The sequence below is a fragment of the Dunckerocampus dactyliophorus genome, chromosome 15 (genome assembly GCF_027744805.1).
Source record: "Dunckerocampus dactyliophorus isolate RoL2022-P2 chromosome 15, RoL_Ddac_1.1, whole genome shotgun sequence".
Classification (NCBI taxonomy): Eukaryota; Metazoa; Chordata; class Actinopteri; order Syngnathiformes; family Syngnathidae; genus Dunckerocampus; species Dunckerocampus dactyliophorus.
Window position 1 is genome coordinate 20,958,170 of NC_072833.1, and position 63,374 is coordinate 21,021,543.

Consider the following 63,374-nt stretch of genomic DNA (forward strand, 5'->3'; position numbering starts at 1 on the left):
GTATTTCCGCGCTGTTTTCAGTGGGCGTCGATCAGCCGTACGCTTTTTTTTTCATTAAGTCAGACGAAACACAACGAGAAGTTGACGTGTTTGGGGATAATAAAATAAAAGCATTGAGTTCCGGTTATTTGCATTGCCATGCTTCCTGCTTTAAATGCTAAATTGCTAGAGCAATTTAGGGAATTATGATCAATTAAATTATGAATGTGCAGTACATGAAGAACAAGACATTCCATATTGAATGTTTACTCACAAAGTATGTTCGCTTATTGCGCCAACTTCATCAATTGCATCGGTTGTCTTAACGGAAATTGCGTCTGTTGTAGTGACGTAGCTTGACACAATGTCCCAGTGCATTACATGAACATAACCGAGGTGGGTGGAGAGAAAAGAGGCGGCCACACCAGCAAACAGCTTAGTCAATAAGTTTTTTGTTTTTTTTTTAAAGTAAGACTACGCACGATTTGTTGTTTGAAACATCTTTTGACAAATTGTGAAGAGGGAGAGAGTCCAGAGGGTCTTGCGTAGCCATGACAGGTAAGTGGATCGTTCCGTGTTTGCACACTTTTGTGTGAAAGTGGACAGGGTGTTGTTTGTGCGCCCAGGGGAAACTCCCCGATGCCCACCACACTCGATGTCAACGTTTCTTATGCCTTTGTGACTTTTCCTAAACCGTGATGGCATGAACTCTTCTGGAGGTGATCAACCTTCTTGGTATGAATGTGAGCTGGTGAGAGGCCTGTTGGAGCATGCATTTCCTACTACTACGACCGTCGAGGCCCCAAACGTCCTTTGAAAATTATGCAATTTGACGTTTCGCTGCCTGTTAGAGGTGTCGTACTATTGATTTTGTCCGGATCCAAAGGCGTCTTTGCCAAGGTGAGCAATGCACCTGTAGTCCGGCTTAAGAGTGGAGCAGTCAGATAATAGTGGAGAAAAGCCGTCACGTGTTACGGCTGGTTAATGCAGCACGGCTTGGTTGGAATGGACCCGTAGCATAAACTTGCTTTCTGGAGTATATTTTGTGGATGGCCACCCCTGTTTACTCTCTCGCCGTAGGAACTAAAAGTAATTTTGTTGGCTTGGGAAAAAAAGTTCATTATTTTTCTCAAGCTGCTGTGCCTATCCAGAAGTCTTTGGCCCTCCTCGCACTTTGAAATGTGTCAACCAACAAGATTTAAGCTATATCCTACAGATGTTACACAAATTAGGTGACATAAAAGACACAGTGTAATAATGATGTGACAATAATATATTTAGATACAATATGAGTCGTCATGAAATGGCACAAAGTGCATCAGTGACATGTTGAAACTTGCCCTTTCTCAGGTCAGGTATGCGTCCTACACATTACAGCTTAAGTTTTGTTAACAGCAGTCACTTTTGCTGGGTGTCACACACAATACAAATACTAACTTTCAATTTTACACATCAAGTCTTGCATTGACAGGATGTCGTCCAAAAGATGTAAACAGAAAGACATTTCGTCACACCTGAAACTGGAGCACATCACAGTCCACCACAATGGAGGCAGCATGTCATTTAACACCATTTCTTCTTTACTGCAGTCTTTGTAGTCTCTGTCTCTCTCTGTCTCTCTCACACACTCAAAAACACACACAAGTAAATATGTTCATTCTGGAAGCCCCCCACCCCTTATCTTGCCGACCTTTGACTCCTTTGGACGCTTCCACAGTGACCACACCGAAGAGAAACTTGCCACAAAAATGTGATGAAGTGTGTTGTTGTCGTCATTCTGCATGTTACAAGTTACCCTTCTGTGTATTCCAGGTGTGTATGGATGGGGTCTGAACCCACTCAATCCAGGTAAGAGGAATATATTTCTCCTAAAATATTACACTCAATATGTTTACATGCACTATATTTAGTTTTGCAGCATTAGAAGTCTCGTAGCTGCTACAATATGCCTTTGAGCAGCACCGTCACAAGAGCCAAAGCAGATATAATTATAAACCTATTAAAACGTTACGGACTGCATGTAAGAAAGCTGTATGCAGGGCTGTTTCTAGCCTTGTGGGGGCCCTAGGGAAGATGTTGTTTGGGGTCGCAGAGTTTGTCAATCTACGATGGATAGATTCATAACCCTGACTTTGCTGGTCCACTAAGATGAGCAAAAAAAGGCTGCAGTTCCAATGAAACATCTTAAGTTGAGCCCCTCAGTCAAGTTAAACCATAAAAAATATATATAATACAAGGAAAACAACAATCTGTAAATCAATACAAAAAACAAATTTTGAACATTTATATAAATGTTTACTTTAAATAGGAAAAGACATTCAAGTAATAACAAAATAACTGTGGAAATAGCGGATAAATTTATCAATTCAATTTTAAGAAGAAACCCACAATGTCGCTGGGGAGGAAATGGCCCCCAGAACCAATACAAATTTACCGTAAGTCCGCATCAGATTGCAGTTAGCTCCACAGTAAGCTAGCTGTTCAACAGCTGGTCTCTAAACATTTTTTTAATCGTGGTTAAAAGATTTGGAGAACATTTATTTTACTGTATGATACACTCTTTAATGCGTGCACATGTAAACCTGGTAAAATCAAGGTCAAATTGAAAAACTCTGGTGTAAACACCACAGACAATGAGATTGCAAGTACAAATATACTGTACAGTGGTGTGAAAAAGTGTTTGCCCTTTTCCTGATTTCTTATTTTTTTGCATGTCTGTCACACTTACATGTTTCAGATCATCAAACAAATTAAAATATTAGTCAATGACAACACAACTGAGCACAAAATGCAGTTTTTAAATGAAACTTTTTATTATAAAGGGAGAAAAAAATCCAAACCAACTTGGCCCTGTGTGGAAAAAGTGATTGTCCCCCCTGTTAAAACATAACATAACTGAGATTAATTCAGATCTATCAGTCTGGAAAAGGTTAGAAAGCAATTTCTAAAGTTTTGGTACTCCAGCGAACCACAGTGAGAGACATTATCCACAAATGCCGAAAACTTGAAACAGTGGTGAACTTTCCCAGGAGTGGCCGGCCAACCAAAATTACCCTAAGAGTGCAACGATGACTCCTCCAAGAGGTCACAAAAGAATTCACAACAACATCCAAAGACGTGCAGGCCTCACTTGCCCCAGTTAAGTTCAGTGTTAATGACTTCCATCATAGAAAGACACTGGGCAAAAACAGCCTGCATGGCACGAGTGGCCTAGCCAAAGTCCTGACCTGAATCCTATTGAGATGCTGTGGCATGACCTTAAAAAGGCGGTTCATGCTGGAAAACCCTCCAGCGTGGCTGAATTACAACAATTCTGCAAAGAAGAGTGGGCCAAAATTCCTCTACAGCGCTGTCAGAGACTTATAGCAAGTTATCGCTTGCAGTTGTTGCTGCTAAGGGTGGCCCACCCAGTTAGTAGGTTTAGGGGCAATCACTTTTTCACACATTGCCATTTAGGTTTGAATTTTTTTTCTCCCTTTTAATAATAAAAACTTTCATTTAAAAACTGCATTTTGTATTCAGTTGTGTTGTCATTGACTAATATTTACATTTGTTTGAGCTGAAACAGGAGGCAGACACTTTTTCACACCACTGTAATACCTGTATTATCCAGAAAATGAGAAGGAGAGAACAAAGTAAAACAAACTTGGTGAGAGTGGCAGTTTGAATGGATACCGCAAACTTTCACCTTCCAGGGGCACTGGACTTATTGCAGGCTCAGAAGCACGCAGGTACAAAAGTGCTCAAGTGGAGGGGAGAATACGCCCAAGTCCAGATGTGACAGGGAATGCCCATATTTTAGGGTTGCTCCACCCAACATGAGTATCTTGAATGAAAGTGCACAGTGACAGAGTGGAGGGGGAGCAGCCAGAAGCTTTGCGCCTTTTTCCAGTTACGCACATGGGAGAGTAGGGCCCTTCGTCATCATTATACCTAGGCATGGGCCGGTTACTGTTTTCAAGGTATACCACGGTATGAAAAAGTCACTTTTTCAAAACCATTGATATTGTCCATAGTACCGTTCTCAAGGGATATTTAAATGGTACATGTTTTTATTTAGTGCACAGACATTACAAAGAAAGATTTTTAAAACTTTTACAAAAGAAATGTTTCCCCCCAAACAGCGCTTGCAAAACACGACTAAGTACAAGTACACGGCTAATTAAACATTGCGGCATTTCAAAACAGTACACGGCTACGGTAGTTAAACAGTGCCTAGTGCATGTAACATACCGTCCTCTTCTATGTCAGAATTGAACAGCATCATAATCCCTTTGTCACACAAGTAGCTCTCTCTCTCTCTCTCTCTCTCTGTGTAATTTTTTACAGTGTAGCATGCTTTATAATTTTTTTGCTTAACAGTGTATGAACGCATTGTGTTCTGCTTCCTGATTCGTTAAGGGAGAACCCGCATTGTCTTCTGCGTCCCGATTGGCTAAGGGACTGTAGACCATCACTCAATCTCCTCCATGCCATGTGTCCCGTACAGCAGTGGTCCCCAACCCCCGGGCCACGGCCCGGTACCGGGCTGTGGGTCATTTGGTACCGGGCCGCACAGAAAAAAAAAATAATTTCCATTATTTCATTTTTTTATATATTTTTTTGAAAAGTGGCCGGATTCTCTCTGTTACATCCGTCTCACTTGACGCATGTCAATTGTGCGTGTGCTAACTTTATCTCATGCCACACAGATAGACTACTACTGTATTTTTACCATTTTTCTTTCACCTCATATTTGATCTCAAATGCTGATACTATGTGGGAATGCATAAAGGTAAATTTTGATGACTTATTGAGTGCTAATGTGCACATTTGTCTCAAGTTAATTCATGCTAGCGATGTAATAATCTTCCTGGAAAAACTTGGCTGGAACTTGAACTGGTGGATGGTGGGTCAGCATTCATTTTGTGCTTTTAATTTGATGTTATTCATGTCTTAGTTTTACAGAATACATAATAAATAAGATAAATTAGATCGATATAATGTACGAAACAACGAACAATTGTTGTATATACTGGAGTCAGATATCTCCAAAACATATTTTTAAAATGATTTTTCATAGAAATTATCCCTTTTTAGAGCTTAAATTTTATGTTGACAAAAGCGGTCGACCATGTATGTTGACGTCTACTTCAGTGAGCACTTTTTAATAATAATAGTAATAATAATAATACACGGTGGACCGGGACTTGATGAGTTGTTTGACACAAACGACATAAGCGAGATTGACTTAAGTGGGTTCCATTGTATTATTAGCATGTAGCACTTGCTTCCTCTACCCACGTAGCTAAACAAGCTGAAATGACCGAAACTGCCACCCAGTGTTTCAACGGCGATGGAATTAGAGATTTACAGAGTTGTGAAAAATGGACATTCCAAACTACATGGATTTAGGGAATCCTAGAGACTGTTTTAGTGCATGTAAACATTGTCTCGTAGTGGTACCACTATGGGACAGTCACACGGTTTCCTTCTTATCTGTCAAGTCCAAACAGCGAGCCCCTTCATCGAGATCATCGAGCAGCCCAAGCAGCGCGGCATGAGGTTTCGGTACAAGTGCGAAGGTCGCTCAGCGGGCAGCATACCTGGAGAGAAGAGCAATGACACCACCAAAACACACCCAGCCATTAAGGTCAGTCCAGTAAATATTATGTTGCATGGAATACCAGCAGCAATAGGGAAAAACTGCTTATGATTGCATTGAAAAGATAAGATTTGCACTGAGACTCTGGACCAGTAGTCTTTATCTGGAAATCCTATGCTTTCGACTAATATTGGCTTTTGATAAATACTACCGTCAATGCTCTAACTATAGCTGGGATGTTTATTAGCAGGCGATAAATGGAGAGAGTTTCCTAATTTTCGTTTTTTATTTGATTTGATTAGATTTTTTTTATTTATTTATTTATTTTACTTTACCATATTTTCACGACCATAAGGCGCACCGTATTATTGAGCGCAGGTATGCACGCTAAAACATTCAAGATTCAAGAGTTATATTGTCATATGCACAGTAAAACAGGTAGTTATGCTATGCAATGAAATTCTTGTTCTGTTCATTCTCCCCCAAAAAAAGAAAGAAAAACACAAGAAAATGAAGAACAAAAGAAACATTAATACCAATAAATAAATAAAATGGAGTGTGTGCATGTGTTGCGTGTGTGAGTGCTTGGTTGAGAAGCCTGATGGCCTGTGGGTAAAAGCTGTTTGCCAGCCTTGTGGTCCTGGACTTCAAACTCCTGTAGTGTCTGCCTGACGGTAGGAGTGTGAATAATGAGTGTTGTGGATGTGTGCTGTCCTTGATGAGGTTGTGTGTTCTGCATAGGACTCTAGTTTTATAAATGTCTTGCAGTGAGGGGAGGGCTGCCCCAACAATGTTCTGTGAGGTCTTGATCACCCACTGGAGTGCCTTCCTATCTCGTGTTGTACAGTTACCGTACCAAACGGTGATGGAGGCGGTAAGGACACTTTTGATAGTGCCCCGATAGAAGCAACTGAGGGATGTGGTGGACATGCCAAATTTCCTCAGTCTCCTCAGGAAGTACAGTCTCTTTTGGGACTTTTTGATAACTTGTTGAGTGTTGTGAGACCAGGTGAGGTCCTCGCTGATGTATGTGCCAAGGAACTTGAAGGTTTTCACCCTCTCCACCTCAGTCTCATCAATAAATGGGCTTATGCGGCTCGTTTTCCCTTGTTCTTGGGTCGATGATCATCTCTTTAGTCTTCTCTCTATTGAGATGGAGATTGTTATCACGACACCAAGCTATGAGGTCTGCCACCTCTCTTCTGTATGATGTTTCAACACCACCAGTGATCAGGCCAATGACTGTAGTGTCATCCGCAAATTTAATGATGCTGGTGTTGTTCTGGGAAGTCACGCAATCATAGGTGAAGAGCGTGTAGAGGAGTGGACTCAGCACACACACCTGTGGGGTCCCAGTGCTCACAATTCTTGAGTTGGATGTGCGATTGTGGACTCTCACTGACTGGGGCCTGTCTGTTAGAAAGTTAAAGAGGGAGGGTGACAGGCCAAGTGTGCTTATCTGAGAGTTTGTGGGGGATGACTGTATTAAATGCAGAGCTATAGTCTATAAATAGCATTCTGACATACAGTATGTGTCCTGGTCCTGTAGGTGAGAAAGGGCTGTGTGGATGGAAGTGTCCCTACAGTGTGGTTCACCGGGATGTCGAAAGTGAGCGGCATGTCGTCCATGTTGGTGATGTAGTTGGGCTGGATGGTGTTTGTCTGCAATGTTTTTACTGCAGTGGGAGCAAAAGATAGCCAGCTTTCCTTGTAATCCGCTGGATGTTGCTGCGCCACGGTAGTCCTTGCCCGGATGGATAGATGGCGCCGTTTCATAAAATATACCTATATAAAAACGGGGGGCGTGCCTTTAGCGTCCTCAGTCACATCCACCTTTCCTCTATATAAGCAGCGTGTCAGCAGGAGTTTTTTGTCTCACTCCCCCTTTGCATATTGTAGCTCTACTTAAAACCTCATTAAGATCCAAATGTGCAAAATGCAAATTCGAGCAGTTTTTCAACTGGTCTTAAGATTTTGATTTGGAGTGTATTAGTGGTAATAGCAGTAATGAAATTATTAATCATGATAGTGAAAAGAATGACAATAACGGTAATACACACAATTATAGTAACTATAATCATAACAAAACCAACAGCGTAATAACACCCTGGATAAATCCGTGAGTTATGTTGGGAAGTACGCATGCACTGTGAGTGTGTATATGTACGCGTGTACTGGTATCTCTGTGTATGTGTGCATGTCTTCATGCATATAAATGTGAGCATATGTGTGAATGTGTAATTGTCACTGAGAATGTATGACAGGAGAAGGAACTGCCTCCCACCACCCAGCAAGCCCCACCCCACACAGCCAGGCTGAGCCTGGCCCACGGGAGCGTGCAGAAGGTGCATGCACCCCACCCCCCTTATGGCAGATCTCGCAATAAGACCTAAGTTATTTATATCTCCTGTCGCTGGGTGTTGATTTGTCACTGAAGTATGTCAACTGCGAGAGAGAAGTGAGAAGGCGCGGTACTGCCGGTATTTTTTTTAAATTGTCATTTATGCAATGGTACCCTGGAGTGTCCCAAATGACAAGTGTTTTTTAGATGCAAGCTGTCTCTCGGCTGTTTTTTTGCTTTAAACTGCAAGCTAAAGTTTGGGTTACGAACTGCTATTTATAGACAGGCATAGTCGAGGACAGCTATTTGGGGGCTTGTGTCAATGTGACTGAAGACAAGGATGTAAATAACATTAGCAGTGCTAGCATTAGCAGTGCGCTAGTTAGTGACCTAGAAAGATTTTCAACACATCAGCAAAACATACTGTATGTACGTTATAGCGATCTAATTTATCTCATTTATTATTGATTGTGTAAAACTATGGGCCTGGAGTTTGTTTTTTTCAGAGAGGTGCACCGCACAAATGCGCACATTAGCGCCGAGTAACGTCATAAAATCTTTATGTATTCCCACATAGAATCAGCATTTGGGACCAACTAGGTTTCTTTTGAGTGTTTTGTTGCTGTGTGATGAGTTTAATGTTTGTAAAATGACACCATGAGTCAGACTGTTGTATTGAGTAATGATGACCTCCTGCAATTTCCAATGGGTTGGCAAGCTTGTGAGTTTTTTCATAGCTCATTAATTGGTTCTTGTCAAATAAAGAGCTCCCTGGTCCTCAGTGAGAGGTGTGCGCCACAATATGTCATTTTATGACGTGGACACGTGCGGCTTATACGCCGATGCAGCTTATATAAGAACAAATCTGTTGTTTTTTTCTCTAAATTTAGTTGGTGTGGCTTATACACCGGAATTTATGGTAATGGTTTCACTTCATTGTGAAGTGCTTTGGGTATCTTGAATAGCGCTATATAAAAAATCGAATTTATTATTATTATTATTATTATTATTATTATTATTATTATTATTATTATTATTATTCACCTTAACATTTCCCACGGCCAGGTGGTTGGGGACCCCTGCCTTACAGCATGTTTGGGGATATGATGTGCTCCTTTACACGTTTGAAAATACTGTAAGAGTGCCACTTTCTTTATTTTAGAATGTAAGACACGGGTGGCCATTACGTTGATCGTGAGCTACCGTTACCGTTACGTTACTTTTCAGTTGTCATATGACATCAGTCAGCTGACATTAAGCTCCCCTCCTGATTCGTGCTTGCTCACCTGCAGCGTTTCAAGCTACCCACAAAGATCCAACTTTCATCTTTATTATTGTGATTATGGATGAACTAACTCAGCGGTAAGATGTCTATATCTATAACAAAAGTTATCTGTTCACTTGTAGCGGCCAGCTACGTAGAAAAAAAAAACAATTACAACATTCCATTAAGTGGGTATTCCCTTTTATTTATTTATTTTGAAAGGTTTTACAGTTATACAAACTGTACATGGACTACTTATACATTGCATCAAAGTGTCATTTCTGTATTGTTGTTCCCATGAAAGGACACAACAAAATATTTGCAGAAATGTGAGGGGTGTTCGCACTTTTGTGAGGTAATGTACAGCACAAGCCAAAAGTTGGTGTTTTCTCAATGAACTTCATGACGTAGTCACCTGAAATAGTTTTCACTTCACTGGTGTGCCTTGTCAGGGTTACTTAATGGAATTTCTCGCCTTATTAATGGGGACCATCAGTAGTGTTGTGTGTGTGTGTGTGTGTGTTGTGTGTCCCGTGCCTGTACTGTATAGTGCACAACGTAGCAGCAACAGAAGCAATGTTGTCATAGTGGTAAGGAGCAAACTGCTCTGCCAGGATTAATAATGCTAATAAACAACAGTATGACAAATGTAACACACATGATTTTCACACCACAGGTAAGTAGCAACCTTTTAAAGAGCATGCAGAGATAGATAAAGCTGCTGGATGCTGACTCATCAAGTGAAGATAATTTTACAGATAATTTGCTTTTTCAGCTCTGCCGTGAATTGAGCTGTTAATTACAGCATTTATGGTATGCAAGGATGTACATGTGTTGCTTATTTGATGTATTTTCCATTTAAATCCTTCGTTTTTATTTAATAAGTAAGTAAATGACCACATTTGGAATGGTTCCACACTATTCCACACCACAACATCATGATTTTTAATACAGCTGGAGCTCACTGGATGGTGTAAGTGTAAGTTTGGTAAAGTATACTAAAGTGCAGTTTCATCATACAGGTGCACAACTACAGCGGCCCCCTGCGCATTCGCATCTCGCTGGTGACAAAGAACACACCGTACAAGCCGCATCCGCACGAGCTGGTGGGAAAAGACTGCAAGCATGGCTACTACGAGGCCGATTTGCAGGAGAGGCGAATACACAGGTGCGTTTGTTTTTTTTTTCTTTCCCTGACCTTCCGTGGTCACAGGAAGTGACGAGTGGCCAATGCCGACGTACCAGGGTTTACAATGACGCTCAGCCACCTGCTAGGGTCACAATAATATAGGATGTATAGTTTGTTGGTTTTTTTTGTTTTTTTTTTAACCAGTATTGCCCTGGAGCCAGGTGGATCATTAACAACACACATTGGCTGATGGCCTGTTTGCTGCCTTTCAAAGTGGCGTGACAATGGTAGGGATATAAATCTGTATCTGATAGATGATTAGATTCTAATGTAGATACACAGGTTACAATACGATTCAAAAACTATATTTTAAAAACAGAACAAACTGATATGATTCGATGCAGTGTTCAAACGATTCAATTCAATACTACAGTTATTGTTTGTTGGTATAGATATTAATCTTACATTATAAAATAAAGATGCCAATGATATAAAAGTGGCGTTCTTACAGTAGTTTGTAGCACATCATATCCCCAAGCATGCTGAAAGACACTGGCAAAAATATAGTCAACAAAATAGCATGTTTATATTTTTTAGACCAAAAAAAAGACTTGCTGAATGAATTTTATATCAATACTTTTATAGCTGTTAAATTTGGATTTGGAACATTTAAGTTTTAACATGTCTTTATGTTGCTAGAAATGGAAGTGCAGTCACCAAAGTAAGTTTGGTTGTATACTGTGTGCAATGACAAACATCAATCTATCTATATAAAATCTAACAATGAAAAGCACAAGTCTTAACCTTCAGTCCAATTAATAATACAAAATAATTACATAGTGTAAAGCCCCTTAAATAATGACACATCTCTTCCAAGCACAAATAAGTAAATAGAAGTATTTATCACATGAGTGCAATGAAAATGGTGTTTTAGCTTGGAAAAGTAAACAATCCCATACTCAAAATGTTATAGCAATGGTAAGCGTACAAGATTTCCGACTTAGCACAGTGAGCACGCTCGAGGCGCAACATTTCAAAGTAATCAAGTTACAAAGCATAAAAGTTACCATACCTGCCTCTGTTGGTCTGGCGGTCAAGCAATGGTGAAGAAATTTGTGGCTGATTCAGATGGCAGCCGATAAAGGCATAATGACAAAGGTTTCTGCCAGACAAATGTATCTAATCAAGAGAGCACCTGCTAAAAAGCCATTACAAAGCAGCAAACAGGTATTTGAAGATGCTGGTGCCTCTGAAGTCCCATGAGCCTCAAGGTGTAGGATCCTCCAGAGGATTTTATAAACCTACTATTTGGCCACCCTTAACCAATATTCACAAGCAGAATGATTGCAGTGGGCCAACAAATACATGAAGATTAATTTTCAATCAATCCTGTTTATTGATGAGGGCTGTGTAACCTTGGGTGATCCGGATGGATGAAGTAGAGTATGGACAGCATATCTCCACAAGGCTGTGATGTCAGCAAGGGGGTGGCTGAGTCATGTTTTGGATGCAGAGAATACCTACCTCTCTGTCATTTGCTGTTATGCTCATAAAAGGAGAGTAACTCATGGTTTGGCCCTTCTTTTTTTCCCCTGACCTCAACCCAATTGAGAACCTACGGAGAGCATCATTGAGCAAAAAATCTGTTTAGGGTAGGAGGCAGATCACAACAAAACAGCAGCTGTGGGAGGCAATGCTAACATCTTGCAAAGAAATTCAAGCAGAAACGCTCCAAAAACTCAACAAGTTCTCGCATTGATCAGTACTTCCTACGAAGCAACCAGTCAAATCAGCCGACTGAAGCACATCGATGGGACAAAAACCAAAGATAGCAGAGCATCAGCACTCCCGCCACTGTGGAGGCGGGAGTAGTACAAGCACAGGAATGCCGGTGGAGGAACCCACTCAGCCACAGAAACCTCCCAAGGAGGATAAGATCAAAGGGCGCAGACCAAGTGGGAAGTGGCCAAAAGCTGTTGAAAAGAGCAAGTGGGAAACAGTCAACAATGATCTGACAAAAATCGTGGAAACACAAGGAGGCACAGCAGAGAAAAAGCTGGGCAAAATGGGAGGGATAATCTACTAGTATGGAGAAGAACGCTTTGGAGTGAACATAGGGGAAAAACAATAAAGCAACACCAACAACAGCCAAATTCAGGAGACAGCAAGACATTGAAAGACTGATCAGAGAGAGAAAACTGCTGAGAAAGCAGTGGAAGAAGGCTTCTGATACAGCCAGGGGTGGTCTCACACTACTCCATCAAATCTCGACCTTACGAAGAGCAGAGAACTTGATGAAACTGTGAAAGAGGAAGGAACACACAAAAACAAAGTTCTATAAAAAAAAAACCTTTCAAGTTTGTCAAGGATCTCTTGCTAACAAAAATCCCCCAGGACACCATCCGTAGTCTCATTAGCAGCATGCCCCGACGTTGTCAGGCATGCGTACAAGTACGTGGGGGCCACGCAAACTACTGACAATCATTTTGAGTTGCTACAATGACATTTTGGCAAAATGGACCAGTGTGCTGCATCATTTTTTCACTTTCATTTTTGGGGTGTCTTTGATATCCCCCCTCTATAGGGTGATCATTTTCATTTCTATCAAATTATGTGGCCTCATTTTGTTACTAATACATCACCCACTTATTATCAGGAAAGATATTCAAGACCATTTCCCACCCACTTTAGATCTGATGTGTTTTCGAAGTGTTCCTCTAATTTTTTTGAGCAGTGTATTTGTCAGTGGCAACACAGCTGAACACAAAATGCACCTTTTATTATTAAGGGAGGAAAAAGTGTGTGAAAAAGAAACCTATGAGCAATATTTGTGTTTTTAATTGTTAATTGTGGCGGGGTACACCCTGGACTGGTCGCCAGTCAATCACAGGGCACATACAGTATAGACAATCATTCACACTCACATTCATACCAATGGACAATTTAGAGTCGGCAATTATCCTATCATGCATGTTTTTGGAATGTGGGAGGAAACCGGAGTACCTGGAGAAAATCCATGCACACATGGGAAGAACACGCGAACTCCACACAGAGATGCCCAACAAAGATTCTTCCCGATCTCCTGACTGTGTGGCCAACATGCTAACCACTAGGCCACCATGCGCCGGCCTGGAAGACTTGTTGTGATAAATGGAACCATGAATTCTGCTGTCTACCAAAATGTCCTGAAGGAGAATGTCCGGCCATCTGTTCTTGGGCTCTGCAGCAGGGCTCTGCATCCAAAACACACCAGCAAGTCCACTTCTGAATGGCTGAAGAAAAACAAAATGAAGACTTTGGAGTGGCCTAGTCAAAGTACTGACCTGAATCCTATTGAGATGCTGTGGCATGACCTTAAAAAGGCACCTCATGCTGGAAAACCCTCCCATGTGGCTGAATTACAACAATTCTGCAAAGATGAGTGGGCAAAAATTTCTCCACAGCGCTGTAAGAGACTCATTGCAAGTTATCACAAATGCTTTATTGCAGTTGTCGCTGCTAAGTGTTCACTTTTTCACACAGGGCCATGTAGGTAGGATTTTTTTCTGCCTTAATAATAAAAAGTTTCATTTAAAAACTGCATTTTGCGTTAAGGTTGTGTTGTCATCGACTAATATTTAAATTTGTTTGATCTGAAACATTTAAGTGTAACAACTGTCCATCCATCCATTTTCCTCCGCTTATCCGGGTCCGGTTCACGGGGGCAATAGTCTCAGTAGAGAAGCCCAAACACATTTAAGTGTGACAGACATGCAAAAAATAAGAAATCAGGAAGGGGAAAAACACTTTTTCACATAAATTTAGTTTTACTTGACCGATTTTGACCACTTAAAAACTCGTAGGTTTTTTGAAGTCGCACTTTCACCCAGAGTTGAAAGGGAGCATCTGTGTGGGAGCATAATGCTACACCACCCATTATGCTGCTCCTGCACTTTCCGTGGCTGCAAGGTCAAAAAATCTTGAGAGTTTATGCAATATGGTAAAAAAGCAATGTGATTGTAGTTTTCAGAACTTGGGCATCCAGTGTGTGAAAAAGAAGGATGTGATTGAAGCCATTACCTGTCGGCTACAGACCAACAACAACCCCTTCAACAGTAAGTAGGGTAGGGGAAGCGTAACTGTTGTAGTGTTGGCGGGGTATGACAGAGCAGTGGTGCCAGACTGTGTACCACACCCTCTTGTGTCTTGGTTACAGTTCCCGAGGCCAAGGTGTGGGAGGAGGAATTTGACCTGAATTCGGTGCGGCTCTGCTTTCAGGCGTCCGTCACGCTGCCCACGGGAGAGCTCCTCTCCCTTGAGCCTGTAGTGTCGCAGCCAATCTTCGACAACAGTGAGTGGACACAATTTACACACTCGCAACTTATGAGCATATTGTGCTTCTTTTCAATCTTGCAGTGGTCTGGCTTAATGTCTTATTTGTTCACCAGGGGCCCCAAACACTGCCGAGCTGAAGATCTGTAGAGTCAACCGCAACTCTGGGAGCTGCAAAGGCGGTGATGAGATCTTCTTGCTGTGCGACAAAGTGCAAAAAGGTGCAATGCACTGTATATTATACTGTATTGTTCTATAGATTACATTTTTTTTAACTTTCTAGCAGTTTCTTATTTACTTAGCATGCTTCTGGAAATTAGCTTAGCATGTGTAGGCCAAAGACAAAAAACATGCTATTGTTGCAGTATATTTATGGATTAGTTTATTTCAAACAAGAATACAAGGTTACGTTGAAGTACATCGCATCCTTACAGTTTCACAGTTCAACATGTAAGAAAAAGAGTAAGAAGAAGCAGAGCTTATTTCATCTTACCCTTTTGTGCGTGTCACAGCAATTAGTGATTTGTTCACTTCATGTGTTCAATATGGTACTTTTTGAAAATGTTTTGAAATAGTAAAAGTAACGTTTAAAGATGTGTAATAGCAGAGTTTAAACAGTTTGTAGATAACTTTTACAGTAATATAAATTAATAACTGAGTAAGAGTTAACAGAAACATTGCTCGGTAAAGTACAGAATGTGTAATAATATTTTATTTACCCATTATCATAGTACTATAGTACTCAATGTATTTACTGACAGGACTTCAGGTAGCACGTAGCGGGGCTCCAAGTGATAGAGCTGTTGGTTGAACTTGTTGTCTTCCACTGCTGTGAAAGGCTGGTCATCTAGTCCGATTAATTCAATTTTTTTGGTTTATTTGCTTAGCCTTCTGACAGTCACGCACATACAGTAGAGTGTTGACTATGTTAGCTGCTGTTTGACTGACTGACTTTCTGCACAGTGAGCTTTGAAAATTCACCATACTTCGTCAAGTGTTTGTGCTTTAAATGCTGTATTAAATTAAAGCAATTTAACATGCTACACTGGCGAGATATTTTTAATGGCTTGTGTTGCAGGATGCAGACTTTACATCACTCTCACAAATGGCAGATAAGTTCCATATGGAAGACATACTTGTTTGGGTTTGCGACGCACGCCTGCACAGTGTGATGGAAAGGGGAAGGGGGACACTACACTGCACACAGGGTTCTCTGCAGGCTGCAAGAGTACGAACCACAGGTCAAAGGATCATTTTTTGTGATAGGCATTGAAAGGCATTGATTGGCATATGCCAATCACGTGTTTTTCCACGGAAATCAGACGATGCTGATTGGTAACCGATCTATTAGAACATCACTAGTATTAACGCACTTCTGTTTGGATGGTGGACAAAAGTATTTTTTAACTTTATTCCTAACATAACACATCAACAGTGCTCAATTCCACCACCCAAATATGTATGTCCAACTCACAAACACGTCTCTCTGTCTGTCCTCGGAACAACACTTCCTCATTCTCCACCACATTGGCGGGAGGCGCATTCACAGACACTTTGAACTCCGAACCGCTACACCACTGGATGCCTATGCATACCAACTACAAAAGTTAATTCAAGCAAGCTCCTATTTTCCACGCACACAAAAGGAGCTGTGGCTAACAGCCCAATTTAATTGTGTATTAAAAAAAAGTGATAAAAGTGTGGTGTCGCTTAGTTAATTTTTTTTTTTTTTTTTTAATTACAGTTTGAAAATTACAATACTGTTGTTAATAGTGTTCCCTCATTTATCGCGGGGTATAGTTTCCCAAAATAGCCCGCAATAAATGAAATCTGTGAAATAGCCAACTTAATTTTTTTACAATTATTATGTATGTTTTAAGGCCGTAAAACCCCTCACCGTACACTTTACACACTTTTCTCAGACAGGCATGAACATTTTCTCACATTTCCCTTTTGTTTAAACACTCTTAAAGTTTAAATTTCATTTGAATTTTAATGATCAACCTACTAGGCTGGACACAAGAAATTATTAAGTGACTTGCACGTATTTCACTCCCCTGACCGTGCCTCTTTGTCCTGGCACCGTTTGGTTGTAGCGTTTCTGTATCATTGTTAAAAAAATATTGCTCCTGTTGTCGTATTTTACTCCTCCTCGTCGTCCTCCATGAACCGAAGACTCAACAGTATTCCATAATGTCACCCTACAGCCACGTAACTTTTGCCTTCCTTCAGTATGTCCAGACGTCCAACTTTTTGTGTGATGGCTGGCTTCCTCTGCCTTTCGGATGCAGAATGTTTCATCAACATTTGTGGGTTTTGTTGGGGAGAAAACTTGCAACCATACAGCCTTGAGTTACACACAGCTTCTTCTGTTTCTTCTATTGTTTACAGTATTGGCAATTAGCAGGTAGCTCACACGGTTAGCTAGTTTGCTAGCCATGACCACAACAAGACGGCATGAAGGACACTGATTAGTTGGCAATGATTTACAGCCAATCAGGATGCAGAAGACAATGGGCAGTGCAGACAGAAGAAAGAGAATAGAGAGACACTTCCGCCTCATGCTGAAGCACAGAATTACAACACTCAACTTCCCACAATGTAATTCCAACTGAAAGGGCCAGGCTAGGCCTTTAACAGCGTCCATAGGCTGTAAAAAAACAAACAGCCCTAAAAACGCACAGGAAAAAAATCCACGAAACGAGTCTGCAAAAGGTCAACCGCGATGGAGCGAGGGAACACTGTACTTGCAAATCTAGCCTATAGCCTATCCATTCATCCATCCATTTTCTATACCGCTTCATCCTCATTAGGGTTGCAGGGGCATGTTGGAGCCTATCCCAGCTGACTTCGGGCGACAGGCGGGGTACACCCTGGACTATAGCCTAGTTCAGAGGAATTGCAGAGACATGCAAAAGGTTTTAGCTTAATTGAAATTTTCATTTCATTTGGAGCTGTTATACAGTATGTTGAATATACAGGTATATGATCGTGTCCTGTCATTTATCTTTGTTTGTAAAATCCTTTATTCTGACATAGTTAGAAATGGTGGTTAATTAGGATTAATTTGTGATTGATTCGTAAACGGATTAATCTCGTGAATATTTTAAATATTTGACAGCCCGACGTCTATGTTGATGGTACCGTAAAGCACCGTGTATAAACTGCACTTTTTTCCATTGGTAAGAAGCAAAAAATCGGGGTGCGGTTTATACACGATGACAGGTCTGTGACCAGATGCAGAAATTGACGAGAAGCCCATTCTAGAATAGCCGTCTGTGGGTCAGAGAGTTGCTTTGACTTTAGCGCCCTCTGCTGTACAGTTGCTGAAAATGCTAGCATATGCAACTAACTTATCTGACGGCTGTCTGTATTTTCACACAGTGAAACCTTCTCTATATACACTGAAGCTAACCTTAGCTTCCAATGTAAAATACAATACAACGTTGGAGTTTATTCAAATTCACACTGAAGCAATGCAATAAAATAATAATAGAGAAAAAGAGAAGCAGTGAAAGATATCAAAACATCTCTGAAAATTGCAAATTTCTTTATTTTGATTTATTATTATTATTATTATTATTATTATTATTAATCTGTGCTTAGCCATAATATTAAAGATCTAGATGCAGAAGTTCAGTTTTCTCCTTTATTCTTCTTTTTGAAATTGCTTAGTACCTTTTATGCATGTTGATTTGAGATGAAAGAGTTGGCAAGCATTTATGAACAAAAAAAAAAAATTTCCCCGCCGTGAGCCGGTTTATACACACTGCATTACGGTAATTGTAATGGTAATGACAATGTCTTCCTGCTGTCACAGAGGACATCGAGGTGCGCTTCTTTCAGGACAGCTGGGAGGGAAAGGGTACTTTCTCCCAGGCGGACGTCCACAGGCAGGTGGCCATCGTGTTCCGCACGCCACCGTACCGCCACACCAACCTCACTGAGCCCGTGCGGGTTAAAGTGCAGCTCCGTCGGCCTTCGGACCGTGAGGTCAGCGAGCCTATGGATTTCCAGTACCTGCCTGCTGACCGGGGTGCGAGTCCTATGCCTTTCGTCCTGCAAATTTGTTGTCTGGAGAATCACGATGTGCTAATTAAGCATCTTATGTTTCTCCTACAGATGAATACAGTCTGAGTGAAAAAAGGAAACGCACTGCTGATATGTTCCAGAATATTAAACTGGGACCTGTGCTGTCCACAGGTACACTTTTCACACAGCACTTGAATATTGTCATTGTAGTAGAATAATAATACAAGTAAGTATAATGATAATAAAAGTATGTACGACTGCTGGGGTTTCAGTGTCCATTCCAACAGATAGACGACACATTAGTCCAGCCAGGAGGACGATGCCAACAAAACCTTCATCCATGGTGCAAGCTTGTGAGTGTTGCACGTTATACTTTGCACGTTATTGTCACTGAGCAAATAGGATTCATATGCAATTTCACAGTAGTTTTGAACATTTCCTGCATCTTGTGGCAAAAATTGCATACACTAGATCCCTGCTATTTTCGGGAAGCCATATCCTGGGATGTTTTTCTATATACTGTACATCACTTGTGGAGTGACATTAAAGCTGTATAGGGCCCAGTTTTGGAAGTTTAAAGTGTTGGTGACATGCGTTAGAATGGTTTAAAGCAAGTTATACCATAAAAATGACAAAAAATAGTAAAAGTGATTGTTTCTGTTCTAGAGATGAATTTTAATGTTTTGCTGATTGTTGCTTTCTGCCCGCCACAGTGCCCCCTTGTGCCAGTGTAGCCAAACAGCAGCCCTCCCTTTCGTACATGCAGCAAAGCCAGATGTTCTCAGGCCAGCCCAAAGTCGAGGCCTCCTCTTCTTCCATCTCAGCCACCAGCCAAACGTGGAAGATCATGGAGAGCTTGAATCTTGGCCCACAGCCCAAAGTCACTCCAGTGGTGACTGTCAGCATGAGCCAAGCAACTGCTTCGTCGTCCTCCTCCTGCCAGGACTACTCCACCGTCAACCTGTCAGACCTTCAGGAGTTCTTCCCCAACATCTCCTCAGCCATCACCCAGGAGCCGGCGGCATTTCAGGGTACCGCAGCCTCTTCACAGTCGGCCAGCTCCTTCTCCTTCCAGGGCTCCCAGTTCCCGGCGGACGCGTCTCTCACTGAGGACGCGTTCCCTGACTTTTCAGAAGACCAGGCTCCAGGAACGCTAGACAGCCTAGACATGGATGACTTTGTGGACCTTCTGAAACCGGCGCACGAAAGCGGCAATGGCACCGCCTGTCACCAAACGGCGGTGGTATCCCAGAACACTCCAGACCTGGCTGGCAATCCGGGAAGCACCTGGATGAATTATCCCAACAGCATCGTCACCCTGCTGCAAAACGAGAGCATGATGGATGTCTTATCCAACAACAACAACAGCAGCAGCAGAAGCCAGCAAAGGCCTGCTGTGCTGGACGACTATGACGAGCTGATTTCGGTGGACGAGGATCATCTAATTTCCATTTTAGCCAGTGGAAGCCAAGCTGGGTTTGTGTCAGGACACCCCACCTAAAATAACCAACCACACCACTTGTGTGTTTGTAGCCTTTTAGAAAGCAAGGAAGACATGAAGGGAACACCAGCAGAAATAATGTACTGTTGATTATCAGGGAGCAAAAACACAAACAAGGCCTTGTTATTTAAGCATTTTAAATGACAGGTCACTATTAATACACAAAGACAGATGGAATATTTCCATCAGTACACTTCAATAAGTGTACTGTGTAGACTGTGTGCTTAGTTCCTGATTACTGCAATTTTGACAATTTAGTGTTGTCCCAAATTGATTTCTGTCATCATGCACTTATCAGAAATGACAATCGCAATATTTACCTGCTACTACTTCTCTCCTTTTTCAATGCTGAATTGCAACCACTTAAATTAGTCCCACCCCGTCCACTACATTGCCAAGACAGCCACTATTGAGGATGGTAAGTGACCAGCATTGCACACCCGCTATTTTGGCTGTGTTAAGTGCAGCATCTGGGTACTGACAGTGCTATATTTTCTGTCAGGTTTATGCTTCAGTGCCTGCGTACAGTACGCAAACTCGCTCCTCTCCCTGCAAATCTTCTTGCATGGTCTGACGCCGTCTTTGATCGGTCATTTTTTAGTACATTTTTTTGTGCAGAGGCGTACAACCCACCTTCTCCCCTGGTTTTGGTATCAACATTTGCAATAAAAGTGAGTCTTTAACATTCATTAGCAACAAAGGAAGCTAACAAGCCAGCTAATCGAGTACTGGAAGCTGAGTTGACTCACCAGAAGACAACACCCTTAGCATGTCAGCGAAACTGCACAGCATATGTTCAACCCCGACAAAGAATGTCGACAGATGAAGACAGCGGCATGGTGATGCAGAAGCATAAACCAGTAAACCTAACTATACAGCCGTTTTATCAAATACTCCGCGCATTGCTTTTTTTTTTTTTTTACAAAAATGAAGGTCTACTTTGTAAATAATGTCACAAAGAAAGACATTTACTGATTTTTATCACTTATTTTACACCAAAAATGGCAGCAATGCCACAAATCCAGACCTGTAGGTCAGGGGTGCCCAAGTGCAACCCAATGGCTTATGGTACATTGTTAAAACACAAATGAGGAAAAACAGCAAAAACGTACATTCAAGTAACTAATATTAAATATTATTAAATAATATTGTCACCTATAACACAAACTGAGATGCAGGCTGTTTTTTCTATAAATATAACACTGGATTGGTTTAGCCTGTTTTCAAAAAATGTTTATTATCAAAATGGCATTTCAGTATTCCCAGGGCAGTTAATCAATTACAACTGGACTGTTCATTTTAAAAGTTGTTTTGGCTTCATCCCAGAAGGCTTCATCAGTTCATGCTTAAAGGACAGCAAAAGAGTAAGTACTTTAGATCCCGCACAAACACCTCAAGACTACAGTTATCCTATCTAATCTTTGAGCATGAACTGATGCAGGGTTTTCACAAGTCAAATTTAAGACGTGTCCTGGCAGATCTTGTCCAGGGTGTGGCGGGCCCAAGATCCATGTCACACGGCATCACGGTTCGGGTGCTAGAAAACTTGCATTTACTCATTTTATACAAGTAATTCGGCTGGGCTGTGGGATTTTGCAGCACACGTACAGCACACTAGCAGGTTGTGCTGACTCAGTTCTGACCAGGCTGCAGAAGTGACTCTAGTTCCATTTTTACTTGCATTATAGTGTTAAAAAAAATTATAACGCAAAAAAACTGAATGACCAAAGTTTATGGATTTGTTTTTAAATAAAAGTAGCGTCAACAAATTTAAGAGCCTTAAAATATTTATTTTTTTTATAATATATAGTTTTATGAGATTAAGAGAATTTTACACATTCAGCCTTTTTTAAGACCCAGAGGAGATCTTGTGATGAAGCCTGCTCATATGACATGCCTAACGTCTTACGACAACCTGAACAGTCCAGTTGCGAGATCAATTCAATGCCTTGAGAAAATTACTTTAAATGAATGAAAATACTCAGGCTTTTCAGTATTTGGCCCTATGTGAAAAATGTCAGCTCTTATGCTCAATATGTAAATATATGTATATGTATATGTATATGTAATGTGTAATAAAAGACGCATAGAGATGTCTTGTAGTGATGTGATTGTGTGTTCTGGAAGTCAGAAGATGTTCTTAAAAGGTTCACTTTTATTTGCAACTAGTAGCTGTGGTCCATGAAAAAGGCCAAGTATTAAAATGAGACAAATGTAATTGCTTGGCAGGGTGTCACTGCCCTTCAAAAATGTGCAAGGCCCACTTTGACAACAAGGTAAGCAAGTAAAGATACAAATTAACTTTGTGCAGGAAGAACTGGATCCACAATGCAAAGCGGCCTAAGTGACCTCCATATTGGTAATTTTGTTGACGATGTGAGAGCGCCTGGGAACACACTCCAGGTTGAATCTGCTCTCGTAGATGGTGGGACAGATCTTCCAGCGGTTGTTCCGGTATATCCCCAGGTAAGTGTATGCGTCCGGCTTGTAGACCAGAGGGCACTTGACCCCTGAGGCTCGGATGTTTGTATCCAACCGCACCACGTCGCTCTCGTCAGCAAAGTTGTGGTTGTAGGCGCAGATGACCTGCTTGCCGCCTTTGTCAGGATCGTGAGGACTGACCTTCACCTGGCAGATCTTACCATCCAGGGTGGCACGGGCCACACACTCCCAGGCATGGTCTACCTTGAAGCCGCAGTCCATGTGCATAAGCCACTTGCCCGAGAGGACCCCATGGTTGAGGGCCAGCTCCTTGACTGTGTAAAAGTTGACCGGCCGTCCACTGGATACCAGCTTCTCCCAGTCTTCCTGGAGACCCCTGACATTCCCGCTGCCGGGGCAGTGGTCGGGGCCCAGCACGGCAATCCAGCCCACGGGGCTCACACCGCTCTCTTCGTCACCATATCGACAAACTTGGGAGGGCCTGTTGCTCTCCAGCCAGTCGTCGAACTCTGACTTGGGGGTTCTTCTGGTGTCGAACACGATCCAGGGGTCCATGTCTGCAGCCATGGCCTCAGCAGCGTAGGTGTCCGCGGCAAAGTGGGGCTCCATGTCACCTTCAGGCTGGATCACAGCTTCCTCTTCCTCCATGATGCTTGGTAACTTCGGGTCCTGTTACGGAGAAAAAAATAATATACACATATATATTTTACAACTTCAAAGCATAACATTTACTGCTCTTACACTACTTGAAGCTGCGCATTTTTGGGGGGGGAGGGGAAGCACCATTCTATATCATTTCTTTTCGTCAACTCACAAGTATGCTAGTTTAGCCACGATAGCCACTTCAACCCTCCGTTTATACTGAAAATATCACCGTTAAGTGTGACACCTTTTTATCGTCACAGTTTAGAGACAAAGAGCCACACAAGTCGTAAACCTTACACTGTTAACTGTACTGTCAAAAGCGGCGACGGACGAGTCAACTCTGCGGCAAAACACGCCGGAGGTTAGCAGCTCTCCACGGCTTTACATTTCGCTTGCACGGTTATGCCAGGTGTTACGGTAACAAGTAGAGATGTGACATGTGTGAACGAGTCGAGTTTTTAAACTGCTCTTTTAAGGTCGTGTATTCAACTTGTCCACGCTGCCTTCCCTTCACGTGAACGACTATTGGCGTCTCCGAATTTGAGTTGTCCACAGCACACTCCATTCGCGTGAAGGCAGCTAAATATGCGCAGCTCACTTACTGTAGGAGGCGATACTAGTGAGCTTTATTGTCAGTTTTTACAGCTGTAACGCCATCAAAATGAGAAATTAAGACAATTTTTATTCTACAAATTAGCTGACATGTCTTTTTGTTCTTGGACCACTTCGCCTGATTCGCTAATGGAGTTAACATAATTGCCATTTAACTTCGGAGAGGTTAGGAATTTGTCACTCTTAAAGGGTGTGTGCTGCCTCAGAGTCGAAAAGAAAACAAATAACCTTGCCATATTCAGTATACTAAGTCTTGTTTTAGCGTCTTTTAAAAGAGAAGTATATCATATCCTACACAGCTTTCAGCAAGAAGAGCTAATTTAAGCCAAGACTCTATAGCAAGGGTCTCAAACTCGTGGCCCATGGGCCATTTGCGGCTCGCCGAGTCACATTTTGCGGCCCGTGACTTGTCTTCAAAGATTACTGTAATATTACTGTAATACGGCCTGCAACTCATAGGATGCACACATAAAGCCTACACTGAACTAAGAGTGAGTGAGTCACTTAAAAAAATTGATTAAAACATTCCACCCATTATCTATACCACTTGTCTTCATTAGGGTCAAGGGTAAGCTGGAGCCTATCCCAGCTGAATGCAGCAAAATATAAATAAATATTTATTTATTTGATTCACCCCATTACTGCATCAAGATATTATTGTTATTGTGAGCCATGTATTGCGTGTCGTATCGTGAGGTACCCCGAGATTCCCAGCACTACTCCCAATACTTGATGCGGCCCAGCCTCACTCAGACCCTACCTCCAGCGGCCGGTAAATTGTGTTTGAGACCCCTGCTCTAAAGGGACAACCCAATGAACATTCTAAGAATGTTATTTGAACATTTTGACCATATTTCTGAAATGTTAGTTGGGAATCTGATGCAAAAACATCACAGAACGTTTCTAGAATGTTTTAACAAAGTTATTACAACATTCACAGAACATTTATAGAGTGTTGCATCACCAACATGCTTTCTCGAAAAAATCAGACCTCACAAATCGCTTTGCATTATGTAGTGCGCTGTATCCTTGCGCACTATTGTTGCCTGTGCATTCTTGTGTATGTGATGAAGACGCTTTCAGCTTCTTCCGCGATAGAGCACCACGGCCATCTTTTTTATGTATGTTTTCCTGCTGTGATGCGTTGCGGAAGCTGCGAGCGTGGCAGCCATCTTCATCACATAAACATACAATGGATAGGTGGCAGCGCGCAGTGATACGGTGGGAGATACAGTAAATATAACGCAGAGTGATTTGTGAGGTCTGTTTTTTTCGAGGAGGCATTTTTGTGATGCAAATGTATTACTCTTTTGAATGCATATTGTTTTGAGAAGCCAAATTCATTATTTTGCTAACACCAGCAACTAAGTTGAACTGCGTTCCTAGTCACAGAAATCTGACCAGAGCTGGATTCACGGAACCAAGTGCGGGGGTAAGTTATGTACTACAGTGTCGATGGGGATGTCATACCTGTATATCTTCATTTTAAAAAATCCGACCAATCCCTACAAGTGCAGTTTTCCTTTAACAAGGGACCCAGAGGAAAATTTTACTGCTCAAAGCTTGCTCTTCTAAATCTCAGAAGACACATTTGAGATTCTCATTTTAGTTTCTATTCTGTCTAAAAATAAAAATTTAAATTACTACAAAAAGTAGTACTACAGTAGAACCTTGGTTAGCATCATTAATCCGTTCCAGATGGTCCGACTCTAACCGAAAGTGATTCTAAACTAAATCAAATTTTCCCATAAGTAATAATGTAAATTAGTTCGTTCCAGAAAGCCAAAAGTGTTCACAAAAAACATGTTTTTATAGTTTGACATGCAGAAAACAATTGGAAATGCATATAAATGTATAAGTAAATTCTGTATAACAGGGGAAGTGTATCTCACACTTTTCCCTGGCAGAGTAAATCTGTTGAGCATGTGAGGGCATTTAGATCTACAATTCTATCTGCCTTAAAGGCTGGACAGGACAGGAAAAAAAGGAATGCATATAAATACAAATAAATGATGAATGAAAGGGATACATGAACATTTAAGGTAACTTTTACCTTTAATGAAGACATGATTGTTGCCAAAGACGATGTGGTAGTGAGATCAACACGGACACCACCTTTGCGTTTTGCTGAGTTATTGCTTGAATTTAATAGTGTTCCTCACTCACCTCAAGTCTCTGCTTTCCTTTGCTTTTCACTGCAATATACATTAGTTAAAATGAAGCCAAAGAAAGTTGCAAGTGAAGTAGAATAGTAGTAGTAGAATAGCCGTCTGTGGGTCAGACAGTTGACTTTAGCGCCCTCTGCTGTACAGTTGCTGAAAATGCTCGTGTATGCAACTAACTTATCTGACGGCTGTCTGTATTTTCACACAGTGAAACAATCTCTATATACACTGAAGCTAACCTAAGCTTCCATCAAAACATTGCAGATGTAAAATACAATACAACGTTGGAGTTTATTCAAATTCACACTGAAGCAATGCAGCGTTATGTGTTATGTACAATACATGGATAACTGATCTGCATGCGCAGAACGCCGCTCTATCTAAGGGACGCTACAGCAAAGTTCGGGCAGTGTGACCGGACCTGTACCCTCTCAAAATGCCACGACGATCTTTCACCGCAGCGTTCAAACTCTCCGTCTGCCGGTATGCAGAAGAGTTTGGGAACCGGGCAGCAGGACGGCAGCACGGTGTGGACAAGTCAGTCATCCGCCGTTGGAGAGCGGACATCGGCAAGTTGACGGCAAAGTTTTCTTACATGAATTCCATTGCAGATTAATTGATGGACGGCAGATTTCTCCTTTCTTCTTCTTTTTGAAATTGCTTCGTACCTTTATGCATGTTGATTTGAGATGAAAGAGTTGGCAGGCATTTATGAACTAAAAATTTTTTTTTTCCCCACCATGAGCCTGAAAATGGGGGTGCGGTTAATACATGGGTGCGGTTTATACATGGTGCTTTACGGTATATTAATAACACAAAATGTGTGCCATATTGTACGCTTACTGGAAAATGTAAGCAGACCAAGGCAACATTTTCGACATTAAACACACTAACCAAGCCGTATGCTAACCGAGGTTCCGCTGTATACCATTAATGAAAACAAAGAGGTTACTGGTATCTTGTGTTCTTTTACAGCAAGCATAATCCCCAAACTTTGCTCTGAACTTTTAAGATCATGAAAGTTTCTTGAAACACTCCAAATGTATTTCTTCATTTTCACTGAGTATCTGAGGTTGATTGTGTAAATGAATCCCATGAGTACAGTATAAGACAAGCCTTTGACACACATTGATAGTCATTAAAAACCTCAATTCCATTGTTGACATCGGACCCCGGGACTATGGAAGATTGAAAGTGCCAAAATTAAATAAATAAATACATCATTAGATAATTAATTAAATATGTCATTAATTAATTAAAATTGGAATTAAATACATAAATGTCTTAAATGTGTCATTAATTAATTAAAATACCAATTCATTTTAGCTAAAAAACATATATTATTAGTTCACTAATTAATTATTTCATGGTCCTTGTAGGAAGTTAATGTGATAATGCATTAAAAGAGTTCATAGTATTCAAATAAGTTAAAATATATACGTCTCATATGTACAGTTTCATAAGTTAAGCTATTTACAGCTTAATAGTTGAATAAATAACGTTTTATGGTCGTTTGCAATATCTGTTATTTCAAAGTGTGGTTGATGTGCAACATGTATTAGCTGTATTTCAAACCTGTTAGTAGCAGTCTGTCAATCATTTCATGTCATTTCATTGTCATTGGGTCTCTGTAAATGTGACAGCAAATTCAAAGTGTTGGGGGCGGGACTAAGAGAAAGTGGGAGAGGGAAGTAGAGAGACTATCGTAGGGAGAGTGCACAACGAGACATCGTTAAGCAGTAACAAATAAGTTTATCATCAAAGGTCGACTACTCGTGGTCCTGATATTAACTTCTTGTGAACAGCAAAGGGTGAATATATGCTGTAAAAGTATGGAAATGTAATGCCATTTAGCAATCGCTAGTTAGCCTAGCAATCGCACATGTGATTAGGCCTTGGTATCATCATAACATCAAAGAGAGAGCATCTGACGACTGCATATCCACACGTTATCGCTATCCCTAACCACTCATAAGGATTCGTGAGTACCCAATTGACTTATTGTGCACGTGCTTTTATTTCCTGCTCTTCTTGAGTGAAGTGGTCATTTTGGTTTGTAGGCCTCACCGCACCCAAGCAACGAAACAGGCCTGCAACTGGTTGAACTAAGTTTGAACTGGGTTTAAACAAGGAAACAAAATATTGGTACTGTTTGGACACTTTTGAGTTGTAATTGTGCTTTATTTTTTTCTCACTTTATAGTGACCAAGAGGTCATGTGAAAAACTCAGAACATACAAATTGAGCTGGTATTTTATTTGGGAAACTTTGTTTGATAATGTGGACATATTTTATTTGAATTTATTATTTTAATCAAAAAGAGTCATTTAGAATTTTGGGTGTAAATATTGTAAATAAATTTATGTTCATCTGTTATATTTAAAATACAGTTATGGAGGTCTTTATTACAATTAAACAGGAAAAAAACATTGCAAATTATTGTCTACAAAACACACAAACTCAGGCCTAGGCTTATTGTATTAATCACTCCAGCATTTATAAATTAACTACATGAGACCTGGGTTACATTAATAATAAACTGAACATGAACTGTGGAAAACAATATTTACAGTCACAAAGTCGATTGCACAAAATAGATCAGACATAGACACTTGTTCATAATGCACTTTGGGTTTCACAGATAATTATTTGCATGCCACATGGATCTGCACACCCGTACACTTCTTCTGGTCATCAGTAACTAACAACCTATCAACTATCTTGGGCTGTGGGATCCCATTTAATCCATCAATGTGTCTTCTAGGAGATACCACGCAAATAGACCTTCCTAATAAATATCATAACCCCCTCCTCATCTCTCTAACTATCGCTAAGAAAGTAATTCTTCAAAACTGGAAAAACAAAAAAGCGTACATCACCCACTGGATCAATTTAATAACAAATAATCTATTAATAGAAAAAAACATAGCTCATAAGAAGAAGCATATACAGTATCAGCCTTCACTGAAATATGGACTCCATTTATAGATTATTTACACTTATCAATACTTCACTAAACTATCCACATAACGTGACAGAATTATTTGTTTTATGTTGTTTGTTATAATTATTATTCTGTTTTTTGCATCTTTTTTGCAAGTTTATTACTTTCTTTTGCTTTCACCCCAGGTTATTGTTTCTTTTATTTCATTTCTTAATTCTAATATCATATATACATATAAGTATATTATTTACATTTACATTACATTGAACTATCTACATAAACATGAGAGAGAGACATTTTTTTTTAAAATTTGTTTTATGTTGGTTTGTTGTAACTATATTCCTTTTTTCTCTCTTTTTTGTTTTTTTTTAAGTTTACTATTTCTCTCTTCCTTTAGTCTTTTACAGAACTGTATAATATACTTCAAAAACACATCAGATCTAAACTGGGGGAAAATGATCTTGAATATCTTTCCTGATAATACGTGGGTGATGTATTAGTAACAAAATGATGCCACATAATTTGATAGAAATGAAAATGATCACCCTATAGAGGGGGGAAAATCAAAGACACCCCAAAAATGAAAGTGAAAAAATGATGCAGCACACTGGTCCATTTGGCTAAAATGTCATTGTAGCAACTCAAAATGATTGTCAGTAGTTTGTGTGGCCCCCACGTGCTTGTACGCATGCCTGACAACGTCGGGGCATGCTCCTAATGAGACTACGGATGGTGTCCTGGGGGATCTCCTCCCAGATCTGGACCAGGGCATCCATGAGCTCTTGGACAGTCTGAGGAGCAACCTGGTGGCGCCGGATGGACCTAACTATAATGTCCAAGAGGTGTTCTATTGGGTTTAGGTAAGGTGAACGTGGGGGCCAGTCAATGGTATCAATTCCTTCATCCTCCAGGAACTACCTGCATACACTAGCCACATGAGGTCGGGCATTGTCGTGGACCAGGAGGAACCCAGGTCCCACTGCACCAGCGTAGGTGCAGTGGGACTGCACCACCTTATATATATTATAAAAACGTGTGCACTGCCTGGATTGACTACCAGAAAGCCTATGACTCAATGCTACACACATGGATCCTGGAATGTCTGAAGCTGCACAAGGTCAACACCACTCTAAGAGCCTTCGTTGCAAACTCAATGAGGCTGTGGCAGACCACCCTTGAGGCCAACAACACTACTAGGCTTGTTATTCTTCTAGTTATGTTTGTTTTTAATACAGTATTTTGTTTTTGAATTTGGATTTGGTTGGCTGATCTTAAACTTTTTTGAAGAAAATTTTAGCTTTTGGGCCCTAAAAGTTTTAATTTCATCTTTACATTTAAACCATTATTACAGTACATGTTTCTTGTTTCAAATGTGTTTATTTTTGAACAAATGTCAATTGCAATTGAACAAAATTAAATTTTTCTCAACTGATGAATATGAATCTATCATCTGTGAGTGCTGATCTTAAACTTTCTTGAAAAAATCAAACATCAATGTCTGCCTTGCCGCCTGCTTTTGACGCTGACACTCCCTCTGTACTGCCTCCTCCTCCTCCAGCATTTCAATGCATCCCTTGCTGACCGTCAATGTTTTAATCTGTTCAAGGCTCCTGAATGCTTCTGAAAAACATCAGATTTGGCTCCTGTTGGCTGGTTTTGGATTCCTCCTCATCACTGTCATCTCCATTGTCTGCGTTCTCTAGCCGTCGTTGGTAGTCCTCCAGAGTCGTAGCCTGATTCTGATCGGAAGTCGCCAGCAATTCATCAACCCCCACCAACTCTTCTAATGACATCTTCAACTCCTTCTGGCACACGGCATCCAATTCATCTCTTGGCTCCTCTGCATTCACCTGCCCCTGCCTCAAAGTCCTGAGGGCCGACACCACACTTGGTAACGCACTTCTGGATGGTCTGAGGGCTGGTGTCCTTCCACGCTCTGTCAACCCAGTAGATGGCCTTGAGGATGTCTGTGTTTCTCATGAGTTCTGGTGCTGTCAGGCTCGGCTCCTGTTCCATCTGATGTATGATGCTTTTCAGCTGCCACTTGCGGAACTTTAGCTTTGCTGCTTGGATGATGCCCTGGTCCATTGGCTGGGTGATAGAGGTGGTGTTCGGTGGTAGAAATATGAGCTTGACGTTTGACAGCTGCAGGTGAGGGTGGCAAGGAGCATTATCCAGGAGCATCAGAATTTTGCTACTTTGCCGCTGCATCTTCTTGTTGAGAACAGCTCAAAGAGATTGCTGGTCATCCATGCCTTCTTGATAGCGTGATCACCATCGCTGGCTCTTTCTCCCCGAGGGCGTTTGCGCAAAGCATCAGGGTGATGCGCTCCTTTGACCGCTTCCCGCCGGAGCAGTCTGTCCCTTTTATAATGCAGGGTGGAGTCGATGGATGCCTTGTAGAACAGCCCTGTCTCGTCCATGTTGTATATGTCACGAAAGGCATAGCCGTCACATAGATCCGGCAGCTTCTGCTTCCAGTCGTCAACTACTGCGGTCTCCACGCCCCCACTCTCTCCATTCATCTTCCCGAAGATAATGTTGTGACGCCGACGAAAGGCGTCTAACCAACCATTGGATGCCTTGAATTCATCGAGTTGGAGCTGGGTTGCTATCTCCTTTGCCTTCTCCTGCAGAAGTGGTCCACTCACAGGGAGCTGCCGAGCCGTACTGTCCTTAAACCACTCGTAGAGGATGGCATTGAGCTCATCATTTGCTGTCTTCCTGACCGTCCTCTTGCGGTCGAGTGGCATGTTGCTTTTCAACTCCTCAATCCACTCCTGCTTGCGCTTGAGAATATTCAGAATTTCACCAGAACAGAACAGAAAGCGGTGGTATCATCCGCGAATAAGACCAATTTTACATCCTTTGTTACTTTACAAATGTCGTTCATGTACAAATTGAACAGTTTTGGTCCCAGTATGGACCCCTGGGGTACTCCACACGTGGTGTATAAACTCCCAGATGTATATTCTCCTAGCTTTGCAAATTGTTTCCTCTTTGCTAGGTAGCTTTTAACCCAATTCAAAATTAATCCTCTAATTCCGTACCTTTCTAATTTTGAAATTACGATAGTGTGATTAATTGTATCGAAGGCTTTTGTCAGATCCATGAATACAGCAGCTGCACATCTTCTATAAGCAGTAGTGATTTCCTCCGTGATTTCGATCAGTGCCATAGAAGTTCAAATGTTGGCTCTGAAACCATATTAACTGCTAGCAAATAATTCATTCTTATTAATAAATTTGTCCAACCTATTATAAAATAGCTTCACCACAATTTTAGAGAATTGTGGTAACAAGGAAACTGGCCAATAATTTGTATTTGTATAATTTGGTGTTTGTCTCCTTTTTTGAAAATTGGAACCACCTTGGCTGTTCTCATTTTGCTTGGAAATGTTCCAGTCTGAAATGATAAGTTACTAATATATGTTAACGGGTCTGCGATCTCATTGATGACCCTTTTAACTGTTTCCGTTTTGATTCCATGACAATCAGTTGATGTTTTTGTCTTAAAATGTTCAACAATGTCAGTGATCTCTTTTGGTTACAACAGTGAGAAACATAGAATTAAGATTCTTGTCAATATCATTCCCTTCATCAATTGTGTCTTTTTTTGGAATTTCTTCTTCCAGTTTTGGTCCAATATTTACAAAATAATCATTAAACATTTCAACTACCGCATTCATGTCATTCCTGTAAGTGTTTGCAACCATGAAATAGTGGGGATAGTCTTGCTTTCTTAATGTTGTTCTTTATAACAGTATTTAAGAAGCCCCAAGTTGCTCTCATGTTATTTTTGTTCTTATTTAGCACGTGACTATAATATTCCCTCTTACACGCTCTCAAGATAGTTAACTTATTTTTGTAAGTCTTATACTTTTGTTCTGCTTCTTTAGTCTGTTGAATGATGAATGTCCTGATGAATGATGAATGTCCTGTATAATGTGTTCTTCTTCTTACAGGCGTTTTTTAGTCCTTTTTTAGTCCAGCCATGGCTGGTTGTTTTTCTTTTGCTTCTTGGACTTTTCTTGCCAGGGACAGTTCTTATCGTAGAGCTCCATATAAGTACCAAGGAAGCTGTCATATGCCTCATCCACATCTGTGCACTGTGGACCCTCTCCCAACTTTGTTCTTCTAGAGCTTTCCTGAAGGCCCGGATGCTGTCCTCTGTAGGCAATCTTTGAAAAGTCTTTTTTGCCTCCACCTGTCTTTTCTTATAATGTTCATTGTAAATTGTGAACACTGGAAGATGATCACTGATGTCACTAATTAGCAGGCCACTGATGGTGTTGTTATCAAAGTCATTGGTGAATATATTATGCATAAGGGTGGCACAGTGGTCTGTTATTCTGCTTCGTCTAATGATTTTAGGATATAAACTCAAACTATACATTCTGTCTGTGAAGTCGTCTATTTCCTTGCACTTGTGTGAGTTCAAAAGGTCAATATTGAAGTCTCCACATATAAAAATAGTTTTTTGACCTATGTCTGTAAACGATGTCTTCATCCAGTCCTCAAATATTGCAATCTTTGACTTTGTTCTATACACACAGCTTATTAACACATTTTTGCTTTTTTCTTTACAGATTTCAATTGTTATACATTCTAAACTGTTATCAATGAATGTCATTCGGACTGGAGAAATGTGGCCGAATGGTAAAGAAGAGAGGGAAGGTAAGTCCATACAGAGGGCAAAATAGTAGATGTTGAGGAGAGTTACAAGTACCTTGTAATACCACAGGCAAATGGTAACCATGAAGAGGCCACAAGGAACGCTGCAATGGTCAAGTATCTGCAACGTGTAAGGCAAGTCCTGAGAAGTCAGCTCAATGGGAAGAACAAGATCCGGGCAATCAAGAGCTATGCCCCGCCAGCAGTGTTGGGAGTAACGGCGTTAAAACATAACGGAGTTACCAGCGCCATTACTTAATAACTAACAGAATAATGTGAGTTACTGTTGTCATTTTTGCAACGGCGTTCTAGTTGCTTAGAATGAAATGCGGCGCGTTACTTTGATTCAAGCTTGGCAGCGGGGGAGGTCATTTCTCGCTCTGAGATGAAACAGTTAGCAGCGAGTCACACGTGTGTTGATTGGCTGAGGAGTCAAGTGGGAGGATGCTCACATATCCCATGCTGCATGCGGTCTCAACCAAAACAAGAGTGAGCGATGGCGAGTGAACCAGGGACAGGTACAAAATCGGCATTTACAGGCTGGAAGTATCGACACTATTTTAATCTGACTGAGATAAAAGAGAAAAATGTACATGTTAGATGCACGTTGCAAAGACACTATGACACTAAGTCTGTGACGAGCAATTCAAACCTCATGAAGCACCTTTGGCACGGTACAACTCCGCTCTTTGCTCGCCCGCCTGCTTGCAGCTAGCGTGTGCCCCAGTGATGGAGACGAAGCTACAACACCACACAAACAAGCCAAACTCGATTTTACTGTCCAGCAGTAGCTGCTTTTGCGCTACAAGCAGTGGTTCACAACCTAGTAATAAATTGGTTCAGAAAAAGAACTTCTGCTATGTTGGAAAGAGTGCAAAAAAGTTCAGGTTAAAGTGCAATACTGTTTAAGAGCACTTTACCTCATTGTTATTTTCTTTTGAACTTAAACATTGTTTCAGGATGATTATAGTTGGAAATATCTTATTTATTGAAAGTAAAAATAAGATACTTGAAATATATTATTTGAAAGTTAAGGCTGTGAAAATGTATTTTCATGCTAATTTTACTTTTTTTTAATTCAAAGTTCATTTTTGTTATGCAAAGTTCATATTAATTTTATACTGCTTGTTTTATATGTAAAAAGAATTGCTGTGTTTGTGTGATAATTTTGATAATGTTGCTTTAACATCTAAACAATGCTCTCCTCTTTTTATTTTATTTATTACGAATTATTGCACTAGATTTTTATATTTCAGGTTGAGAAAAAGACCATTTTTATTGTCGTAATTTAAAATTAGTGTTACTTTGTCAGGTAAAACTAAAACTCAATATTTCACTGTGCACATTCACGCAGCGCCTGGTCGTGCAAATAGCCCGCTCTGGGGAAAACACTATAAAATATCCGGCCAAATTGGTGAACCAGGGCAGAAAGACAAATTAACGTTCTCCAGTCTAGCCCGCCAAATTGGGAATGGGCTTAGCAAGGGTAACACTGACTCAGAGCTAGTGGATGCTGTCATCAGAGCCATTTCACCTGGCCTGCAGCTGCAAAGCTATCTGGAAGGTAAAGGCGACCTGTCCCTGCCCACCCTTCGTAGAAACTACTTCGCTCACACTGTCAAGAGAGGAGTGCAACTGACCATGGAGGTAGAGAACAAAAAAGAGACACCACATAATTTCCTAATTAGAGCAATGGACTTAAGGCAGAAAATACTAGTGCAGAGTATGTTTATGCACACAGTCCTTACAGGTGACAACAGATGACATCAAGAGTGACCTGCAACCTTACCTCCTAACACCAACCACCTCAGATTAATTACTATTGGAGAGGCTCAACATGGCGTGTGCTCACGAGAAAGAGAGACAGGAGAAAAAGAGGCAGGTTGCACTACAGCGACACACGACTGTCCATGCTGTCCAGTCTACTGAAGTGAGTTGTGATAAGAAAGGCACAGCTCAACACCTCACCACCTTTCTCCCAAATGTAGTCAGACCTGAAGGAAATCGAAGCAGTGTTGTATATATTTGTGTGTGTTTAGTTAATTTAAATATGGTTGCATTATACAGTAGTTAATAATATGGTAGTGTGCAATAGATGTGATAATTGTTATGTGAAGTGACATGTTTTGACCACAGGTGTCGCTAGTTCGCAAGGTTGTACAGAGCGCAGAAGTAGTTCAGGAAGAAATGTTACAATCGCACATGTTGAATGTATGTTATGTAACGAAGAGAAGTAAAGCCAAGAAACGACACTTCTGACGTCAACTTCATTTGTGTAACGAGCAACGAAGTTACAGCTAATTTACCACAAGCAGATATAGTGCTGTTGAAAGACCTTAAGACAGAGGTGTCACAAATTCGAGAGTCCACCGAAAAAACAGAACCTGCACAAAATCTGTATCCCAAAGCCAGCCAAGAGACAGATTTGTTGGCGGCCCCTCACCCAGCTTATGTCCAGCCATATTTCACACCCCTGAATGCAGAGAGCACTGCAGTCTTCCAACAGCCAGGCAGACCACTGCAAGACTACCAAGCTGCTGGTGGCCCAATGTTAATGAGTGGAACTGCACAGTTTCAGCAGAGGTTTGAATAGTTACCCAATGCCACATCCCCGACCAAGATGTTTCATGTGTCAGCAGAGAGGTAAAGAGTACTGCCAGCATTGCTCCAAATGTGGTAGTAGCGAGCATTTCCGTGCAGGCTGTAGAGGATTTAAAGAAAAGTCAGGTGCAGCAAACGACGGGCAGTTGCCCCCGAGGGACAGGGAGTGATCGAATTACTTAATATGTCCCGAAAGTACATGAACCGTGGACCAAAAGAGCAATGTGAGATAATAACTATCATAATTGGGCAGAACACAACCCCAACACCAGCCACTCACGCACCCAGAGCCGAAAACATAAAACACATTCATGCAACTCCACAACTGGCACGAGAAGGAACACAGTGATAAAAGAATGTTACACAGTGACAGATCTTGTTGGAAAAAAACGTCTTGTCAACTGTTACCTGCAGGGGATGAAAAATCAACTGCTTTGGGATACGGACTCACGAGTGTCGGCGATCGATGAGTTATGGAAAGCAGATACTGTACCTGACAACAGACAGAGTCATTGATTCAAATGCCCCCTCGCAAGTAGAGGCGGCTAACGGTACAGAAATGCCATATTTGGGGTGGGTAGAAATAACCTTTAAACTAGCAGCTGACTCTGAAGAGATCCATGTCCCTGTGCTTGTTATGATGCTCTATAATGCTATATGCTCTATAATAAGCTTCGATGTAATTGAACGTGTTGTCAATAACCAGGGAAACAAGACAAACAGTGTAGAGGAAGAGACATTGATGCAAACTGTTCACATGGCATTTCCCAACCTAAAGAAAAAGAAGGCATAATCGAAGCAGTGAGCGTCGAGAGAACAAGTGAGTACCTTGTGAAAACTGCGTGCCAAGCCACAACAGTGTCGAGGTAAAATGCATAATCAGTGCCCTACCTTTTAGAGAAGACACCACACTAATCTTTGAAACTGATGGTAATCCTCAGTGGCCATGAATTTTGTAACACACTGGTACAGGTGAAGGAAGATGTACCACTAAATATCATCCTTGGTGTCTGAAATCCCACTGACCATGACATTGTGCTAACAGGAAAAGTAGCTATTGGTACAGCCCACTCAGTGACCACTGCGTATCCTCTTGGTGTAGTTAAGGAGGTGTACTCACCTGTTGATGTAAACGATATTCAGGCACACCAAAGGTCGGGGAACTAGTCAAGAACCTTGGGATCACCCCATTGATCTCAGCCACTTAGATGAAAGTCAGAGGCAGGTAGTATGTGCCATGCTGCGGGAGGAATCAGATTCCTTCTCTCAATCAGCCAGTGACAGTAGGCTGTATTGAGACGCTCCAGCTAAAAATTGAGCTTAAGGATCCTGAGCCTGTAGCGCAAACTTACATGTCGGTTCCTCTTTATGAGGAAATGAAAGACTATTTGCGAGACTTGATTGCACAGGGGTCGGTAGAGAAGTCCCATTCATCATGTGCTTCACCCGTTGTTTGTGTCAGGAAGAAGTGTGGTTCTTTGCGCTTGTGTATAGATTATAGAGAGCTAAACCGAAAGACTGTTAGACCAGGGGAGGGCCTATCATCGGGGATTCATGGCAAAAGGAAGCAAGCACCTGAAAGCCTTTGTGACACCTTGGGGCCTGTATGAATGGGTCAGAATCCCCTTCGATTTGATGAATGCTCCTGTGGCCTTCCAACGCTGCATGGAGGAGTGTTTAGAGGGCCTCCGAGATAAGATATGTGTACCATATCTAGATGACACTCTTGTGTTCAGCAGAACCTTTGAAAATCATGTCAATGATGTTAGAAAAGTATTGCAACGACTGAGGCAGCATGGAATTAAACTGAAACCCAGCAAGTGCGAGTTATTCAAAAATGAAATGCATCATGGGAGGATAGTATAAGCGAAAGGGATCCTGCTGACACAGCTGCTGTAAGAGCTCTCAAAGACAACAAAACAAAAATGGTTTTATTTTTTTATTTAGCATTTATTTAACCAGGTTAGTCCCATTGAGATCAAAGATCTCCTTTACAAGGGAGACCTGGCCAAGAGGGCAGCAGCATAGTCACATTAAAAACAATATACAACACAACATTAAAAAACTTGCTTACATAAAGACACAGACAAGGTAGACTGCAATGATTTCACCTGAGCTTTAAACTCATTCAGTGTAACAAGGGCTTGAAATCGAAGTTCAGATTGTAACGGTTGGTGAGTTGAGACAGATTGTGGGACTGTTAACTACTATTGCCAGTATATATAGGATTTTTCTCATATAGCTAGCCACCAGGGACCAGTGACAGAGGAAAGTCCACAATCCAAGAAAAGCAAGTGGCCAAACAAGAGAAATGCCAAAGTGGTGCCATCTCATGCATCCATTGAATGGAAAGACTCCCATCAACAGACGCTTGGCCAACTGATAGACTGCTTGGTTCAACCACCTGTCCTAGCATTCCCGAATTTTTCCCAGCCGTTTGTGCTTCACACGGACGCTTCCAACAAGGGGCTAAGAGCCGTGCTGTATCAGAATCACGATGGAAAACTGCGTGTGATTGCATATGGTTCACGGACCCTGTCTGCAGCAGAGAGGAACAACCACCTCCATTCCGGTAAATTTGAATTCCTCGCTCTGAAGTGGGCAATCACAGAACACTTCTGTGACTATCTTTATTACGCACCCTTCTTCACAGTTTACAGTGACAACAATCCCTTGGTTTATGTACTGTCTACTGCCAAATTAAATGCCACCGGGTGCAGATGGATTCTGTTGTGAACCTACTGAATGCTCAAGAGAGCTCAACTGTGTCATTAACACCAGCACAGATATGCCAGGACCAGAAAGATGACTCACATATTGGATCAGTACTGCAATACAAGGCATATGGAGCGAGACCCACGCGACAAGAACTGAGACAATTCAGTGTCCAGAGCCGTTGCTTCTTCAGAGAGTGGGATAAACTGGAGACTGATGAAAATGGAACCTTATGGAGGAAAACTGCCAACAGGAAACAACAGTATTGACAGAGCTACATAATCAAATGGGACACCAAGGGACTGACAGGAGAGACAAGGGCCCCTCTCACCAACATTGTCACCACGCAGCCTTTTGAACTTGTTGCAATAGACTTCCTTCATGTTGATAGGTGCAAAGGCGGCTATGAATATGTATTGGTAGTTGTAGACCATTTTACCCGCTTCGCACAGGCTTACCCCACAACGTCAAAATCAGGAAAAACTGTGGCTGACAAAATATTTACTGATTACGCCCTTAAATTTGGATTTCCAAACGGCATTCATCACGATCAGGGGGGCCAGTTTGAAAACCAACTCTTCTCGGAACTAAGCAAATATTGTAGTGTGGCTGGATCGAGAACTACCACTTACCACCTGCAGGGGAATTGCCAAGTTGAGTGCTTCAATTGCACACTGATGCAGATGCTCAAAACTCTCACAGACAAAGACAAGACCAACTGGAAAGACTCCTTGAATAAGTTAATATTTGCTTATAACTGCACACGTTCAGAGGTAACAGGCCCCATTATACTTGTTATACTTGTTATAATATGTTATATGTTATACTTGTTATATGGCCGCTCTCCAAAACTACCCATTGACATGTTGTTTAACTTGCCCACAGAAACAGGTAGTGGTCGTCATTGTGAGTATGTTAGCCAGTGGAAGCAGGAAATGCAAGAGGCATACAATATTGCACGGCAAAATGCACAGAAGTCTGCCCAGAAAAACAAGAGACTGTATGATGGCAAGGTGGGACTGGGAAACTGAGGAATCACTGGGAAGACACTTCACACCGTGGTTCGGAAAGTGGGAGAGCATGTTCCTATTTATGAGCTGAGACCCGAAGTTGGAAAGACAAGGGTTCTGCACCGAAACCTCCTGGGAAACTGATCACCTGCCCCTCGAAGTTGAAGTGAGTCCCCCTGTAAAACCAAAAAGGAAAATAACAGTTGCCGATAAAGTTGAAAAGGATTCAGAGGGCGATGATGAGGAGGATGATTATTACTTCGTAGACCTGCCACCTCGACTCCCAGCTCAGCCACCAGAACCAGCTCAAGAGACACTTGTCATACCACACAACACGGATGCACCTGACTAAAGTGAACCAGCAGCACCAGTGCCATTATTATTTTTTTTATTTATTTATTTTTTTAGATGACATCGAAGACAACGCATCGAAGACAACGCATGGGACACCTAGGATGCGCAGAATGATGGCTCAACTGGCACTGAAGTGTGTGCATCACCGCCCTTGATGGATAACACAGGAAAGTGAGATGGGGATGAGAGATCTGAGGTCGCTCCTCAGAGACAACGAAGACCACCAAAAATCTTACAATATGACAAAGTTGGAACCCCATCCTGCTACAGTCTGGTTGCCCCACCCTCCTACGCAAGACCTCAGATGTGGACACAGCCAGCGCCACTATGCCATTACCAGCACTTTCCCTTCAGACAGTTGTAATAATGTTCATTCGTAGAATGGACCAAACAGTGGAGAACTCGCAATGTGTTTGAGGATTTCACATGTATGTCACTAACACTGCACTATTGAAGATTTTGCCATGAAGTTGACTGTCGTTGCTTCAGATGTACTGTGATTGGTTTTGACACCATTGACACTGGGTATACATATGTCCTCTGGTGCAAACAATTGAATGTATGAAAAGAGTTCCAGTCTGTAAAAGCGAACAATTGAATGTATCAAAAGACTTCCAGCCTGTAAAACCAGTGTTTTCACATGCTTGATTGTGTTTGAACTTTTTCGGTTAAATGTGATGATGTTGAGGACAATTTGAAGACAAAAAATCTAATTTGGACAGATTGAATAATATGCACTACATGGGTGCAGCAGTAATGTTTAATAATTGTCTTAATTCGCAATTGCCTTAATACTCATTTCATGCTTAAAATGTTGTTAGTTGCAGCAGTAAGAGTACAGTAAAATGTTTTTGGCTTAATGTTATTGCAACAGAAAAAGCAAGCGTTATTGTAGTACGGAGGGCTCCAGCAAGGGGGCGCGTAATGTTTTTGGGTCATACTAAGGACACCTCGCTTCCTCCTCCTCAGTCATTACAAATGTGGCTTGAGGAAAGATCGTGTCCGTTTGTCCTGATTCAACAATTCTCCTTTTCAGGGGGGGCTACGTCGGTGCATGTGCGAGCTCAAAGAGCAAAACCCTGTGTCGGTGCGCGTGTCGCTTTAAGAAAAAGTCATGTAAGCGATACAGTTGCTGTTTTGCCTGTCTGTGAGGCACTTACGTGAGTTTAGGGAGCGAGTGTGACTTCAGTCATCGGGTTGCAACATCTCAGCAATAAGAACAAATCTTTTGAAGCACAATTCTTCCATTGAATCCAGTGTGACATGGAGACTGAAATAAAAGAAAGATTTTTGCTATGTGGGACCATTTTGATCTTATATCGGCAAATAAGTCATTTGGTTTTATTTTCTTATTTCATCCCATTTTTCTGAAACAGTTAATCTCCTCTTGAGCTGAAAGAATTTATCTGCATTTCAGTCGAAAATATTTTTCGTATTTTCTGCAGGTTAAATGTCATATTTGAATTTGAATTGTCCTACTAAAGAAAATCACCTCATCAATACACAGATACAGTATATAAATATAACCATTTTACTACTTCCTCAAAAGTAGTTGATATTAAATTACTTGAATTCAAAATACAGTACTGATTTACTTTTGATTTTACTTGGTTTGAATGCCAAGACCCTGGAAAAATATAAACTGGAATAAAAATGTATTTTTAAAATCCTCTACTTAAGCAACATCACATTCCCAACTTTCACTTTGATTTCCACTTTATGCACATGTTCACATTCATTATTTATTGACTGTATCCATCCATCCATCCATTTTCTATGCCGCTTCCCCTCATTAGGGTCGCGGGGGTATGCTGGAGCCTATCCCAGCTGACTTTGGGCAACAGGCGGGGTACACCCTGGACTGGTCGCCAGCCAATCACAGGGCACATATAGACAACCATTCACACTCACATTCATACCTATGGACAATTCAGAGTCGCCAATTAACCTAACATGCATGTTTTTGGAATGTGGGAGGAAACCGGAGTACCCGGAGAAAACACACGCACAGAGAGAACATACAAACTCCACACAGAAATGCCCAATGGAGAGTTGAGCCCAGGTCTTCCCGATCTCCTGACTGTGACTGGGTGGCCAACATTCTAACCACTAGACCACCGTGGGAGTTCTTGACTGTATATTGATGTAAAATCTATTTTAAACTTTGATATATATATATATATAAAATAATACAATAATTTCAGTATTGTTGTATCAATATGTCAGTTTAGTCTCTCGACTGGGGTGAACTGGGACAAAAATCAGGCTCTTGATGTTATACTTCATACACGGTGTCTAGTTTAAGGATCGTTCTCTCACCTTTTGCCTTCCAAGGGCGGAATACGTACCACTATACTATCAGAGAGCAACCACGGGAGCGTTAAATGTGGTATTGTAGTCTGTGCGTGTCATGTGCCACGGCAGCGATGCGCACACTTTAAGATCCAGCACGTATCAGTATTGAGCAACACTGCGACACAGTACCTACAGTTGGGTTAATGTGCCACAGCGCTTCATAAGGCCTCATCTACCCTCACTAGTTATGTGACAACAAGCTGCAAAAGCATCCAGCAACACAATTCATACTGTAAGCGGAAGCTTGAGAGATCTACTTTAATGCTCTTTTTTATTTACCTATTGTATTTGTACCTGTTCAAGATTCTCTGGCTCATTGGTGGGGGGTTTCATATACATGACCCAAAGCGGGTTTGGTGTTAAGTCTTCATCTGTGCGTAATGAGTGGTTGTACCAACCGTCAGAGAATTTTGCCTGGCCGTCCTTGAGACAGGGCAGGAAGACGGTGGACATGTGGAGATGTCAAGTAGTCCAGCTTCTTCCAGGTGATGTAGAATTTCATAGCACACTTGAGTCACAGCCATCCACACATCTCTCTACAAACGCCCAATTCTGAAATTGTCAATAAAATTTTTTTCATCTTTAACCTAGACTTCTCCACTTTTTTTAGGCTGACACACTGCACAAACTAGAACAACACACACCTCTGGTTATGAACACCCTTTACTGACACGATGCTGCCTTGTCCTGTACCTCGCACTGTAAACATTCCCACATTTTCAACTCCTTCGTCTGCTCTTACCCTGTATTAAGAGAAAAGCAGTGAGATGATTTGAAGTAATTGAAATAGTTTTGAGACCTTTAGTGTGTGATCATGTTTTGCTGTAGTGAGCAATGCAATATGTGTTTATGCCACACCAGACTTAAAAGTAGAGTTTAAATGCTCAAATAAAATTTTCCAGGGAAAACATCGTTCATATGCTTTAATTTTAGAGCAAATAACTCACCTCAAAAATATATTCATAAGGGAGCACCATTTTGGATGAGTCCAAATTAGTTTATGACCATGAAATACTACGACTTCAGGAAAAACTAATTTATAATGGAGACAGTCAAAATGTCTGTGCATCTGTAAATATAACATTTGATTGCAATGTACAGTATATTTATACAGTATATAAGTTAATCATCGGTAATAACCCACATTTTCTACATTTTGCATCTTTTAAAGCTTTGTAAATACAAAAGTATACCTCAATGGCCAGCCAAACCGATTAACAGCTTCTAGTAAGAAGTTGAGAGCTGTGCCTGATTTGTTGTCCTTTGCAACATTCAGGTATCTGATCTACCCTGTCAGGAATGGCTTAAAGCAATGTTTTAGATCCTGGAATGCAGAGAGGAGTCAGTCCGTGATAACAAAAAAGGTGTTTATTACGAAAGGAGTCCTCACACAGCAGTAAAAAAACAATACACAAAAAGAGCGAAAAAGGCAAGGAGTCCAACACAAAAATAACAGGCAAAGGCATGTAAACAGGAGTACAAAAAACGCTACTAGAAATACTGGTAGCAGGGGAAAAAAAAACAATATAACTAAAGGTGCTGCTGAAAACACGCAGGCAGGTAGCACAAATACTAATGAGTCGCTGCTGGAGGAAGCCAGGCAGGACATAAGAATACTCACAGTACACGTAGGTAGGCCAGACAGCTAAACACACGATAACGTCCCCAGTCAAAGTTAAACATTTCTTTTTGTCCTCTTCTTTTGTCCTGTCCTGTCCAGCCTTTAAAGCAGATAGAATTGTAGATCTAAATGCAGTCAAGTGCTCAACAGATTTACTCTGCCAGGGAGAAGTGTGATATACAATTCCCCTGTTATACAGAATTTATTTGACTTTGATGCTTGTTATTAAGCAAATTTGGAACGACCGGACCGGAGCAGGAGGGGACAGAGAAGAAGAGAAAAGGAAACAGAGGGGGCGGGGATGAGAGGGAGACAAAAAAAAGAGAGACGAGACAAGGACAACAGCAGCAACAACAACAATTGTGACAACAAGAAAAGAACAACAGAAACATACAGAACGACATCAGCGAATCAATATCTGTGACAACTATAAAGACGAACAAGGACATAAGGACAAAACAATAACAACCACAATGACAATGCTGTCAATGAAACAGTCACACATTTATTGTAATGCACATCATTGTAAAAAAAAACCTATAGTCATACTCCTGATATCACCGCCGCTGTAATAAAACCAACAACATAATAACACCCTGGTTAACTCAGTGAGTAATGTGGGGAAGTACGTATGTATTGTGAGTGTGCATATGTACAGGTATCTCTGTATGTGGGGAAGACTTCATATATATATAAAGGTGCAAGAATGTGTGGGCGTGTAATTGTCACTGAGAATGCATGAAAGGAAAGGGGCCGCCCTCCACCTCCCAGAGAACCTGGCCCCAAATAGCCAGGCTGAGCCCCCGCCGCCAGAAGGCCACCAGGCCCACAGGGGCAGGCAGCACAAAGATCAGTGCCCCAAGAGCCAGCCCAGAAAGCCTTCCCCCCCCGGGAAGACCAGCAAGGGCGCTGGCGGGTCAGAGGACAGCCAATCCCTTAGACCAGCAAGAGATCACACCCCACAAAGGCAGACGAGTACCGGGGGCCACAAACCGGCAGGCCCAGATACGCCCCCATAACCGGAAAGAAGCCCGCCCACGCCGGAAGCGTCAAGCGACAAGCCCTCAGACAGACCGGGGGAGGCGAGGACACAGACAGTGGCCCAGCAGAGCACAAAGCGCAACGCGACAAACGCCCAAGCGCCCGGCAGAGCACAACCCCCCCCAGCGGGCCCGGCCCCAGGGCACACGCCCACCTCGCCACCCAGACCCACAGTACCCGCAAGCATGACCAAGCCCCAACCCACCAGCCCGCCCGGTGCCCCAACAGCCGCCGCAGCGCAGCAACCACAAGCCCCCGCGGCGGCACACGGGCCACCCGCAGCACCGGCACTAGCACGCCCCCCAGAGACCGCCGAACCCACCCCAAGAGCGCAGAGGCGCCCGCAGCACGTGTCAGTCCAGGGGAAGCACCACAAGCCGCCCCCCCGGCGCATCAACAGGCCCCAGAGGGCCACCCCAGGGAAAGGCAGGTGAACCAGACAAAGGCATCCCACAAGCCAGGCCACCCCGGGCGGGCCACCGTGACGGCCAGGACCCCGGCCACACCGCCGACCCTGACGGGCAGGCGCCGCGGAACAGGCACGAGGCACCCCACTCCTGCCCGCCCCACCCCTGTATGTGATAAGGTGTGATTGTGTGCGTTATAATGCAATTAAAAAAATAAATAAATCCCCTCACCTGACCAGCCCCCCCAAACCTTAAGTGTCTACTCTGCGATTAAAATTGGGGGCAACAGGTCAGTGGCACGGCAGAGGCAAAGGAGCCCCGCAAGGCCGCTCCCCTCCCCAACCACGCCCGACTGTAGGCCATCCCCCCAAAGGCCTATATGTATGTGAGGTGGTGCAGTGGCACAGGAAGGACGGGGGCCCCATACCCCAACGCCGCCCAAACTGAGCAGTTAAACATTTCTTGCATATCATGTTAGGGGCTGTAATTGATCCTCAATATCTGCGTCTTTGTGACTTTTGTTTTATACCCTGACAAACGATTCCAAAAGTTTTATCAATGGGGGTCATGATTTTCTGAGTCGTTAAGATAGGCTATGATGTCATCCGCAAAGAGTCCCAATTTATGTTTGGTTCTGTTAACCTCCACTCCTCTAATCTCAGTATTTTGTCTCACTGCTTGCGCAAGCGGTTCAATAAAAAGAGCGAATAAGGTGGGTGATAAGCAGCAGCCTTGTCTCGTCGACCTCTGCAAGGTTATTCTGTCAGGCTGCCATTAATTTTGTTATTCTGCAGTTGGTTGTTGGTAGAGCATCCTAATACACTGTACTGTACTGTACTGTTGAATCCAAATCGGTCTAATACGGTGACTAGAAATTTCACAGTCGAATGCTTTTTTGGCATCGACACTCACTAGTAGTGCTCTTGTCTTTTTTTGCTTGTTCCACAATATGTAACGTTCTCCAATATTATCAGTTCTGACACAAATGAGTACAACCTCTTTGAGATTACCGTAGTATAGATTTTGTACGTTTAATAACGATAGCGGGCTATAGTTTGCGCAGTGTTGTTGATCTTTTCCTTGTTTTGGATTACTGTAATTATCGCCACAGCCCATGAGGGAGGTATTTTATTGTTCTAAAGGGTCCAATTGAAGGAGGAGAGGAGGACCAGAGTTAGCTCTTCTATAAACATTTTATACCACTCCGCTGGAAACCCATCACTTCCCGGTGACATGATTTTTTAGGGTGTTTATTGCCTCTTTCACCTCCTTTGTTGCAATTTCGGCCGTAAGCCTATCATTCTGTCTAATCCGTATTGAGGGTAGGTCTAGCCCCTGAAGAAAAAAACATAATTTATGTGCTTTCATCTTATCCACCGGACCTTTTGAACCTCCTGTTTCTGAGCCCGCTGCATGTTTACAGATTCACACTCTTGATTGTTTATGTGAACACACACACACACACACACACGCATACACAGTTAGATAGAGAATGTGCTGACACGTTGCAGCTGTTGTGCTACCCCTCCCCTTAGAGCTGCAACGTGTTCTGTGTAACGAGGGAACTCCCCAACAGAATAAAAGGGAGGAGAAGGCAGAGTTTACTCAGAATGGATCGAGGTTGTAAACTGAGTACATCTCTGTCTGTCTGTCTTGTTGTCTTCTTTCTTCTTTCTCATTGGGTTTAGAATGTTTTAGGTTGTTTGAACCTGACAGTACCCGTGGCCTACCATGACCTCAAGCATGTTTTTAGTAAGGACTGCGCCCAAACCTTATCTCAGCACCGTCCTTATGACTGCGCCATAGAGCAGATACCAGATGCCACGCTACCAAATGCAAAATTATATAATGTCTCCGCCCCGGAATAACAAGCTCTTAGAGAATACATTTCCTCTTCCCTCGCGTCGGGACTCATCCGGTCGTCTTCATCTCCTCGAGGGGCGAGATTCTTTTGTGTAGCAAAGAAGGATAAATCGTTGAGACCCTGCATTGATTATAGGGGGCTCAATAGCATTACTGTCCGCAACCGTTACTCTTTACCTCCTTTTCCGCCCTTCATTTGGCAGTGTTCTCAAAACTTGATCTCCGCAACGCTTACCACCTGGTGCGCATAAAGAGGAGAGACGAGTGGAAGACCGCGTTCAATACCCCGTTGGGGCATTTTGAATACCTTGTTATGCCGTTCGGGCTCACTAACGCGCAGGCGGTGTTTCAAAACCTTATCAATGATGTTCTGAGAGACGTGATCCAGGCGGTGGTCGACTGGCCAACTCCCAGATCAAAGAAGCATCTGCAGAGGTTCCTGGGCTTTGCTAATTTTTACAGACGATTTATTCGTAATTTTAGCAGCAAGGCTGAACCTCTGACCATGCTTACATTCTCCAAAATACCCTTTACATGGACCCCTAAGGCGGAGGCAGCGTTTAATTTGCTAAAAGGACTTTTCACCACCGCACCTGTACTAATTCACCCTAACCCTGCATGACAGTTTCTCGTAGAGGTCGACGCATCGGATACGGGAGTGGGAGCCGTCCTATCACAGCGGTCCCCGGTCGACCAGACGCTTCACCCGTGCGCATTCTTCTCGCCTCACGCAAGCAGAGGGTAATTATGATGTGGGCAATAGGGAGCTTCTGGCCATCGTTCTCGCGCTGCGGGAGTGGCGTCATTGGCTGGAGGGCGCAGCCGTTCCTTTCGTGGTCGTCACCGACCACAAGAATCTCGCCTATATCAGGACTGCTCAAACGCTCGCCAGGCTCGTTGGTCGCTTTTCCTCACTCGCTTCAACTTCTCCATTACTTACAGACCCGGCTCATGCAACACCAAGCCTGACGGGCTGTCCCGGACATTTGGCGCCACGGAGGAGGAGGTGGCTCCGGAGACTATCGTACCTGTGGCTCGGGTGTTGGGGGCAGTAATAAATAATAGTAATATTTCTATTCTCCTCCTTGAATCATCACCTTACCGTCGTGGAGGGGTAAACACATGAGGATGGACCGCACCTCGCCCGGACGTGGAGCCAGGCCTGGGGGAGGGGCTCGCAGGCGCACGCCTGTTGGTCGGGCTCTCACCCGTGGGGCCCGGCCGGGCTCATACCGAACAAGCCACACGGGATCTCCCCCCCGTAGACCCACCACCTGCGGGGGCAAGCATAAGGGTGGGTGGTGGTCGAGGGCGGGCGCCTAGGCGACCCTAGGCCGCAGGTCTATGATCAACTTTGTAGTCGTATCATCAGGCCTGCGTCCGCATGTTCTGGACACGAGGGTGAAGAGAGGGGCTGAGCTGTCAACTGATCACCACCTGGTGATGAGTTGGCTTATATGGTAGGGGAGGATGCCGGACAGACCCAGGAGACCCAAACGTGTAGTGAGGGTGTGCTGGGAACGTTTGTCAGAGTCTCTTGTTCGTCGAGTCTTCAGCTCTCACCTCCGGCAGTGCTTCGCCTGCATCCTGGGGGAGGACGAGGATATTGAGTCCGAATGGGCTCTATTCCGTGCCTCCATTGCTGAGGCAGCCGATTGGAGCTGCGGCCGTAAGGTGGTCGGTGCCAGTCGTGGCGGCAAGCCCCGAACCCGATGGTCGACACCAGAGGTGAAGAAGGAGTCCTATTGAGCATGGAAGGCTTGCGGGACTCCTGAAGCAGCTGATAGGTACCGACAGGACAAGCGGCACGCGGCTTCGGCCATGGTCGAGGCAAAAACTCGGGTGTGAGAGGAGTTCGATGAGGCCACAGAGCATGACTTTTGGTCGGCCTCGAAGAGATTCTGGCAAACCGTCCGGCACCTCAGAAAGGGGAAGCAGTGCCCGGTCCACATCGTTTACAGTGGGGACGGGGGCCTGCTGACCTCGACTGAGGATATCGTCGGACGGTGGAAGGAATACTCTGAGGCTCTTCTCAATCCCGCTGACATACCTTCCATAGAGGAAACAGAGTCTGAGGACACAAACGCGGACACTTCCATCACCGTGGCTGAGGTATCTGGGGTAGTCAAAACACTCCCCAGTGGCAAAGTTCCGGGGGTGGACGAGTTTCACCCTGAAATTCCTCAAGGCTCTGGATGTTGAGGGACTGTCTTAGCTGACACGTCTCTTCAACATTGCATGGAAATCGGGAACAGTACCTCTGGATAGGCAGACTGGGGTGGTGGTCCCCCTTTTCAAGAAGGGTGACCAACTATAGGGGGATCACACTCCTCAGCCTCCCTGGGAAAGTTTATTCCAAGGTGCTGGAGAGAAGGGTACGACCGTTAATCAAACCTCGGCTACAGGAGGTGCAATGTGGTTTTCTTCCTGGTCGCGGAACACTGGACCAGCTCTACACCCTTGCAAGGGTACTGGAGGGTACATGGGAGTTTGCATAACCGGTCTACATGTGCTTTGTGGACTTATAAAAGGCATCGTGTCCCTCGCGGTGCTCTGGGAGTATAGGATTGTTGGCGCGCTACTAGGTGCCATTCAGTCCTTGTACAACCAGAGCAGGAGTCTGGTTTGCATTGCCAGCAGTAAGTCAAGCCTGTTTCTGGTGAACGTTGGCCTGCACCAAAGGCTGCCCTTTGTCACCGATTCTGTTCGTAATTTTCATGGACAGAATTTCTAGGCGCAGCCAGGGTGTCGAGGGAGTCCAGTTCGGGGGCCTTAGGATCTCGTCTCTGCTATTTGCTGACGATGTGGTCTTGATGGCCTCATCGGGCTGTGAGCTGCACCGTTTACTGGGACGGTTTGCATCTGAGTGTGAAGCTTCTGGGATGAGACTCAGTACCTCCAAATTTGAGGCCATGGTTCTCAGTCGGAAAAGGGTGGATTGCTCCCTCCGGGTTGGGAATGAGGTCCTGCCCCAGGTGGAGGAGTTCAAGTATCACGGGGTCACGAGTGAGGGAAGGTTGGAGCGTGAGGTCGATCGGCGGATCGGCGCAGCGTCTGCAGTAATGCAGTCACTGTACCGGACCGACGTGGTCCGGTACAGCTGAGCCGGAAGGCAAAGCTCTCAATTTGCCGATCGATCTATGTTCCCACCCTCAACTATGGTCATGAGCTTTGGGTCGTGACCGAAAGAACGAGATCGCGGATACAAGCGGTTGAAATGTGTTTCCTTCGTAGAGGAGCTGGACTCACCCTAAGAGACAGGGTGAGGAGCTTGGTCATCCGGGCATCTAGTCCGGATGCCCCCCAGACGCCTCCCTGTGGTGAGGTGTTCCTGGAGAAGGCCCCGGGGGCAGACCTAGGACACGCTGGAGGGATTATGTCTCACAGCTGGCCTGGGAACACCTTGGTGTCCTCCCGGTGGAGCCGGAGAGGTTGCCGGGGACCGGGAAGTCTGGGCTTCCCTACTGAGACTGCTGCCCCTGCGACCTGGACCCGGATAAGCGGAGGAAAATGAAATGGAAAAAAAAGGAATATTTCTGTCACTGTAGAGAAAATGAAGCAGAGCCTGTTTTTCCCCGGCCGAGTCAGTGTGGTCTTGCGCAAGGGCCCACTTATATTCCTGAGGCAGGATCCCACTGAGGAGGCCAGGCGAATTAAAGACGACCTGTCGAGGAGGGATAGACAAACTGCAACAGTACCTGGCGAAGTAGCAGCGCCTCTGCACCTCTGTTACCACCTCCACCTCATCCAGCCCTGTCACCACAACCACTTTTGCTGAGCGTAAGTGCGAGTGTTTTTAAAGTTATACTGCATACAGTGTATTTAATATATTCTCTAATGTGCCCATCATAACCACTCTTTTCTTAATAGCTAAGGATGAAGATGAAGAGCTGGAGTGAGCCATTTTGCTTCTCCTGCTATAGTTACTTTTATATTTGATATGGACTGACCATCAAACACAAAAAATTCAGATTCATATAAATAAAGCCAACCATTCAACTAAGCAGAAGTAACAAATGGCAGTTTGTTGTGAGTCTACCGAAACACTGAAACAACAATATTTTAAGCTATCAGTCGGTAATCATGTTTCCTCTGCTTTTAGACACACTATTTGCACTGGCTGTCATTCATCTGGAGATGGTAAAGGCTTTCAGTGATGTTTCACCATTTCAATCCAAACTGGCAGCACTTACAGTAAAATGCCCCTACTCACGCCTCTTGTATTTTGTAGCACCAGCTGTGCTGCCTCCGAGTGTACCTTTCCCACGGGAGTTGATGTTTTTGCTACCAGGCAAGACTAAGACCACAAAAGAGTCCCCAAAGCCTGCGCCATGTATTATTTATCTTTCTGTGTGACTGCACCTGATATTAATCAACACAGTGTACATGTAATTTTAGAGACTGTATGCTCTCCCGGGAGTCCTGCAGACTCCACTCCATCTGCATCAGAGCCACAAGCTTGTGGATCAGTAGTATGCTGCTCTTGTCCACAAGCACAGCAGAGACCCCAACAGCCTTGCTCCATCCAACAACAAAATTACACATTTACCAATACATAAAACACATCAGTAAATTGCTTAACACATCCTCCACTCAATACCAGCCCAGAGAAGCTGCAACAAACACAGCAGCTAAGCACTACCACTACTGTACCTGTAGTGTCACTGCCTGCAGCCACGGTTATTCCTCCATCACCACCACCACCTGCTCATACCCTGATGGAGCAGCAGCACCTCCCGTGTCCAAAAAACACATACAAAGAAATGTCTGTCCTGTGGCCAACCCAAATCTAAACATGACGGTGATGGGTCATCCATTCATGAGTTCTATCAACGGAGTCCTGTCAGATACTTTTATTGCTCCACAAAGGTTTTCAAGAAGAGAAGCAGAGGGTCTGACAGACCCCAATATGCCCTTTAAATACTTCATACAAATAGAGTTCTTCCAGAGAGAGCTAGATGATCCAAAAAGGAGGGTGGAGGAAAAACAGCAGAAAGTGCCGGTTCTGCAAGATGCAGCTGAAGCAGGGCCCAAATAGAGCCCCCACATCCACACGGGCTTTCCAGGCAGCCAGGAGGGCAGCCACGGAAGTACATCTCGTGCCCTATCTACAGAGAGCAGGGGATGGAAAAAGAGATGAGCTGGTGGGAGTTCCAGGACTCTCCTTTCTATGAAAAGGAGAAACAACGGCGGGAAAGTCAATGAACAATATATTATTGATAGCTGTTTATAATATATGAATCATATTTTACATTTGGTGAGCATGTTGGCCACACAGTCACAGTCTGGAGATTGGGAAGACGTGGGTTCGATTCGCCTTTGGGCATTTCTGTGCGGAGTTTGCATGTTCTCCCCTGTGTGCGTGGGTTTTCTCCGGGTACTCCGGTTTCCTCCCACATGCAAGTTAGGTTAGACTCTAAATTGTCCATAGGTATGAATGTGAGTGTGAATGGTTGTTTGTCTATATGTGCCCTGCTGAGGAAAAGCGGTATAGAAAATGGATGGATATTTTACATTTGAGAGTGTTTTTGTGTGGTGATAAATATTTGTCACATTCACTGATTTTGTATTTTATTTCAAGCACTGATAATAGAATCCTCATGTGAATAATTTGTTTGTAGTGATATAGAGAACAATTGGAAAAAATATACACCCTGTTGTAGACAAATAATCAGCAGCTTTCTTTGTGGGGTGGAGGAGAAGGTGAGTTGACTGATGTTTTGGCCGGATTCAAACACCCAAATTCATTTCTCTGAAGTCTCTGCATATAACAGCTGCGACGTCTTTTCTTCTTGTCTGGAGACTACTGGAAGACACTAGAAGAGACATGAGCCCTGAATTTTGCATTGCACATTATATACAGTCTGAAATATTTTCAATACATTTTGTAAAACGTCTTCTGGGGTGTGATTTTTTTTCCTTTTCATAATGGCAGATTAGCGAACACGTAAGTGGCGGTGAAATCTAGTTAACTGAGTGGTCCTTGTGACATTTAATAGGTTGTGGAGAATTTAATCTCCAACACTAGCAAGAAGTAATAAATAGTTAATATTATTATGGTTAAAAATACAAGTTTTTTTCTCTGAACCTGAGATCAATTTGCTGACAGATGGCTGCTCTTCTCTTTCCAGCAACACATAAGCCCTAAATAAATATAAAACAACAACTTTGGCTCCATTATTTCAAATTTTGTTCGGTCTGTGCCTTTTTTTTCCTATTTTGTGGACTTCCGTGGACATTGCAAGAAGTGTGCGGGTATGAACAGGTGACACAACCAGGAAGTGTTCTGAAAGCTTTGTTTACTGCATAGTCTGGCTCCTTGAAGGATGCAGACCCCGAAATGGGACACGTCTAATGTTTTGTGTCATCACTGCCACCGAGTGACCAGAACACTACATATCACATGCATTTCAATATGCTTTGACTAATAATAGCATAGTCTGCCATGAAACAGCCATCATTTACTGTATTTATTAATTAACTTCTGAAAAAACACAATGTAGCTGTCACTCACATACATCCCTACTACATCCATACGCGCACGTACAGTCCCCAGGAACATAGAGGTCCTCTTTTATTTATTTACTTATATTTTTTAACTGCACAATAAACACAATCTCATCTCATCACATACACGGGTGGAGTGTGCTGGGGCTGGTTTGTGCGGGATGATGCGGATAATGCATTCTTGCTGAGTACGAGCATGAAACGACTACAGCTTGTGATGAAGGAAAATCCTGATTGGGTAATTTATTGTATGCTGACAGGTTATTTCCCTGTTTGCCATCATGCATGAATCACCAGCTTCACACAGACCATTAAAAAAATAATTAAATAATAGAGTCTTACAGATCCCTTACACACATACCTGTACACATATAGCTGAATAATAAACAATATAGCAAATATAGCAAGTTCTGATCAACGCATGTCAATTTAAAATAATGTACTGATTTAAGCGCCACTCAATTCTGGTTAAACCACAAGCACTTCCAGTTTATGCTCCGCCCGATCTGAGTACATACAGACCTACAGAGATACCTGTACATGCAAACATATACACACTCACAGTATATACTACATCCCCACATAACCCACCGATTAATTCATGGTATTATCATGTTGTTATTTTTATTACAGTGATGGCGATGTCGGCAAAAGGATTACTAACAGTTATCTTATCATTATTATGGTTTAAATTGTCATTATTAATGTTACCACTTATAAGTATTACTGTCTCAATACAGTATTACCACTGTGTCTATTGACATTATCTTATTTGTGTTATGGACTTTATGGCCGTCATAGACATTTGATGATGTAGTCCTGCTTTTTGTTTCTGTTGTTCTGTTATTATTGTTGCCTTTGTTGTTGCAATTGTTGTTGTCTGTCTCTGTATTGTCCCCCCTCTTGACCCTGCACTCCCCTCTCAGTCTCTTTTTCTCTTCTTCTGTATCCCCTCCTTACGGTGGTCGAGAAGTGCAAAACATGTCACCAAAAAGTCAAGCTAATTACAATTACACCACCTGGAAGCGGACTGTACCACACAAATGCACCAAACCACCTAAAAAGTGCTTTAAACACCTACTCAGGCAGAGTGAGTTATTTTTTCTCATTTTGTCTGTAACTGCCCAACAATACATCTTAGCAGCACCAAACCACATTCCCCATGCAGGGGGTAAGAAACTACACCACATACGTGAGATTTGAGCCTATAGCACCTTTGGTTGGCTTGCAGTGACTAAATCTAACAGTTATTGCTTAAAAACGCATTTCAGACCGAATAGAGTGCATTTATGAACATAGGCCAAAACTGCCCAACAATGAACCACATATGCTTTAAACACCTGCTGAGGCCAAATGAATTACTTTTTCTCATTTTGCCTGTAACTGCCCAGCACCAAATGTTGTTGGTCATGCTGTGTAACAAAAAAGTAAATTCAGCAATACTTTGGTTGTATTATTTGTAATGCTTTGAAGAGCTATTTTCATAACAATATTAAATTCCACAAATTCATGTTTGTAACAAAAGCTTATTATTTATTAAAAAAACAAATAAAATAAACGATCGGATTGGAAGCCAAAAAATGTGGGTCAGGACATCCCTAATGAAAACACAATGGCTGCTCTCATTGGGATGGAGGTGTCTTTTAGCACAGCAACCTTAATCTTTGTAGGGAAGTTGAGAGCCAGTAGTATGCATGATTTATAACCTTGCGTTAACTTTTCAAAACTCACAAACCACACAGCAGCTAGCTGCAGTAGGTAGTATCCCGCTCAACAGTGGCTTGAGGTTTCGTGAGTGACGCTGAGACTGGCGAGGCGTTGTTACTCCGCCAGATAAATAATAGTTGTTTGTGTTAGCTGCTGTAGCTAGTATGTAGATGGAACATTGTTGGCGGGTTATTTTAGGGGTTTGAGGGCTATATTGTCAAAATAGGTGTGTCCCATGACGTCCACTGTTAGCTCGCTCATGCTCATGCATGTCTTTAGAACACACAGAATAGGGAAAGAAACATGTGTTCATGTTTCATGTGGGTGATGGGCAAAATTCCCCAAAAAGTGAAGTTTTCCTTAAATGCTAAAATCTATATTTCAAACCAATTTAATAAAACTAGCTAGATGTAATAAAATAGTTAATGATATTATTATGGTTAAAAATACAAGCTTTCTCTCTGATAAATCTGCAGACAGATGGGTGCTCTTCTCTTTCCAGCAACACTTAATCCCAAAATAAATATAATTATAAAAATAAATATAAATATAATTTGTGAAAAACCGCAATGTTGTGATGGAGCGATAATGAAATTGCGATATTGCAACGGTCGACTGTATTAATCTATTATTTTTTCCATATGTATCGTACCCCATTGTAATATGTATACTTCTACTTCTACATACTTACGTTGTGTTTTCAATTCAATTTGGGTGTGTATTGTCACACTGGGCCGCCATTGGGTTTTCAGCTCAATTTGCATATTGTCAAAGTGGCTAATTTCTTTTTCCACTTCAATGACAGTTAAAATGTAAAGTGCAATGAGGAAATTTGGCATGTTAACCAACATCCTCAGTTGCTTTTATCGAAAGTGTCCTTACACAACACGCGATAGGAAGGCACTCTAGCGGGTGATCAAGACCACACAGCACATTGTTGGGGCAGCCCTCCCCTCACTGCAGGACATTTATAAAACTAGAGTCCTAGGAAGAACACACAACCTCATCAAGGACAGCACACATCCACAACACTCATTATTCACACTCCTACCGTCAGGCAGACGCTACAGGAGTTTGAAGTCCAGGACCACAAGGCTGGCAAACAGCTTTTACCCACAGGCCATCAGGCTTCTCAACGAAGCACTCACACACGCACACACTCATAGCACTTTATTTATTTATTTATTTATTGGTATTCATCTCTCTGCTGTTCTTGTTGCTTAATTTATTGGTATTAATGTTTCTTATGTTCTGATTCATTTTCTTGTGTTTTCTTTCTTTTTGGGGGGAATGAATAGAATAAATTTCATTGCATAGTATAACTACCTGTTTTACTGTGCATATGGCAGTAAAACTCTTGAATCTTGAATCTTACAAAATTACATTTAACAAGTAGAACACACCTACTCACAAGTGCAGTCAAAATTTGCCATTTTTTAAAAAGCTCCTCTGCCCCTGGCATGCCTCAGACTGAGTCAATACTATTATTAGTTGTATATGTATGGCTTGTATATAATATTGATCATATAAATAAATATAAAGAGTCTGAATACAGTATAAAGACTTGATATAGTTAGTACTCAACGAAACCAGCTTACTTGAATGCAACACGACGCCATAATGAACTACCTACGCAGTTGTTAATAGAGCAGAACAAGCAGATGTGCAGACAACAGTCAGGCGGCATTGACTTTCCTACCATAAAGGTATGTTTTCTCACACGCAAAGTCAAGATGCTGATGAAGTAAAAAGAAACACGGTATTGTGTAGCAGTATCAGAGGTTGAAAAAGTATTGAAATATTATATATATTGATTAATATATGATATATATACAAGTACATGTTAAGTAATATTACTGGTTATGTTTCTGCCCAGGTTAAGTAAAGGATTGTGGGTGATTTAAATGTACTCAAAAGTAAAAGTTAGGCAGTTTTTTGCAGGGTTGGTGGGGGGGGTCATGGTGACATAATTTTTTTATTAGATTAGATTAGATTATTTTAGATTTTAGATTTGGATTTAGATTAAGATTAATGAAAGAAAAGAAAGAAAGGAAAACACTTTGTAGAAGCGGAGAGATACATAAAACATATTCTATCATCCTTAAAGAAAGTAATTTTCCATCATAGCAGCTCTGAAGAAGTGAGCAATGAATAAGTAGTTAATTGGCCAGCAGGGGGCGCCCAAAGTGGTCCGTCATTCCACACATGTTCGGGGGGGGGGATTCTGTACCCTAGCGGCGGCCATGACAGAAAATAACTGAGAAACACTGCTGTAAAACAATAAAAACTCTACTATTGCACTTTAAATCATTCAGGTCCATTGCATACTATATTTATTTTCCAAATGCATTAACCTTTCATTTGACAGTTGATTAAAAATAATGGCTGTAAAATTTAAATGGGTTGAGCTATTTCAATATGTTTGTTTTGTTGATTTTCTGCAACTACTGTTTAATAGAATTATAGAATTTACAAAAAGGGCCGAACAATTTTCATATGCTTTATTGGCGTTTTTAACACATAAAATGCATAGTTTGTATTAAATACTACATTTTCACAGGAAAACTGAAGCTCCCAACAGATGTATGAATTAACTTTCTTAAAGAGCTCAGACACTTTTCAAGAGAGCTTGGTTTGTTTGGAAGGCATCATGCCTCACATGAACAGGGTATCACAAACCTGTTTCCAGGACATACTGTATTACTTCTTCATCATCTGAGTGCCACCCTGTAGCTGGTTGCCTATATATGATTTTCATGAAAATGTCACAGATATACAAATGTATTATTTTTTTTAGTTTGTAACACCTTTCATTTCCCCTTCTAGAATTTTCACTTTCTTCACAAAAGTACAGATGACGTCTCAAGAAACCTTTCCCTCGATGGACAACTCCTGTACGACTGAGAGCCTACACAGACCCTTCTAGAATGTTGTCAACATGCGGTAATCCAAGGCCAACCCAAGCTGGGCTGAGGATTGAGGACAAAACACTATTAAATAATTACGAACAATATAACATATTTAAGGTTCGATTCTCCCTTGGCCAGTTCTGTGTAGAGTTTGCATGTTCTCCCCGTGTGTGCGTGGGTTTTCTCCAGGTACTCCGGCTTCCTCCCACATTCCAAAAACATGCGGGTGAGGTTAATTGGTGACTCAAAATTGTCCATAGGTATGAATGTGAGTGTGAATGGTTGTTTGTCTATATGTGCTCTGCGATTGACTGGCAACCAGTCTAGGGTGTACCCCGCCTGTCGCCCGAAGTCAGCTGGGATGGGCTCCAAAATGCCCCCGCGACCACGATGTGGAGAAGCGGTATAGAAAATGGATGGATGGATAACATATTTAAGCTACATTATTGAATCAAGTCAGAGACCCTATAATTTATAAAAAGGTTGATTTAGTTACATTTATTTTTTGTCATTAACAACTAGTTGTTTTTACACAGAAAATGCACAGGTACAGGTATGCCAGTGATTATTAATCAAAAATAGGCCACGAGTGCCCCTAGAGGGCTGCCAAAAAATACTTGTTTTGCATTTATGAGCCATTTGTATGGTTGTATGTACACATTTGCACTTTCAGTTTCAAATTGTCAGGCAATCTGCGTGTCGGTGGAGTGACTCAGCTGTCAAGGAATCAGAGTTTTATTCCTGCATCCTTCAGCTGTTGCTCATAGCAAGTGGACTTCACTTCAGTTCATTCAATGCCTCAAAACGAGTAGGAATAAAGATCACTGCTGCTGTTGCTATGATATACTTTATCTTGATTGTCAATGCAAGCAGCATTTAAAAGATCAAAGGAAGACTGGTTCGTTTTGTAAGCCTCACACACATAACAAACGTAATCAACACCCCTAGTCAATGTTCTATTGTTAAATAAGGTTTAAAACATGATACCATATCGCACAAATCTCATGACGCAAACTAAGAAGTCGGAAATAGTACCTCTGGATTGGTAGACTGGGGTGGTGGTCCCCCTTTTCAAGAAGGGTTCCAACTATAGGGGGATCACACTTCAGTCTCCCTGGGAAAGTCTATGACAGGGTGCTGGAGAGAAGGGTATGACCGTTAGTCAAACCTCAATGTGGTTTTCGACCCAGTCGCAGAACACTGGACCCCCTTACCCCCTTGCATGATACTGGAGGGTACATGGGCATTTCACATTGCCAGCAGTAAGTCAAGCCTGTTTCCGGTGAACGCTGGATTCCGCTAAGGCTACCCTTTGTCACCTATTCTGTTCAGAATTTTCATTGACAGAATTTGTAGGCACAGCCAAGGTGTCGAGGGAGTCCGGTTCGAGGGCCTTAGGATCTCGTCTCTGCTGTTTGCAGACGATGTGATCCTGATGGCATCATCGGGCTGTGACCTTCAGCGTTTACTGGGGCAGTTTGTACAAGAGTGTGAAATGTCTGGCATGAGACTCAGCACCTCCAAATCCGAGGCCATGGTTCTCAGAAATGTTGGATTGCACCCTCCGGGTTGGGTGAGGTCCTGCCCCAGGTGGAGGAGTTCAAGTATCTTTGGAACGTTTAACATTCCAACTACAATGTTAACTTGAGAAATTAAAGTTTACTGCTTTTGATAGGGTGTACTCGCATTATTATACCATATTTAGATGACATAATTGCACTCATGAACAACATGGTCTCAAAATAATGACAATAATATAATTTATTGGCAATAATTTGTAGGACAATTGGTAAATGGTCCAGCAAAAGGTTTTATCGTGAAAGGCCTGGGTAGCACAAACCGGGTTTCGGGTCATCTAATTATTCTTAATCAGCTGAGTGCTGCCCCCACCCCACCCCCACCCCACCCACTTTTTAGGTGGTTTGGTGCATATGTGGTTCATTGTTGGGCATTTATCTCCAATGTTCATAAATGCACTCTATTCGGTCTGAAACGCGTTTTTAAGCAACAACTGTTAGATTTAGTCACTGCAAGCCAGCAGAAGGTGCTATAACCTCAAATCTCATGTATGTCGAAGAGCTTCTTACCCCCTGCATGGGGAATGTGGTTTGGTGCTGCTGAGATGTATTTTGTTGAGCAGTTACAGGCAAAATGAAAAAAGTAATTCATTTGGCCTCAGCAGGTGTTTCAAGCACTTTTTAGGTGGTTTGGTGCATATGCGGTTCATTGTTGGGCAGTTTTGGCTTATGTTCATAAATGCACTCTATTCGGTCTGAAACACGTTTTTAAGCAACAACTGTTAGATTTAGTCACTGCAAGCCAACAGAAGGTGCTATAACTGTTACGGTTCGGCAGAAGCCGGAACTCGGATCCCAAGACGCGTGAGCAGGAGGTTGTATCAAGACTATTTATTACAAACAGTAGGGGGTAATAAATAGCAAAAGATGGAAAAAAAGAAACACAAAATCACCCGGAAGCAAACGGGGAAAAAGAGGAACTACCAACTAAGGAAGCTGCCGAAAACCGGGCAGAATAAAAAGCTAAACTCCACGAACAAAAAGACACTGCTGAAAACCAAGCAGGTAAGCTGCAAAACAGAAAAACACTCACGCTACCGGAGAAATCAACGGGCAGGGAGATGGCAGGATTAGCAATCTAATGTTCTAGGATAGCAAGCCTGGAATCGAGAAGCACTACAGCGACGAAGCCGATAAGGTAAGTCTGGCAACAATCTGGCACCAACGGGTGTCTGCTAGAGGCTTAAGAGAAGGTGCCAGATGAGCTTCAGGTGCGTCAATTAGGACCCCAGGAGGTGAGGCGGATGAGCTGCAACGAAAAAAACAGAAGGGGGCAGCAGAGCAGCAAGCTAATCCTGACAATAACCTCAATCTCATCTAACATCATCTCACATCATCTCACAATCTCACATATGTGGTGTAGTTTCTTACCCCCTGCATGGGGAATGTGGTTTGGTGCTGCTGAGATGTATTGTTGGGCAGTTACAGGCAAAATGAAAAAAGTAATTCATTTGGCCTCAGCAGGTGTTTCAAGCACTTTTTAGGTGGTTTGGTGCATATGCGGTTCATTGTAGGGCAGTTTTGGCCTATGTTCATAAATGCACTCTATTCGGTCTGAAACGAGTTTTTAAGCAATAACTGTTAGATTTAGTCACTGCAAGCCAACAGAGAAGGTGCTATAACCTCAAATCTCACATATGTGGTGTAGCTTCTTAACCCCGGCATGGGGAATGTGGTTTGGTGCTGCTGAGATGTATTGTTGGGCAGTTACAGGCAAAATGAAAAAAGTAATTCATTTGGCCTCAGCAGGTGTTTCAAGCACTTTTTAGGTGGTTTGGTGCATATGTGGTTCATTGTTGGGCAGTATTGGCCTATGTTCATAAATGCACTCTATTCGGTCTGAAACGCGTTTTTAAGCAACAACTGTTAGATTTAGTCACTGCAAGCCAGCAGAAGGTGCTATAACCTCAAATCTCATGTATGTGGTGTAGCTTCTTACCCCCTGCATGGGGAATGTGGTTTGGTGCTGCTGAGATGTATTGTTGGGCAGTTACAGGAAAAAAAGTAATTTAGTTTAAAATATTACGCCAGTGTGATTTTAAAAAGGAGGTCATTATAATGGGTGATCTAAACTCAAACTGGGAAGATAAAAATTCAAACTTGGTCCAAGTAGTAAAGGGTCCTACACGGATTACAACCTCTACCAGTACTCAAATTGATCTGATTTTTACCAACAGGCCCGAAAGAATTACAAAATCATATAATATGATAACTGGGCTGTCGGATCATAATTTGGTACTTATATCTAGGAAATTAAGTAATAGGCAAAATTTTACACTTTCTGGCAGTAAAGACTTCATTAGTATCCCAAGAAATAAACAGGAAGCTTTCAAAACAGCCATAACAAACCTGAACTGGGACAATTACTTTCAGACAATGATGTGGAAATAGAATTTTATAAAGAACATACAAAGCAAAATCAAGGAATTCACAGTTAGAACTAAACGCAAAAGCCAGAAGCAGGCTCTCCCATGGCTGACTGACAATGTCATCAAACTCATGAAGGACAGAGATAACGCTTTAAAAGTAGCCATAAAAACTAAACTGAGCCATGACAGGCAGATATTTAAGGAACAAAGTGATTAGACAAATGAGAAACGCTAAAGCAGATTTCTTTATTTCTATTATTGAAAACTGCCACGGCAACTCGAAAAGCATCTGGACTCAAATAAATAAACTAACTGGTCAAAATCATACTTTTACGAAAGAAATTGAATTAAAAGTTAATGGTACCATCCGGCAAAACCCAACTGATGTGGCTGAGACATTCAATCATTACTTTATCGAGTCGGTTGCGGACATAGCTCGGAGTTTCCCAGTTCAATATAATGAGTGTACTACTAGTACTGTCATAGCAAACAGAAATGAGACACAGTTTGTTTTTAAACCTGTGTCAAGAACTGAAGTCACAAAAGTGATAACATCTCTCAAGACATCCAGAGCAAAGGATGTGTATGGGATGGACACATTCATACTTAAAGAAGTTAGTGAGTCAATAGCTGGTCCATTAACACACATTATTAACGCTTCACTAAGTCAGGGGATATTTCCAGAAGCGTGGAAATTTGCTGCCGTTGTTCCAGATT

At 42.3% G+C, this 63,374-nt stretch overlaps 3 protein-coding genes across 5 annotated transcripts; 1 reads left to right on the forward strand and 2 right to left on the reverse strand.

Annotated features, from left to right (window-relative positions):
* The first annotated feature begins 340 nt into the window (after positions 1–340).
* On the forward strand, positions 341–22,253 carry rela (v-rel avian reticuloendotheliosis viral oncogene homolog A). Its single transcript, XM_054752684.1, is given in 12 exon segments — positions 341–537; positions 1,792–1,827; positions 5,466–5,611; positions 10,191–10,336; positions 14,300–14,391; positions 14,493–14,627; positions 14,725–14,829; positions 18,429–18,644; positions 18,731–18,811; positions 18,928–18,993; positions 19,354–20,099; positions 20,101–22,253. Coding segments are annotated over 12 exon segments (1,857 nt in total). The 5' UTR covers positions 341–530; the 3' UTR covers positions 20,182–22,253.
* Positions 22,254–22,278: 25 nt separating this feature from the next.
* c15h11orf68 (chromosome 15 C11orf68 homolog) lies at positions 22,279–23,658 on the reverse strand. 3 transcript variants are annotated; one of them, XM_054752686.1, is made up of 2 exons: positions 23,526–23,658; positions 22,279–23,252 (listed from the first exon to the last, which is right to left on the reverse strand). In XM_054752686.1, exon 2 carries the CDS (start codon positions 23,229–23,231, stop codon positions 22,482–22,484), a length of 750 nt encoding a protein of 249 aa, XP_054608661.1. In that variant the 5' UTR covers positions 23,232–23,252; positions 23,526–23,658; the 3' UTR covers positions 22,279–22,481. The 3 variants fall into 3 exon arrangements, with proteins under 3 accessions (XP_054608661.1, XP_054608662.1, XP_054608660.1); XM_054752687.1 differs by having other exon boundaries at positions 23,398–23,546; XM_054752685.1 differs by lacking the exon at positions 23,526–23,658 and adding an exon at positions 23,325–23,456.
* Positions 23,659–30,549: 6,891 nt separating this feature from the next.
* On the reverse strand, positions 30,550–31,701 carry LOC129195018 (tigger transposable element-derived protein 4-like). Its single transcript, XM_054800710.1, has 3 exons — positions 31,147–31,701; positions 30,882–31,093; positions 30,550–30,817 (listed from the first exon to the last, which is right to left on the reverse strand). The coding sequence occupies exons 1-3, from the start codon at positions 31,699–31,701 to the stop codon at positions 30,550–30,552; spliced, it is 1,035 nt and encodes a 344-aa protein (XP_054656685.1).
* Between the last annotated feature and the right edge of the window lie 31,673 nt (positions 31,702–63,374).

Excerpts from the sequence above, each read along its gene's own strand:
- LOC129195018 (XM_054800710.1), bottom strand. The coding sequence starts at position 31,701 with ATGCCACTCGACCGCAAGAGGACGGTCAGGAAGACAGCAAATGATGAG. Across the intron at positions 31,094-31,146 it reads CAAGAAGATGCAGCGGCAAA|CTGTCAAACGTCAAGCTCAT; the intron begins GTAGCAAAATTC and ends CCTCACCTGCAG. Across the intron at positions 30,818-30,881 it reads ATCTACTGGGTTGACAGAGC|GACTTTGAGGCAGGGGCAGG; the intron begins GTGGAAGGACAC and ends GTCGGCCCTCAG.
- c15h11orf68 (XM_054752685.1), bottom strand. The coding sequence starts at position 23,369 with ATGGTGCTTCCCCTCCCCCCCCAAAAATGCGCAGCTTCAAGTAGT. Across the intron at positions 23,253-23,324 it reads AATGCGCAGCTTCAAGTAGT|GACCCGAAGTTACCAAGCAT; the intron begins GTAAGAGCAGTA and ends TCTCCGTAACAG.